The 72,089-nt window shown below is 40.6% G+C and overlaps 1 protein-coding gene and 1 long non-coding RNA gene across 2 annotated transcripts; both read right to left on the bottom strand.

The window, feature by feature from the left end:
- Positions 1–15,531: 15,531 nt before the first annotated feature.
- Positions 15,532–71,179, bottom strand: LOC131221211 (uncharacterized). The gene is made up of 4 exons (XM_058216395.1): positions 70,629–71,179; positions 59,303–59,448; positions 59,091–59,201; positions 15,532–16,312 (listed from the first exon to the last, which is right to left on the bottom strand). The coding sequence occupies exons 1-4, from the start codon at positions 71,161–71,163 to the stop codon at positions 15,728–15,730; spliced, it is 1,377 nt and encodes a 458-aa protein (XP_058072378.1). The 5' UTR covers positions 71,164–71,179; the 3' UTR covers positions 15,532–15,727.
- On the bottom strand, positions 26,139–26,736 carry LOC131221212 (uncharacterized). The gene is made up of 3 exons (XR_009159104.1): positions 26,519–26,736; positions 26,302–26,432; positions 26,139–26,220 (listed from the first exon to the last, which is right to left on the bottom strand). It is a non-coding gene; the product is annotated as an uncharacterized LOC131221212 (long non-coding RNA).
- Positions 71,180–72,089: the final 910 nt, after the last annotated feature.

The following is a 72,089-nucleotide window of genomic DNA, read 5'->3' as shown; positions in this document are numbered from 1 at the left end:
CCGAAAGTGTTTGGAAATTGGGCCCTAAGTTGTGACAGACCCCATTTCTGAAAAACTATTTGATTATTTGTGTTTTGTACCAACTTTGGGCCTCTGTAGTGGACCACACGCTAGAGGTTTGAGTAGGCCACCACTTCGAACCTATAACCTACACTAATGAATAGATAAATAATATTTTAATTGGATCAAATCAGACCTCACATGATCAGAGAGTAGATCCCAAAATGGGGCCAGGTATGGTTATGCAGAAAATTATGTGCAGAAAATTAAAGTGTCTATGTTTGGCCCAATACCAAATATTATGTGTGCACAACCAGTTGGTCCCAGCTTATCATTTTTTAAGTAGATATATAGTACTACCAAGGGCAACTAACATAACACTAAAATGTGATCCCTTGTGATCATGGGATATACTTAAAATTGGGCCAAAACTTATTTTGCACTACATTTCCTGCACAGTTTCTCCAAGTACCCATGTTCGGGCTAGCACCGTAAATTGCATACACCAAAATAATAAGGCTCACCTTATAATTTTTAAAGCCTATACATAGAGCTACCAGATGGATCCTTCTTTTTACCAGATTTGAGTCCCATATGATAATAAATCTGAATTGAAAATGGCCCAGAACTAACATTGCAGCAAAATTTGTTTGGCCTGAAATTTATGTGGGGCCACGTCAGTGGTGTCCACCACCTTCCCAAAGCATTTAATGCAGCATCTAAACTCTAAAAAATAACTCCCAAGTGTTGTTGGGCTAAACACCTTAAGTGGGCCATTATGTATAGGCTATCTTGTATGGGCCTTACCTTTCATGTAAAGAGGCCCACCATGTTGTATGTGTTCTATATTCATGCTATCCATTTATTTTCTGGACCATATGGGCTGCCCCATAAGGCCCAACGTGATGTATGTGAGGCCCTTGTATGAGGCTCATGGTGATGTACATGAGGCCCAATATGATGTATGTGAAGCCTATGTGATGAGGCCCGTTGTGATGAGGCCCATCATGATGTATGAGAGGCCCATATGATGAGGCCCAATGTGATGTATATATGACCCATATGATAAGGCCCAATGTGATGTATATGTGGCCCATGAGTGAGGCCCATCGTGATGTATACTAGGCCCTTTGTGTGAGGCCCATTATGTTGTATATGACACCCTAGTGTGAGGCCATGGGCCCACTATAAGTTGGGCTCTATGTGGGCCACTCCTTGGGAGTAATGTTGGTTAAATGTCCACATTGATGGGTAATGATCGTTAAACGTCCACATTGTGACCTTCCCTTAGTCTTTGTTAGGCCCATTCTCATCCTTCTCTAAGTGGGTTAACCCAAATCATTGGGCCCCATTGATATTTGCATAATCCATCTATTCGCATTGGGCTAACCCAAGCTATTGGTCCCCCATTGGTTGCTTATAGGATTATTTCTTTTTAATCTTGGAGTCCATCTAAGACTAATTTGAGCCCCCTAGGGCATCTAGTGAGCTATATGATAGTATGGTGAAGGAAGCCTGTTCCAGATCCTTAGGATTATAGGTAGGCCACCTAGGCCCAACCTTGATATGAGGAGAGTACATCATCACTGTAAACGGAGGGATCCATGCTATCAGATTTGTTATATCCACAGTTGAGGATTGACCTTCATGTTATAGGTCTGTTGTACATCTATGAACCCCGCCTTGTATATTAGCCGATTATCGATACCGATTATGAGTATGTGATAGCATAGTATCATGATACATGCCCATATGCATCATCTGCATGCTTGTTATGAGATGTGGTTGACCATTGCATATGTCATTGGGCAGGTTGTTTATAGGACTCCCTGATAAGAGGAGTTGTCCCACATGAGCGCACGGTACATGCAGGATTGGTGCATGACTGGATTATGTAACTCATGCATCTTCCATTGTGTGATTATGATACGCCCTAACGACATTAGGGTGTAGCCTCCGCAAATATAGCGTGGATGGCAGGATTGGATACCGGAAATACTTGTTAAGCACGGGAGCATGAAGGATGTCCCAGGGTAAAAGTCCCCAAACCCTTATGGTACCATGAAGGATGCTCCAATGCCTAGACCGAGTGGATTTATGAGCGTATGAGGGCCAAATACTAGGAGGCCGCATCTCCCACTATGTCGTGTCAGTTGGAAGGGGGTGTAACCTTAACCACCCAAGGGTAGGGGCAATTGCTAGGTTGAATATGACTAGCTTGTAAATAGGTCCGCACTGACGTGTTGGGTAGATATTGGCAGACTACTAGTCAAGCAGGTAGTGAGGTCTCTTCCGCTTGCACGATTGTGCATCCAGTGTAGGGCGGTAATGTGGTGTATAGTGTATTAGACCCCGGTGATTATCTAAAGAGAGAACGGTACTGATATATGATGCCCCAGAGATGAGCTAGATTAATATGTGGATTGGTATGCTTGAGCTGCATCTTGCATATGAAATTATCCATATAGGCCTTGCATCACATCGTATGGCTTTGGTATGGCCAATAGCATTCATGCCTTACATCGCATAGCCTTGTTACGGCAGATAGTATTCATGCCTTGCATCGCATAGCCTTGGTACAGCAGATAGCATTTATGCCTTGCATCGCATAGCCTTAGTATAGCTGAAAGCATTGTACTAAACCCTGGTGATGATCCCAAAGATATACGGTACTAATATGTGGACTTACTGAGCATGAGTTACGTACTAAGCATTTGAGTCATTCATTCATTCGTTCACTATCCACTCAGGCTAGTGGTGCGTAACCAAATCATTATGTGTACCTTCACAATGGCCAGGATTTCGGTTAGGCATGCAACCAACCTGAGATTAGGAGTTTACCATATTGAGTTTAACTATCCAAATTTAAGTATGGGACTAATTTGGATAGAAGTCTCTTGTGATAAACCCCACAGCTTGCGATACCACATACTATCATCCCGACTACACACTCCAGCTTTGTCATTTCTTTGGCACTACATACTGCATTACATCCTCTGCATATGACATATTGTGATGTCCCGTCGCTGTGGTCACATGTGGGCGGGCACACATGGGTAGACGCTGATGTGGGCGGGGCCTAGTGGGCCTGGGCGAGCTACCAGTGGTTGGCAGGCTACTGTGCACACAGTGAAGGCAAAACCTTGTCCCACATATTCGTGGATTCATCGGGATTTGCATATTACATTGCATCCTCACCATATGACATTTAGTTTATTATGTCCTTGTACTCGAACGATTACATGTCAGCCTTGCCATTGCCTTTCCATCGTATACCATATAGTAGAAAATGAAATTTGACTCTCTTGTTCATGATGATTGGCTATTCTAATGGTTCATGGTCGCTTGTTGAGTGACATGCCTATTATTGATGTCGTGTTCATGATAACCTGTATAGTTATACAACATGCTTGATTGATAACCTATTCACCTATGATAACATGATTGGTTAATAACATGCCATGGTTGTTTTGGATGTCTTTACGGGAGCACCCTGATAAGACGTGTTTTATTCCTGGCATACAGTAGACTCACGAGTTGTGGTTTGCTCATACGTATGACTTACACTTTTTCAGGATGCATACAAGAGCTGTTGGAGTTTACTATTATTTTCTTCATTACTGTTGAGCTGGCGCACCATATTATGTGTGACATGTCAACAGGTTCGTCTCTTCGATATGCATTGATACCATATACAAAATTTGTAACCGCTTAAACAAATTAACCGTTCAAAAAAAATTCACACTGAAAATTCTCCTTGTAGGACCCCAAGATCGGAATCTAGCATATGGGTGTCGAGAGTTGAGAATGGGATAGTATGGAGGCTGTCAGCGTCGGATTTGGCGATCGAAAATTTTGTGAGTTCGGTTTCCGAGTTTGGGGCGTGACATATTTGTTTCTTTATAATCATTGCTTGTTAAAGATAGTATATGGACTTGCGACTTGATAGGGTTTTAGGCGACAGTATACTTATTATGACCATTGTATAACTGTTACATGATCTACCCTTTTGATTGGGTGAGATTTTCTCTGAGAATCTTCACAATCAAAACTCTTTTATCTTTCAAGAACAATAAATTTGATAAGATGAATATCTACAGGCATTCTGATGCCCTATTCATTCTAATTCATGACCCGATAAGTCCTGTTGATATAATCTTCAGTGATAATATACTGATTGTCCCGTATAGGATTGAACTTGGCTTTGGTCTGGTAAACAACCTCTGATGGCCTCTTTAATGTTAACGCCAAATCACCTTTCTCGAAAGATAAATATTTGACTTTCCTGCATTCTTATTGGTTTATACTAGCAAGCTAATGAAATATGTAATGTCCATAAATCCAGGAATAATCAGTGATATTCTCATATATACTTGGCAACAGTTCAGAAGTATAGGAACCCAGTTATTCTTATAGATAACAAGCAATAGTCCGGATATAATTAGCACTTGATCATCTCGCAAATAATCAGCAATGGTCCAAAGGTAATTAGAGATAATCTAAAAATGTCTTCACGATATCCTCTTCATGGTATATAGTCAATTCAAAAGCCCTTTTGAAGATCACGACAATAATCCAATGGCAATAATAATTCTGATCCAAGCATCAACATATAATAATCTAGCTATTGTAATGATTCTGTCCTTAGGTGTCGACATATAATAATCTGGCCGTGATAATGATTATGGCCCGAGGTGTCCACCTACAAAATTATTATCAACAATTATCATTTCAGAAAATCAACAATTACCTTCTTTGGGATCAAGTGGATCAAGAATTTTGTCCCGCTACTTAAAGGTATATGAATAGATATTTAGAAATTGTCTATCTTTGACTCTTCTATTTATTATATAATCATTCTTCAACCTTACTTATTAAAGAATGAAGACTAGTGAAGATATATGACTGGAGATCAAGAATTTTGTCCCGCTACTTAAAGGTATATGAATAGATATATGACTATTTGTCTTATTATATTGTTACATAGTCATTCTGCAACAAGACTACTTGTCTTATTATACTGTTACATAATCATTCTGCTTTTTTTCTTATGCATAAGCATGATATACCGTACCAACACTAGAATCATGTCCCCTTTTTCAAAAGATTATCAATACTTTGGACTCGTCATTCTTCACTTTTTGTCATATTCTTCTATAACAATTTCACCATTGTCAATCATCTTTTGGAGCTTATTTCTAAGGGTATGATAGCTTTCTGTATGATGTCCAAATATACGGCGATAATGACAGTAATCATTTCCTCTTGTCTTCTTAATTTCTCCAAGGTGTTTTAGCCGAGGTAATTCGATATGCTTCATAGCTAACAATTGATTCATCATAGGGAGTACGTCTTTCTTCACGAATGCATACTTCATGTGATCTTTATATTGTCTAGACCTTTTATATGTCATTGTAATTGCACAACCGTTTCTATCTTCTTCATCGTTATTTCTTTCGTTATTATGATAGTCTTCTTTGTTTTCTTCTTTACCAGTGGCATTGGCTAATGTTTCATGAAAATTCTAGAGTACTAATTTCATATAAAAAGAGAACACTTTTCCAACCATCTTTTCAAAAGCATGAGCCTTTGTAGGAAGATCATGAAAGGTCTGTATATTCGCACTAATCAGGTTGCATGCCACTTCTGGTCTTATACTATCCACACATAGTTTGACCTGCTCTGATTCTCTTGAAAATTATAAACAAGATGCCTCCAGGTTTTTCTACCGACTAATGAATTCTTCGATTGGTTCGTCTTCTCGTTGGCGAATAAAGGCCAATTCATTCAAACTGACTTCTCTGTCGGAAGAGAAAAAGTTCACCATAAAAGCATTTCGCATCTGTTCCTAAGTATGAACAGCCCCGGATCCAGAGCTAAATACCATCTGAAGGTTTTTCCTGTTAGAGATGACCCAAATAATCATAAACAATACTGAGAAACTGCAGAGAAATTTTTCATTATCGTTATGAAGTGCATCAGATGTTCTTCTGGTGATCCGTCTCCATTAAACTTCTGAAAATCCAAGTATTTGAAACTAGTGGGAAATAGTATTTCTTCTATTTTATGGGGATAAGGCGTTTGATATTGGAACTTTTTCTTTTGATCTTATTCTTTTTCTAGATGAATAGTTTCAGCGACTATCTGTCAAATTTCGTCTAGTGTCATGGTTTGAGCAATGACAGGCGTAGGTCCTTGAAATCTATCCATTTGTGGTTGTAACATTTCTACTTGTTGCTTAAAATTGTTCATGCTAGTTATTGTTAGAAGATTAGGGATTTCTTCAACCATGTGCTCCTTTGGCAATGACTGATCAGGCTAATTAATGTTTGCCGGAAAGACTTTTACTTCTTTATTCTTTGATTGCTCTCATATTGAAGGAAGAAATGAATTTTGATTTGAATGTCGCCTCATTGATGACTTTAAGGAAGATGAGTCACTGCTCGATTTAAAATTAGCGTATTGTTGTCTTGAAGAACTAGCTAACTCGAATCGCGGTGTTCTTGATGTATAAACTCACATCGAATTCTTTACAGGGGGTACTATGGGCGAATGTTCACTTGTTGTGATAGCTTTCCCTTTATTCTTCTGAACTCGTAATGATTCTACAAAAGATATCTTTACCGCTATAACTAGTGATGCTGGAAAACCTTTTGGAGTGTCTGCCATTTCAATTTTTCTTGAATAAAATGAATGCGTAATCGAGGCAAGGTTGCATTTTGCAGTATTTCGCACGATCGACCCTCTCATCATACTTGATGGCATTGAATTTCTTACAGAAGGAGACCAAGCTCTTTGTCTTCTAGATGTCACCACTACCCATTCTTCATCATCCTATTGCACTATCGGTGAAGTGAAGACCATCCCGGACATCACCTAGTGTCATATATTTTTAGCCGTAGCAGGCTCGGTTTTCTTTAACGTCTTCTTCAACGACAATAGTGTATTACTGATATAATTCATAGCAAATCCATTGGGCGTCAAGTAGACAACTACATTAGTCAGAAGAAAGGCCATCGTGTTTGAGTAATATCTGCTCATAATAACAAACTATTAGTCATTTCAATTAAATTGAATTGTACTCTATTTTAGAGATGAATGGGAGGATGTTTCTGTTGAGAGTCGCCATTTTAACGCCATTACGACACTGATTCATGATAATCGTTCTTTCAATTATTCTAAGGTTAGTATGAAACACAGATATTTCAACCAAAGACTCTGGGTTCGATTCCCAGTGGAGTCGTCATTTTGTTTTGACAAAGAAATGAATGTATCTCAATCGGAATATTTACGTTCAATAATAAAAAAGAAAAACAAGAAAAATGGAAGAACAATCATCATCAAATATTTATTGATTCTGAATTTTAATTACATCTTCGTGTTTCCCTTGATTCCAAAATGAAGTACATTTTAGTAGTACAAAGAAAGAAAGGAAAGCAATCCAATATCAATTTTAATAGCATTTCGGCATATAAGGTGTCTGTCGCAAAAATAAATGAGTTGTGCATACCGAAATCCTTACTTCATGCCAATAACCGAAAGATATATATATATATATATAAGATCCGATCATGGAATAACCCATAAGACCGCACAACATACGAGCACCCAGGGCCTTGGTTGTCCGGATATGCAATGCACTGTTCGGGCCTTGGTTGTGTGGGTGCGTAACAGGTTCTGTTGCATGGGTGCACAACAGGTCGGTATCCTGCAGATACCTACTCTCTCTGAGAGAGAGAGAGAGAGAGAGATCTTGAGTTCCTAGGCACTTCCCCAAAATCTCTGATGATCCAAATGAGGAGGGGAGGGGGTATTTATAGGCATTCACACATGTGAAGTCTATTTCCGCACAACGAATCAAGCGCTCAACAGGGGTTCGCGCATAACAAATCAAGTGCTCACAGGGGTTCACGCACAATGAATCAGGCACTCAACAGGGGTTCGCGCACAATGAATCAAGCGCTCAACAAGGGTTCACGCACAACGAATCAGGTGCTCAACAAGGGTTCACGTACAACGAATCACGTCCTGCAATAACCCATGATACATCTTCAAAACCCGCGATAACCCACAGTACATCTCCAGAACCCGTGATAATTCGCGGTACATCTCTAGAACCCACGATAACCCATGGTACATCTCCATAACCCGCGATAACCCACGGTACATTTCCAGTAGATTTCTGTATTTTTTGTGCCTCAACAATGACCAAGCAACATCGAAATGATTTAACTCAGCAATTCATTGCTTGCTTGAGAGCTCCTGGCCTCTCCTGCTACCATCTTTGATTTGAATCTCAACAAGTCAACCTATGCCCAATGTTGTTAAAATCCTATGATGTAGGATATACTATTTGAGTCTCATCTTAAGTAAAATGATTTGAATCATTTTTTATATGAATCCTACAATTCTATGATTTGAATCCTACGATTTACTATTCAAATCCTAATTTACAATTAAAATTATACCTATTCTCTTCAATTTTAAGCTTCACTTGGCTATGGTGGGCGCTTTAAGAATCATTTAGAAAAGCTAAATTATTTTATTTATTCTTTATAAGAGATTAAATGTTATCTCTTTAATGTTAAATCATGGAGCTTATATATATATATATATATATATATATATATATATATATATATATATATATATATATATATATATATATATATATATATAATTAACGGATCCTTATGTGTTTTTTAACGGAATAGCTTGCAAGACAAAAATAAAGGAAAAATAAGAATCCTATAACACTTCATGACATGGTATTGCTTAGTGCATATTTATCGCAAAAGAATGATTGATGAGTTTTTTTTCTGATTTATTTATAATTTTCATATTTTTTCAAAATTTTAAGAAAATTATAAAAAAATATTATGATTTATAATATGATTTTCAATTCAATATGATTCAACCCCTATTATGATTTGCGGTAGAATAACGATTTTGACAACATTGCCTATGCCAACACAATATGTCCAAGGACATAGCTCAGGGGTTGGCGGGCTTAGCTGGTCACTGAGGATTATAACGTCGAGTAGGTTCTCCTATGAGACACCACCCCATGACAAGAAAGGCCTCATTATGAGCAGAATAAGGCTTTTACTTGAAACACAGAATAAGGCCTTTATTTGAAACATTGTCAACAAAAGGAAACAGCCTGTTAAAGCGAATGTAAAGACTAAGGCCAATGACAAAAAAGACGACAAGCCGGTCAATACGAATAAGAAACAGAGGCGCAACCAACCTAAAAAAGAGCGTACATTCCTCATGGAAGACCTCATCCCAATCTTTGAACAATTGGTTTGTGAATACATTATCACTCTTTTAGAGTCACACCAATTGAAAGAGGCCAACAAAATAAAGGATCCAAATTTCTATAGATACCACCATATTATCGGCCATAAGTTAGAGGATTGCTACATCCTCAAGGGCCTCATCCAAAAGATGGTTGACGATGGCGATATTACTCTTGACAAGGAGGGGAAAAAGAAACATATCTCCGCCAATCTTATCTCCTAAGCCCTGCTTACTACCTGATGACTCTCTCATTGCTCGCCTCCTCCTCAGAGTCACCCATCATTCTCCCTACTAAAGCATTGGAGCCAGAAGAAGGTGACAATACCAATGAGGACATTGAGCCCTGGAAACTACCCTTTACTAAGAGGAGCATCCACAATTGACAAGGCCCAACAGACCACTTCACCCATCAAGAGCATGCCCGTATTGTCAAGGCCAAACGAGTTGTCAGTAATGTCAGTGTGTTGCATGTCGAAAAGCTTGGAAGTAAAAAGAGGAGGTTGATTCAAATGGCCTCTTGGACCAAGGTCCACGTTATCTAGTCACTCTGCAGTACTTCCTAGCTAGCCTCGTTGCACTAGAAACCATGGGGCCGCCACCAAACGCTCCCATAGATGATGATGAGATGAGTGAAAATCTTTAGAGACGATCTACCCCTTCACATTGAGATTGTGTCGGTGGCCTCTTCACACAATGGTGATGACAACAAGGGTGACAACTTCTACTATAATGTACCAGTAGTCATGTATTGCTTGGCAATTTCTGTTGCCCATACCACTCCTCATACGCCTTGGCCAGCTTAAGGTCTCGTCACTCTTCCAAGGGCCTAGTTGACCTTCTCTCAATTTTCGGACACGGGATTGAGTGTGGAGCATCTCATCAACTATACAGAGGAATGTCATGGTGATGAGTTCAACTCTAGGTGACATTAGCATGTTGTTTCCCGACAATGCAATGAACCGTCGGTGTATTGCAACAAACCTCTCGATACAGTCGATACAGGATAAGCCCCCAAGCCCTAAAGGGGGTGGAGATTTTGAACTTGGTCCCGGGCATCTTCGTCGTCTCTTTAGACACTTCAACCAGTCTCTCATGGGCTTTGCCTGAGACTGGTATGATTGGACATCTTAAAATGGATTTGCACATTGGAGGAACTAAGGAACCTCTTTTTGCAACATTTAGGAGCTTGTTCGCAAGAATAAGATCCCCGACAAGCAATGTTCCAAATATTGGCGATGTTATTGACAATATCATCAATATTATCGGTATTGCCACGTTAGTGATACCAAAACTGTTGAAGTATAAAATTTTCTAAATATCACCGATATTATCGATAATATTAGCGAATATTATCGAAATCGGTGATATTTTGAAAAGAATCCCTTATAAAAGCTCCTTGGTATCAAGGGTACCATTGATAATATCATCAATACAAAGAAATATCTGTAAATAGACGAAAAATGACAGAAATTTGGAATTCTTTCCAAAAACTCAAAAATCTCCATTTCTTGGGGATTTTTTTCTTGAATTATATTCTTTGGATGATTTTGATTACTCTTGATTTTTATTGAATAAAAGTTTGGATTTAGAGAAAAATCTTGACTCAAAATGAAGGTGGGTCGAAACTTAAAGATGACAAAAAATCCATAAAAGCTTCATCTTTTTTCCAAACTTGGCATGAGTTGTAATGGAAATCCATGTCTATGTATGATTCTCATGCATTGACATGGATTTGTGGCCAAAAAAATAACATTTGAGTGAAAATTGGGGAAATTGAAAAAAAAAAAATTTTTTTTTTTTTTTTTTTGTAGATCGAAGAATTCCATTTTTATTTTTTTTCCTTTTTTGTATTGGAAAATTTGTTTTTCTTTGTCAATTAATGTGGAAATTTTATATATTAATTAGTGTTGGCTAATCTATATATTTATTTTGTATTTATTTTTTCGACAACACATGGCTAGGCCTCTATAAAATAAAAACTTATTATGTATAGTTGCTTTTACAATATTTTGATTCTTACATGTGTAAAAATGTGCCTTTTTATTTACTTCTCCTGAAGTGTCACTAAAAAATTTCATCTTTTTCCCAACATTTCCCCAATGTTTCGCTTAGACAAGGATATTTTTCCAAGTATCGGCGATACTGATATATGTTTCCGTATTCTTGGTCATCAATATATATCAAGATACTGATACTCGTAAAGCAACCAATGAGTGCCTGTATTAATATGTCCTAAGGTTGATTAGCGTTGCTCTTACGCTGCCAACGCTAGGAGAGCAGCCCGAATATGAAACAGTTGAGATGTGTAGTGTCAGCTGGCAAATAAAAGCTAGGGGCTGTGTTGCTCCTCCTTTTGGCTCCCCAAGGTGGTGACTGCCATGGGTCCTTCCTCCAACCCTATGGTACACCAACTCAGGATTCCATTGAGGCTAATGCCAACCATATAAGAATACTGGTGGCTACCATGCCATAATCTCCTCATTCCAGGAACTTTGTATAGGCCAAGGCCTCAAAAGCTCTCAACCGGCCACTCTTCAAACGATTTTGCGAGTGCGAGTAGTCTCCCGTTATTCACCTCATCGCTTACTAGAGGATGTCCTGGGCTCGAGTTGATGCAATAGAAGGAAGATACTTGGCCTGGCATTTTCCTTTCTCCTTGGCTACTCCAAATCAGGCAATGGCCTTATATCTCTCCCTGTCAGCACACACATTTCAATGCTGGGTGGACCTGCAAGATGCATTTATTTTGCAGTTTCACCATTATAGCATTGTGGTAACTAATGGCTAGCTTTAAGCCGTCATCTAGTACCCTGATGAACACGTCATTGACTTCATCCACCACTAGTGAAACCTTTGGTACGACTAACAACTGCTCCCGGCATCAGAGGCTGCGAGTAGAGGAATGTGTCTCTACTACTACAATCTTCAAGTAAAGGATATTCTTGATGGAAGGTACACCAGTTGATACATTTTGATCGGCACCTTCTTAAGGCCCTCCACAAGCTCCTCCAGGTCTCTTGTGTCATGACCTCTGTGGCCACCAATGACCCAGATTCTGATACTCGAACTGAAGCTGATCAAGTAGCTCTTCGATCCAGGAAGTAACTTCTCAATCAACATGGGTCAATCTCTAACAAGGCCCCGGCCTCAGTATCTAAATCGAACCATTGAAGATTAAGGTGAAAAGATGTCACTGCCTTAAAAACCTCATAGAGCTCAAGATGAAACAAAATTAACAAGTATTACTCGTATAGTGAAGAAACATGAAACTGCTTGTATTTGAGATGAGGCGGCTTCTAGGAACTGACTCTCATGTAGATAATAATGTATACACTCGTTCTACAGTTTTATTGAATGAAATGTACATACCTAGAGAAGTTATTTTCTTGGATAAACGTCATTATTTGTGAACTATCTAAAATACTAGTCAGCACTTTCATCATGGAAACATTATTTGTGGATCTTCATTGGATACATTATGTGTGGTTGTTTTACCGATAAACTAAAGAGAAAATTTGCTATGGTGTTTCGTTCCTCCAAGTGCTTGAAAATTGTTTAGTCTCTGATTTGTCTCTGGAACTCCAATCCCTGCTAAATATGCATATATTGGCCTTTCAGCTGCAAGGAAGAATGAAGGATATTGGCAAACAGAAAGTAAGGTAACTAAACTGAAATGTTTCTACTATGCTCTAGGATTCTTCCAATCTATGTATTAGTTGTGATACAGACCTCATTATATTAAGCTGTAATTGCCAAGGTAAAATATCCATCGAATGGTTAATCTGGCTAATATGGTGTTTTGCCTATGAAGGGTTATCAATTTTGGGTAAGCACTGACTCAAAGGAAGCATTCGCCATCAACAATGTTGTCTTGGGAATATATGCTGTTCATGGTTGGGTTGCTGGTTTTATCGGAGATCACCTTGACAAAGTGCTCATTACCATCTCGCCAGGTGTGTTCGTGTGAGTTTCAACTATCACAGGCATGCAATTAGGGACAAACCAATGCTTGTTTATGTTGTTATCATTTATACACCATAACCCTTAACAGATATTCATTCTAGTTTCCTACTCTTTTTCATTTACATTACATTAACACTAAAAAAATCTCTAGAATTGTCATCTCTACTAAAGGCACATTTGGCTAATTCCTACCCTCTGAATGCCATCACATGTGCCATCAAGGCACACATGTACAAATTCAAGTTACCCATCAAAGGGAACTCTTCAAATGATCTATTTCTCCAAAATGGAAACATTTTCCTTTGAACTCTTTTCAATTACTTAATTTCATTCTTTAGAATATTCGATTTGGTAGAAATATTAAGTACATGTATTGACATTAGCAAAAAGCTTATGAATTGCCTTTACCGTTCTACATTTTCTCTTCTTCTTTTGGACTTCTCCTTAGTGCAAATTTTGGAAAGGGCCATAGACGGATCGCTTTTGTCATGTAACACTAAGTAAGCCAGTAGAAGATCTAGAATCAACTAGTCAAAGGTTCAACACAGATTATCCATCATGTGATTTAACACGGGGGGAATAGAAGTACGCTAGCATCAAATACATGATCACTCTGGTGTTAAGTCAAGGCCATCAAGAATTCCAAGAATCTCCAACTCAAAGACTTACTATATTACCTTAGAGCATGATCATTTTCTGGAATTTCTTTACGGAATTCCTTAGGCTAGAATGACAATCGGAATTCATTACCGTAGAATGACAATTGGATTGAACTTCATCATCAAACATCTCCTCTAGGCTAGCCATCAGTTCTGATGTAACAAAAGGCACACGTGTCTTTAGGCGCACAATCTGAACCATACATGTAATGTAGCACCTCATGAAACATCACAAACCCAACTTTCAGCCCGATACACAGCTCTCCCTTGATTTTCATTTCTCTAGAGTTTTAGATCAAGCTGAAAATTGGGCCCTTATAGTTTCAAGGGTGCCACATCAGGTGGACCGTTCAGATTGAGTGCCTAAGACACATGTGCAAAGGTGCCCACGGGTGCTCCTAAGACACGTGTGCAAAGGTGCCCACGGATGCTCACATAAGGTGGGTAGGTGAGCATTCCTCTCTCTCTCTCTCTCTCTCTCTCTCTCTCTCTCTCTCTCTCTCTCTCTCTCTATATATATATATATATATATATATATATATATAAACCCTAAACCCTAGGGAAAAGGTTCTATGCGGTCGAGCTCATGAGAACTTCCCATGAGGTCGTGTTGTGTGGGCCCCACCATGATGTGTCAAAAATCTACCCCATCAGTCAGATGCACCATTCCATGGTAGGCCCAGGGCTTAAAAATCAAACCAATCCGTGACTTGTGTAGGCCACACCACATACAAAAGTTGAGAGGGGTTACCCTTCACTAAAACATTCATAATCATTTGTTATCCCCACCAAGATGTGGTTCACAAATCCAGCCCATCCATTATGTGCGTCCCACTTGGATGCGAGGTCAAACCAAGTTTCAGATGCATCCAAATTTCATGTGGGCCCCACCAAGTGCTTTTATATGTTTTAGGCATGTCTTCACATGATTTTAGATGGTACGGCCCATTTGAGTTCCATATACGACTGATTTTTGAGATATCCCATAATTTAAAGGGGACCCATCAAATGCATAGTGTTGATGTTTGACATACATCATGGTGGGGGCCCACACAGCTCGACCTCATGGGGAGTTCCAATGAGCTCGACGGTATAGAACCTTTTACCTATATGTGTGTGTGTGTGTGTGTGTGTGTGTGTGTGTGTGTGTCATGAAGACCTACCCCATCAGTCAAATGCACCATTCCATGGTGGGCCACGGGATTACAAATCAAGTCAATCCATGACTTGGGTGGGTCACACCACATACAGAGAGGGGTTACCCTCCCATTAAAACATTCATAATCATTTATTGGGCCCATCGAGATGTGGTTCACAAATCCAGCCCATCCATTGTATACCACTTGGATGAGGGGTCATACCAAGTTTCAGCCACATCCAAAACTCAGGTGGGCCCTATCAAGTGCTTTTATATGTTTGAGACATGTCTTCACATGGTTTTAGATGGTATGGCCCACCTGAGTTCTGTATATGGCTGATTTTTGGGAAATCCCATGACCTAAAGGAGACCCCATCAAATGCGCGGTGTTGATGTTCTACACACATCACAGTGGGTCCCACACAGCTCGACCTCATAGTACCATTTCCCTGCACACACAGACTGGACTCTAATAATAATTCCTCTTGACTGAGAGATGCCAGAACATGCAATTTTCTACCCAGCAGAGCTGCTTGCTATACACAACCCTTGTCCAACTTAAGAAGTGAAAAGACGAGAGCAATATAGTCAATCTATCAAGCCTATGATTCTTTTCCAGCACCAAAATGGGACCCCCCCCAAAAAAAAAAAAAAAAAAAAAGCTTTATATGTTGCAGATTGTTAAGAGCAACCCATAATGATCGCTTGGTAAAACAGGCAACACCAACTTCTGCACCTCTTTCCTTACTTTCTTCTCCTTGCAGTAAGAAATCCCCGGTATCGCCTCCACCCCAATGATATCAATGCCAATTATTTTAAAATGGTGCAAGTTGCATATGAACCTGTCAAGTCGCTTCTGTAATGTCCGATTACCAGACAACATAGGGTTGGACTTGGTATCGTATGTCCATCCGTTCTCTCCAGACCTGAGCTCGGCCCATGCGTCAATCCACCCATCAGGAAGGGGGAATGCCCCATCCAACTTGTCATCCCAGTTCATATCGCCACAGAATATGACATTTGGTGAATCCTTGAGAAGATTGATAGCCTGCTTTGCTTGGGCGACGCGTTCCTTGCTGAACATCTGATCCCATCTGGGTGGGGCGGGGCAGGGGCTCTCAAGGTGGCTAGTGGCAACAACCAAGCTTTGGCCTGCCCCGATGTCGACATCAGCAATGGATAGCTCTCTTCCCATAATGGAATTGCTGAAAGGTTTACAGTCGAATGCTTTTACAGGTAATTTACTCAGCTGCAAATGGCAAGTAGACAGCATGTCACATTTCATGACATCCATTTTCAACAATAAACTCTCAAAAGTAAAATGATTCAAGTACATACACGAAAGGAAACTATTACAATTGTTGATCAAACATTTGATCAGAGCAGCAAACTTTAGGCATAGATCTGACATTTTGCCTATCTAAATCAATCAAACAGTGGCCTGGTGATGGACGGGAGATGGCCGTAAAGTCTGTTGGACTAGGGACACCATGGTGCCCACTTCGTGAGACGCTTAGTGCGTGGATCTCCTCGTCTGCTGATCAAGGGTTCCATGCACCTTTCCTTTTGAGGGAGAGAGAGAGAGAGAGAGAGAGAGAGAGAGAGAGAGGTAGGTGTTGCCCGTATTTAGGTGATCTTGTCCATTGATCTTGTCAATTGTAACCTATGCCATTGCATAAAGGGGTACAGTGGTTGTTGGATCGCGGATCACTAGATCAAATCATGGCTTTGGCCTTTTGCTTTGTAGTCCATTCTCATGTCATCATTGCAGTTGCACAAATTCCTTACATGCTTCCACTTCGTTTTGCATGCCGCGCCCAAGATTAGTATCAGAGACAATTAGCATGCAACTTCGACAACTTAAATTGACATCCATGAACAGAAATAGGTCGGTAATTATGTTTATATTTATTTATTTATTTATTCTTGAAAGCTTTTTCAAGAAATGAACAAATATTGGAGAACCCAAGCTGGCCCACAGGGCATTGGGCGGGGCCCTGCTGAGGGACCTCCACCTAGACGGCACCCATGGTACAAAAGTAGGACCCATGGATTTTCTTTTCAATTATTATATAAAAAGAAATTAAACAATATTGTTAGTGTTGGTTCTGTACGCCCAGAGTGCATTGGTAACATCTCATGCCAATTTCACTTGCTCTTGTTCACCGTTCTACTCGACAATCCGGAGAAGGATCTTGAGGCTTCCACTTGTCCACTCGGGGAGGGTTGTAAGGAGTAGAAAATTGGTGTCGTTTTCTAATAATTTTCCAACCGATCTGCAACAATTTGGCTTGTTAATTGCATTCCATTGTCAGTAATCAACCCCCAAAACGAGATGGGAATTCCAAATCGACATAGTGGATTTTCATGTATAAACAGAGAAATTGCAACAGCACTTGGCTTTGGGCCATGTATACCATTGGCCAGAATGCTTGCCAGTGTCCAGCGGCGATCTTGATTGATAAATTTCTGGCTACTGGGGCACGCCTTGGTGGCCATAGAAACCCACGATGAACCCAACCACTACCTCTCTGAGTAAAGAGGCAGAGGTCAATGATGACCATTTTGGTTGCTTATGGTATGCATTGTGACACACCATATGCCATGTGGGTTGCTTTTGGTGCCTCATGAGTCACGACACACCAGTTTGTTTCAAGTTTCAACGTCTTCTTTTATAATTGATGGTTTTTAGTTGCATGGGAGATTTTGTAGCCTTCAATCAACCATGACCATTTTCAAAGCAGCCATGCAAGCCATGGTTCAAGCGCATCTTCCTTAGGTCATTTGTGGTGCCGTCATGTGTCAATGGGTCTTGATCAATCATGAAAATTGGAATTACATTTTGTGGGCCCCCTTTACGTCTGATTTTTAAGGTGTTTTATGAAGAAACATGCTAAGTATTCAGATCCTTCAAAGTGGGGACTCATGTAGATGATGGCTAACCAATGTGCTAAATGTTAATGTTCTTTAAATGTGATTGAATTATATATTCCTTGTGTCAATGTGTGATCTATAGGAAGTTACAGGGGGATGATGTACTTTTATGTGTCTTTTTGTGTGTGTGTGTGTGTAAGAGTTTTTGGTGCTCCTATGGAGTACCTTATTGTAACTCTAGTATTATAATAAAAGAGTGTGCGGGGTTGAAAGCCCTAACACAACTACGTATTCTCCAAACTTCTTCTCTCTCTCTCCATCTCCTCTCTTCCATTCCTTTTATCTTCTTCCTCAAATCTGCACTCCTCTACTAGGTATCAGAGCCCAAGGATCTCATGTTGACGTCAGCAACCGTACAGCTGACGCTAGCATGTGTAGGTACCGTACGGACAATTTTGCATCGGGAAGAACATGATCTGATAGAGCTTGATTTTTTAGAGGAATTGTGGTGATTTTTGCAGGATTTTTTTAGCTAATTTGAGGTGTGTTTGGACCGTTTTTCAAGTCCGACGGAAAAACCCCAAATCTTCATTTTTTTTCGCAATTTCTCCCAAATCGGTAAGTGTTTTTGGGGGGATTTCTCCTTGGGGTTGGTTGGTTTTACCATACAAAGACATCCATGGGAGCTTTTCTCATCAAGGGAAGGTGTTTTGGTGTTTTCTGAACACTTTAGAGGTGCAGTTCCACCGTTTGGTGTACAACGGGTGTGCTCTTTTTTTTTTCTTTTCTTTTTTTTGTCTTTTTTTTTTTTAATGGCAGTGGGCTGTGTCTGTGCAAGCCTTTTTGGAAAGTTTTCTACTGGATCTTGAGTTTTATCTCCTTCTTAAATTCATAACCCATTGGTTGGAGCTTCTGTTATGTGGAAATATGTCCTATATAGTTTGGTGACTGTTCTTATTCTCCATAAGTGTCTTGTTGCTCCATATTAGTGTTTGTAGACCATATGGATGATAAAATCTCTTCCAAATCTGGTGCCAGGTCTTTGGACTCGCACCACTTGTTGACTACAATAGTCAAGTTGGATGGTAATAATAATTTGCAATGGGCTTAGTTCGTGAAATTATTTTTGGGAGGAAGAGATAAATTTAACTACATATTAGATGATGCTCCAGACCCTACAAATGGACATTACAAGACCTGGACTAAAGAGAACTACCAAGTCATGGCTTGGTTACTTAACGGTATGGATCTATCTGTTAGTAACTTTGTTATGCTTCTATCTTTTGCAAAAAAGATATGGGATACCCTGCATGATATGTATTTAGAAGCAAGGAATTTATCAAGAATTTTTAAGTTGATTTTAAATATCGGCATGTTCCAACAGGATTCCCGATCTCTAAAGGAGTACTTCTCTGCCCTTCGAGGTATGTGGGATGAGTTGGATCTCTATCATCCTCTCCCGTCTAAGAGTAACAAAGATTATGATATTGTTTGTAAACAACGGGAAGAAACCCAAAGCATGCATTTCCTTTTCGGACTTAACTCTGAATATAAAGTTGTTCGTGAGCAGATTATTGTGATGGATACTCTTCCTCCTTTGACAACAATTTATGCTATGGTCTAGCATATTGCTACCTCTTCCTCCTCAACCACATCTACCTTAGTATCATCTGATAACTCTACATATGCAGTTGGTGACCAGTCTTTTTTCAATCCTGCATCTAGAGCACTTGGGCATGGCCGAGCTATCGATTGTGGTGGGTACCGTGGCCAAAGTGGGCATGAACGCAGCCGTGATGCATCTCGCAGTTGCACACATTGTGGGGGCACAAATCATTCTGTTGATCGGTGTTGGAAACTTATGGTTCGTCCATCCTGGGTGAGTGCATCTTTGGCTAGTAGTGCTCCTAATGTTGATCCATCTTTGTAGCCTACTCTTGGAGAACCTCAAGGTATGTCTCCTTTAGGCGATACTGTCATCGTCTCTCGAGAGAGCTATGATGCCTTTATGCAACTCCATGTTTGTGATAATCCTGATGTTTTCGGAGCCGTTGTAGCCCAGTCAGGTATTGTTCTTCATGTGTCTTCTCCTTCATCCTAGGTCACTGACTTTGGAACCACTTATCACATGACTAGTAAAAGTCTCGCCTATTTATTCTTACCTTCCCTTTAATCAATCACATTTTGTCACTGTTGCGATAGAAACCAAACACTTGAATTTGGAACTGGTACCATCAAGCTTTCTTCCTCCCTGCACTTGTCGTTGGTTTTGCAGGGCTTACGGGTGGTTGGCCTACTGGGACGCTCACTGCTGCCGTAAATGATAAATCGTCATCGCTGATAACATAGGGCTTACGCGTGATTGGCCTATTGGGGCGCTCACCATTGTCGTAAATGATAAATCGGTGATATAATTAATCCGGTGCAGTCAGCGATGATTAATAATTGGCGATATCATTAATGGCAATAATAGGCAATGATATCCATTCGGCGATAATATCGTTTTAGCAATGGTCGACGATAATAATAGTTCATTTCGGCGATAATATCAGCTTGGCGGCAATATCAATGATGATCTGTAATAATATTCCGTAATAGATGATTTCTCAGTGATTGTCGATGCTTTATAATAATATTCCATAATAAGTGATAATTGACAATAACCAACGATATCTCGATAATCGGCAATAATGGCTATAACCGACGATAACTCAATAATTAGCGATGCTTTAGAATGCATATAAATATAAGTCGGTAATTCTTTGGCAGTTTGAAAGTCGCATGCTAACTGTTAATATTCATATCATCATTATTATCACAGATCCTTCGATTGTCGTTTTATCGTCAATTGTTGACTGAAAAGGCCTTTATGGAGCTTCGAGAGTAATAACATGTTCGTGAATCTGTTATTTATTTGGAGCAATATCCGAAGAATACATGTGCTTTACAGAGAGTTACATGCAGTCATGGTGCTATACTTGTCTGCCCCCATTTGATTGGGACAGATTCTTTTGATAATCTTTCTTAATCAAAATTTTGCCCATCTCTCAAGGATGATATTTCTTAATGAATCGGGCATTGACAGGTATTCCGATGCCTTGTTCGTTTCGATTTACTACTTGATAGGATCCGTTAGAATAGACTTCTGTAATGATATACAGCTCGTTCCATTTGAGATCGAACTTGCCCCCAATTTTGTGAGTAACCACAATGGACCTTTTTAACATCAACACTGTGTCACCTTTCTTGAACGAACAGTATTTGACTTTCTTGTCAAAAGCAGCAGATATCCGTGCTTGATATAATTCTAATCGTTGTTGTGTTGCTAACTGCTTTTCATCTAGGGCATCCAATTCCATAAGCCTTATTTTGGCATTATCATCATTTGTTATTGATTCATGGACTGCCACCGTAAGTGATGCAACTTGCGTCTCAATTGGAATAACGACTTCGACCCCATAGACTAGTGAATAGGGTGTAGCTTTCGTCGTTGTTCGATGAGTCATTCGATAGGCCCACAAGGCTTCTTGCAATCTTTCATCCCAATCTCATTTGTTTCCCGTAACAATTTTCTTTAAAATTTTGACTATTGTCTTATTGAAAGCTTCTGCCAAACCGTTGGTTGGGGGATAATAAGGTGTTGAGAATGAATGCTGAATACCGAACTTTTGGCATAGTTTTTTCATGTTTCTGTTCTTGAAAGGAGTGTCATTATCAGTAATAATTTTCTTTGGAATTCCGTAGCGATATATGATCGCATGACGAATGAAATCGATAACGTCTTTTTCCTTAATGTTGCACGAGGCGACTGCCTCCGTCCATTTGGAAAAATAGCCTGTTGCTGCCAGAATATACTGACGTCCTCTTGATGATGACGGATTAATAGGGTTGATAATGTCCAATCCCCAGGCTGCAAAAGGCCATGAAGTCACTGACTGATGTAGATCTTCTAGGGGTACATGTACAATATCACTGTGTACTTGGCACTCACGTCATCGTTTCGCATAAACTATTGCATCTCTGAACATAAAAGGCCAATAATGTCCCATACGATGTACGCAATGGAATAAATTTCGACCTACCTGATGAGCTCCACATTCCCCTTAATGTGCTTCTTGTAATACATGATTCGCTTCTTCTATATCCAAACAACGTAGCAACATCTCATTATAAGATTTCTTATCCAGTACCTCATTATGCATAACAAACCTTTTTTAATCTCTGTTTAATTTGTGATCTCAAAACCTAATCCTCTAGTAGAATCCCGTATTTAAGATCATCGATGAAAGGTTGATGCCAATCTTCGATAGTAATTTATAAACAAGATATTAGCAGTGTTTCAACGGCTTCATTTAAGAGCTCCGTTGACGGAAGAAATCTTCATTCCTCAATTGTTATCTGGAGAGGACTCCTGTCGTGACAGGAAAGAGACGCAGCTAAAATAGTCAATCCATGTGCTCTCGCATTTTCATATCGCGGTATATGCTTGATTTCAACATTGTGAAAACCCTCTAATAATTTTTGTGTTTGTCGGCGATAGGGTACTAATTCTGGCTTTCTTATTTCGAAATATGTCGTCAATTGATTTATTGCCAACTTAGAATCCCCGTAGATTCGTAGGACTTGTATTTTCATCTCGTGAGCTATTTCCAGTCCTATGATGGGAGCATTGTACTCAGCTTCATTGTTAATACACGTTGGACCCAATGTAAAAGAATGCGGCAGTAAATCACCCTGATGACTAATAAACATTATCCCCACTCCTGCTCCTGATGTTCGGGAAGCGTCGTCAAAATACATTTGCCACGAGTCAAGCGGTTCAACTAGCAATACCTGTTCGTTTGGTAATTCATCAGAAATTTCTTCATTGTCAAGAATCGGATGTGTTGCTAGAAAATCCGCTACTGCTTCTCCGTTTATTGCTTTTAACGGTTCGAAAGTGATCATATACTCAGAGAGAAGTAACATCCATTTGGCTAATCTCCCAGACAGCATTGGTCTTGTCATCAGATATTTTATTGGATTGCTCGAGAGCTCAAAGTTATCTCATGGGAGAGACAATAATGTTGCAATTTTTGCACAGCGAATACCAGGGCCAAGCATATTTTCTCAATAGGCGAGTAGTTACACTCTACCCCTATCAAAGTCATGCTCAAGTAATAGAGAGTGTTTTCTTTTCCCTATTCATTGCACTGAGCCAGCAGAGTTGCTAAGGAGTTTTCACATGCAGCGATGTATAAAATTAGAGGTTTGCCCTTCACAGGTGTTGTAAGCACCAGAGGTTGTTTCAACAACTCTTTGATGGAATCGAATGCATTCTGACATGCTTGATCCCATACAAATTCTGCTCCCTTTTTCATGAGATGAGAAAATGGTTAGCATCTTCCGACTAAGTTTGAAACGAAACATTGAATATACGCCAGCTTTCCTTGTAAGCTTTTGAGTTCTCTTAACGTTTTCGGGAGTAGCATTTCCTAAATGGCTTTGATCTTTCCCAGATCGACTTTGATTCCTCGATGTCTGACAACGAACCCAAGAAACTTACCCGATGATACACTGAATGCACATTTTGTTGGGTTCATTTTCAACCGTTTCTTCCTGAGTTGGCCGAAAACGGAGGATAGGTGTTCTCGATGCTCTTTGTGATCATTCAATCGAACTATTAAATCGTCAACATAGCATTCAACATGTTTATGCATCATGTCTTGGAAAATATTCTGCATCGCTCTCTGGTATGCAGCTCCGGCATTTTTTAGTCCGAATGGCATAACCTTACAACAATAGATTACTAGAGATGTCCTGAATGTTGTAGCCCCTTCATCTTCAGGTGCCATGCGTATCTGATTGTAACCGGCATATCCATCCATGAAGGACATAACCGCATATTTCATTGTGCTGTCGATCAACAACTCTGTTACGAGCAATGGAAAGTCATAATTCGGACATGCTTCATTTAAGTCTCTAAAATCAACACATACTCTAATCCATCCACTCTTCTTCTTCACAGGGACGATGTTAGAAATCCATTTGAGGTATTTGACTTTCCTTATAAACCCCACTTTAATCAATTTATTCACCTCTTCTTCTATTAGGGGTATTAAATCGGGATGAAATTGTCTTTGTACCTGTTTAACCGGCTTCTTATCCCTAGAGATACTAAGCCGATGCATTGCCACTATTGGTTCCAAACCAAGCATCTTTGCAAATGTCCAGGCGAATACATCTATGTTTCTTTTTAACAATTCAACGTACTGGTCGGTTTCTTGTTCTAATAGGCTAGGACTTAAGTATTTCGGGGTTCTTCTTCTGTTCCCAAATTCACTTCTCATAACGCATCAACTGTCGGTTGCCCCCCGTCCTCTATCTATTCAGGAGCTGTCTCTGGATGTTTGACTTCTTCCTTACCAATGTTCGAGTTGTTGGTATCGCTACAAGTTTCGCTGGCCAGATATAAAGATATAATATCGTTATCGCCAATAATATCACCGATAACAGGAAATGTAGGGAAAAAGGGGGAAACATGGAGAAAATGGTGAAATTTTTCAGTGAAACTTCAGGACATACCTAAATACACATATTTACATATTCAGAAATGAAAAAATTGCAAAAAGAATGCATTAAATTAAAAGTTTCCATTTAATGGGGGTCAAAAGGCATGCGTTGTCGTAAGAAATCACTCAAACAGTAACCAAAATGAGTTTGTATAATACAAATGCAAGCTTACAACGATTAAGACATGCAAAAGTAAATGAAAAAAAAAAAAAAATACACATTTCTAGCCATGTTTCATCCCCACATAGAGTGACGAGGTGGCTTGTAATCATTATCCTGATTCTGTGGCAGTTGAGAGTAGTACTGTTGCCCAACATGTTGGCAGTACTGTTCCCAGGTCATCCTCTGCTCGTACCAATTGAGGAACTCTCTTATGTACATCTGATAGTCATCCTCCCCAAACTGTACAAGTACACCTAGACGTAGGAATTGCGTGACATACATCGATGGCATTTGCTGAGCAGGGTGTTGAGGGAACAGATCAAGTCTAACCCCAACTCCTTGATAGTATTGCTGTCAGTCATACGGGTACCCCGAATGTCCTCCTGTCAAAGGGTCATGACTTGAAGAACTATCTTCCGGCTGCCTGTACCCATGGGTAGATGAGTGTTACTGAATGTCAGAGCAGTCATGGCCATACCCGTGATATCCCCATGAGCATAAGGTGGGACAGAGGTGGAATTCCCCTGATCTGAACTTATGTCCATAGATGACAAGCTGCGCGTGAGAGCATTAGCCGCAGTGCGTCCGGCTTTCTTCTTCGAACGACGCTCTAACATATATGTGGGCTTCGATGCTCTCGCCCTAGATGGTGGACGAGATCCATGGTCCACGTCCTGAGTGGCATGGTCAAAGCTCTGCTCCTCAGTGAACTGGCCAATGGATCATTGGCTTTGAGCCGTCATGTACCCCCCACCACTGCCACCCCCACCCCCACTAGTACCACCTATATTAGTGTCGGTGCCTCTGTCCCCTCCCTCATCACCATCGTCATCGTCGTCGTCGTCGTCCCCAGGACCAGTATCGAGTGGGGGTTGAGTCTCATCATCACTCACTACGACTTAATGATGAAGGGGGGTCGTGAAGATGCTTCCTCACCCTCATTGCAATGTGCCAAACTCCTCACCAAAGGATCAAAGGAGTCTGTATCCACCTTCTGTTCGATTACTACCTGATCGACATCGATACCCAGAGAAGTTGCTCCCTCAGCTACCTGTGGAGCAGGGCCTCCCTCCGCATCATCTAAATCAGCTGATTTGACCCACTTATATAAATGGGTCCTCATCATCATCACCTATTTGTGCCATGTTACCTATAGACGACAGGTCCTGCAGGTCCTGATTTTCCTTCATATCTCGGTCTACCCACAACTACCTCTCTCTTAACTTCATATTGTAGTGACAGTAAACGAGTTTTTGCAGCTTCTCATATGCCAGCCCGTTCCTCTTGCTGATGTGTATGAGTGACCATGTGCTCCAATTCCTCTCACACGGTGAGGATACAGTCTGTGCGAGAACACGGAGTGCCAATAACTGCAGTGCGGGCGTGTCGACTCCGTACATCACCCACCACTCACCTATATATCCATGAAGAGCTTATTTTAGTTTGAAGTTTAAACGAAAAATGCAATTAACTAATTATGTTTTCATACTCACACGGCATCATTGTTTCAGTCGATGCTTTTGCTAGTGTGGATGAAAACGTACCCCTCGCATCCCTAAACCGCAACAACTATAAACACGTATTCACAGGTCATTATTATTAATCACGCATATTTCTAGAGGCTATAAGGAAGTAAATTTATTGCATTACCTGGTTACCAAAATCTGCTTGCGCTGTTGATTCTCGGAACAATCGTTCGAACGCCTCGTGGACGGCCATCGTCAAATCTTGATTCTCATGGAGCCAACGTTTATAATGAAATTTGGGATTCAGGTAGTATGCTGAAACCCAAATATTAGTTACTCGGTTGTATTAACATGCAAACAGAAATGATGCTTAAAGTACTCAGTTGTATTAACAAACTTACCGGCTTGGTGGATTGGATGCTCGAGTCCCGGTCCATCAATGATCGATGATATTGATCATCCACTGATACGAACTGGGGATTGTAGTCATTATCCCCTCTCTCATAATTCTCATGAGCTCATACATTGACCCCATCGAAGGCCACATCTCATTATCTACGGCTCGAAGGACCTTGTACATCGAATGCAGGAAGGAAACGACGTTGTGAACTTTATCCCAGAAGGAATCAGAAAGCACTATCTTCGAACAGATCTTTGCACCCTCTGTCTTCCTCTGATTCCACTCCATGTATTTCTCGGATCTAAACAAATTTTTGAGACCCACGCGATGCCTGTATAAGCTGTCGAGTGCAATGAAGTTCGTGGCGAACCATTTCCCGCCTGGTCTAATGATGTCCCCTCCACAACACTCACGCATTGCAGCCAACAACCATGAGTGATTGTATATAAAGTTTGTCACTCTCCTCACATCTTGGATGGTCTTCCTGACAGAATCCCTCTGGCCTATCTCCTCGAGTATTAAATCAATGCAGTGTGCCGCACACGGGTTCCAATAGAGATTAAACTTCTTCATCAATTTCTTCCCCGCCTTAACGAACGCACTGCCATTGTCCGTCACAACTTAGACAACATTCTGGGACCCAACATCTCTAATCACTCCTTTTAGGAGAGCATATATGTATTCGTGATCTTTTATTCTGGCCAATGCATCAATGGATTTGAGGAAAACGGGTTGTCCTCTACAGTATACCATGAAATTGATAACGAACAATTTTGTGGGTCCCGTCAAGGTGTTCCGTAACGATAACGGTGGCCGTAACGGCGTTACGGCCACCACCGTTACCGTTATGATACGAGCTGTAATGGCCGTTACAGCCTCCGTATTGGCCGTTACGGCCATTTTTTATTTTTTGAAAAATGTTCCTGGACCGTTATGAGGCGGTTACGGTGCGTTTTTCTGTTACGGCCGTTTCGACCCCGTAACACGTAACGATTATGACCGTCACCGCTACGTAACGACCATTACGTAATCGATTTGGAATACCATGGGTCCCGTCCACCCATCCAACATGATTGTCACCCCGTACTGCTTCCAATTCGGTTGAGTCCACATACCCAAGCCTACATCTCCTCGTGCTCCCGATCGAGGTAGACGCCAAGAATCTCCTATGGCGTGGGAGGCTTCACACTGAGCCCGGCACGCTACACTTCCTTAATCATATTTTTGAAGTGAGGACTGGCTGCTGCATTTGTTGGTACATGGCTCGAGATGAACCACCTAGATATAGCACCACCCACTTTCTCCCTGAGCCCCTTGCTCCACATATTTTTTAATCTTTTTTTATTAACTCCTGCGATGGGTGCGTCTGGGACACAAGCGCTTTGCATGCGTTGTAGGCCGGCTCCACTACCTCCCTCAAATCGTCGACTGCTCCCACCAGCCTCATGTCGGGATGTCCCAAATGACGGCCTACTCTCATCAACTTGTCTTCTTTGCTCCCACTCCCACTCTGAAGCTCGAGACTCACGAATCACTTGTGTAAAATCACTCCTTTCTCAAGCCGTAACATAGTCATCGGGGTACGCGATCCTCTCATCGTCATCATCACCATGCTCGTCGATAGCACCTAGGCCCCGTCCAGTGCCTCATAGCTCCTCCCTCATATCTCTCTCCCAATCCTTTTGCTGCAGCTTGCGTGACTTCACTTCAGTCAACACTCTTTTCATGTCCTCTCTCAGTGGCCTTGTTACACTTGGACAGTCTTTCACATGATTGTATCCCCCTGCCAAATGTTCCTTTAGCCTAGACACTCCCCCACTCCATATCACTTGGCCATAATAGTTGCATATGACTCCATATTTATTCCCCTACACTGGCCGTCCACGTCTCCACCCAATGTCCCTTGCTCCTCTTTTTCCCGATCCAAACGACATTTTGCTCCCTAGTAGCATACAAATTTGCAATAATAAACAAAAAACAAGTACATCGGCTCGTATTTAGTGTAATAAGCCCAAATCATTTCAAGGGCTAAGATGTTAGATCAAATCAAAATTTCACATAAATTACAATTGAGGAAAGAGTCTGCAGATTGCATACTGAGTAAACTTTATGGGGCTTATTGTGATTTATACATACAACATGATGGGTCCATGTAAATAAAGGGTGGACATTATGTGGTTTTAATTTCTTTCCCAATAGCACGTGAAAGTTATCATTTTTCGTTTATCATGGTAAATGAAAAACAAATCGGGTGGAATTCGCCTGATCTTATAAACTACATGCGTAGGTGAATTCATGGCTGTGGATCCCAATGTATTTTATATCTATGTCATTCATTCATTTTAGCCCATGAGATTAAAACAATAAAGTAGATCCAAATCTCAAGTGGACACACCACTTAAAACAATGGTAATTGAACGCCGCCATTAAAAACTTCCTAGAATCACGAAAGCTTTGAATCAAGCTGATATTTGTGTTTTCCCTTCATCCAGCCCTTGACCTTATCAAAAGGTTGGATGGAAAATAAACATTAGAAACAATCGTGATCTTCTTTAATTTTGAATATACTTCATTTTTTTAACCATCCCTTATAATGATATGGAAAAACTGATGGACAGCGTGGATATGTATCACATAGATCAAGGTGGGCCCCACGTTCTGGGAAACACTCACTAACGTGTTACCCTAGTAACACTTAATCCGCTCCCTAGAAACCACGTTCAATACCCACTGTTTCGTGTTGTAGGGCCCACATGAGTTTTGGACATGTATGAATTTTATATTCATATCCTACTGCGGTCTTTAAAAACACAGATTGACGGAGTGGATTTGTGGCAGGCATTTCTATGGACCCCACACAGCCTACATACACATCATCTTGATCTAAAACTTATGTGGGCCCCAAGAACTTTTCAACGGTAGACTTCAATTCACGCTGTTTCAGGTGGTGTGGTCCACTAGAGCTTTGGAGAAGATTAATTTTTGTTTTAACGCACTAAAATTATATGATAAAACAAATGGACAAAGTTGATACAACGCATGAATGATGGTGGGCCCCACAGAGTTTACTCAGTACGCTAAGCGTACTGAGTTACTCAGTACGCTACGCAATCTGCTTCCATCCACGGGACTCGGATTTCCTTCCTACGCTGAAAGCTCAGGTGGGGTCCACTGTGATGCTTGTGAAAAATCCTCCCCGTCCATCCGTTTTTTGAGTTCATTTTAGGACATGATGCCAAGAATGAGCCGTATCTAAAGCTCAAGTGAGCCTAAAACATGATAATTAAACATCCACAGTTGAAATATTCGTGGGACCACAGAAATTTTGATTCATGCCAATATTTTTGTTTTCAGTTAATCCCAATAGTAATGACGTTATTAACGATATGGATGGCATCTAAACATCACTGTTGAACCCAGGAAGGTTTCAACGGTAGGAATTTCCCTAACCACATTTTCCTTCCGTATGGCTCACTTGAGCTTTGGATACGATTCATTTTTGGCAACAAGTCCTAAAATGAAATCACAAAACGGATGGACGGGGAGGATTTCTCACAAACATCACAATGGGCCCCACCTAAGCTTGCAGGGCAAGAGTACTGGGAAAGGCTTCCGCAGCAAATCCGTGTCCCTGATCCGCGCTGCGGAAACAGATTGGCTACTCCCCCTGCCGTGCTCTGTGGGTCCCACCACGAGGTATGTGTTTCATCCATGTTGTCCATCTATTTTTAAAGAAAATTTTATGATATGGAAAAAAAAAAAAAAAAAAAACGAGGTATATCCCAATCTCAATTGGACCACATTAGAAGAAACAGTGTTGAATGAACTTTGACAATTAAAAACTTTTGGGGGGCCATAAAGGTTTTGGAACAACCTGATCTTTGTTTTTTCCCTTCATCTAGGTCTGTATGACCTAATTAACAGATTGGATGTCAAATAAATAGTACAGTGGCCCTTAGGAGGATTTAAATGGTGGATATCCAATCACTACTGTTTCCCCGTGGTGTGGTCCACCTGAGTTTTAGATCTACCTCATTTTTTGGATCAAGCTCTAAAATAATATTTAAAAATTAATGGACAGCATGGATACAACAGATGCATCATGGTGGGGCCCATGGAGCACCGACCTGCACCATCAAAGCCCCACCCGCCGATCACGTATTGAGTAACTCAGTACGCTAAGGGCATGTTTGCCGCATGGTATTAGATGGGCTTACGTGGGATAGAATTGCATCTGGTCCTGTGCCAATTCCACTCCATGTTTGGGAAGAATGGAAAAACTTGGAAATAGATCAGATGGTTGCATTGGGTTTCGTGCCAATTTCACTCAATATTAGCAAGTTGTGTAGGTCCCACCATGATGTGTGGGCTACATCCACACAGTCCACCCATTTTTCAAGATCATTTTAGAGCATGGCCAAAAAATCAAGCAGATCTAAAGCTCAAGTGGACCCCACCATAGAAAGCAACGGGGATTGAATACTTACCGTTGAAAACTTCTTTGGGGCCACATAAGTTTTGGATCTGCCTCATTTTTAAGCCCATGCCATAAATTGAGGTTACAAAAGAAATGAACGGTTTAGATATAACACGTGTGTTATTCTCAATAGTTTCAAATGATGGCGGGTATATCCATTCAATGTACCACCTTATTACAAACAAAGCACGGAATTATGCTTATCCCATGGTAACAGGGGACAATCCCTGCCATGGGTAATAATTATGTTTTTTCAATCCCATCCCACCTAATCCTTCCTAATGCCATGCCCCAAACAAACCCTAAGTGTACTGGGTAAACTGTGGGGTCCACCGTGATTTATGTATTTTATCCACTCTGTCCATCCATTTTAATAGATAATTTTAGGTCTTGAGCCGAAAAACAAAGTATATCCAAACCTCAAGTGGACCACACCGTAGGAAACAGTATGAATTGAACATCTACAGTTGAAAATTTCTTGGAGGCCACAGAAGTTTTGGATCAAACTTTATTTGTGTTTTCCCTTCATCCATGTCTGTGTGATCTTATGAACAAGTTGGATGAGAAATAAACATCATTGTGGGCCCTAGAAAGGTTTTAACGGTGGAAATCATTATTCCAACTGTTTCCAATGGTATGGTCCGCTCGATCTTTGGGTACGCTTAAATTTTGGTCTCAACCCCTACAATAGATGGAAAAACGGATGGACCGCATGGATAGACCAGATACATTCTCGGTGGGCCCAACAAAGTGTACTCAGTACGATAAGACGTACTGAGTAACTATGTACGCAATCCCATTTCACGCCTGCTGATCCCCAATTTACGCCCGCCCGATCCCCAATTCACGTAAAACCCCGAAAATCTCAAAATTTCATCTCCTTCCCACCAATTTCTCCAAATTTTCAAACCCAAAAATCCCTCCCCTCATCCTAATTTTTTTTTTTTTTTAAAAAAAAAACCCTCTATTTTCCAACAAGATCTCGGCCCGCAAGCGGATTCGAGAAGTTGCAGAGGATTTTTCGACGAAAAAAAAAAAAAGAAATTTTTTGGGTTGAATCTTACTGAAAATTGCCAATCTGCACTCAACAGCCGTGAAATCACGAAAAAACAGGTATTTTTTTAGTTTTTTTAGATTTTATCGCCACAACTACCCCCTTTTATCGATGAAGGGAGTTATTGGCTACAGTTCCCACCCGTGGTTGGTGGGAACATCGAAATATGGCAAGATTTTGAAAATACCGACAATCCGGCGAGATTATCTGTGAAACTTGGAAGCAATTCGAAAAAATAGGGTTTCAGTGTCGCCAGTGCAGTGACACCAATATTATCGGCGATATTTCAATAATATCGTCGACATTTTAAACACTGTTCCTTACTACCTTCTACTGCCTATAAACTTGTTTCTTGACTAGCTAGTACAATATTAGTCATGTTCGCTCGCGGGTGTACACGAGGTGCCTTTTCTCTCTTTCTGAGTCCAGCGCGAAGCCATAACCAGAAGAGCTGAGAAATCCTCTTAGGTGAAGGAAGCAACTTTTGCTTATCTTGGATATAGTGAAGGCGGAGCTGATGCGGGATTCTCTCCCATAGCGTTACGTGTGATAGGTCCTTTAATCGCCCATAGTGGGATTGGACTTCTGACTAGAAGAGATCGGACTCTTGCTCTCCTAGATGATACTACTGTCCATTCTTCTTCACTATTCTGTACGATTGGTGACACGGAAATTGCCCTAGTCATCACTTTTGTCTTGTTGTTCGCGGTCGAAGTCGACTGATCTTTCTTGACCAAGGTCTCAGATGACGTTTGTACATATTCAAGGGCGAATCCAATGGGCGTGAAGTAGAAAATAGTGTTGATTGATGAGGTCATTGTAGTTATGAAGAGTTGAAGGTTCTGGAAGAAAAGACAGTACATAAGTAGTACGAACCGAACAAGATATACTTTATATTGGAGATGAATGGGAGGATGTTCCCGTTGAGAGTCACCATGTTGGCACCATAGCGGCGCCATTTGATTGTGATATTTCTTTTGATGATTCCTAAGTTATTAATGAATAAGATAAATTCCCCAGCAAAGTCACCATTTTGTTTCGACAAGAAATGAATGTATTGCAATCAGGGATATCTTATTAAATAATAACAAAGGAATATTAGAGAACAATCATCATCAGACACCTTTATTGATTTTAAAGTTCGTTTACATCCTTGTATTTCCCTTGATTCCAATACAAAGTATATTTAATGAATATAATAGCAATATTATTAGGGATGATTCGAATCATGATTTCAGCAGTAGTCCGACCTGCAATGCATTCGTCTTATTAACAAAGAGATTATACGAATTTGAGAATCTTTTGGAATCCCCTATCTCTTTTGATTCGCCTGGGATGATAATCCGGAAGGAGATAATCAAATTCCATTGGAGATCATTGCCTTTTACAAGGATCAGGAAAGAAGTATATATAACAGAGATTTATTGCGCGTGCAACAATGTTGTTGCGCGCCGTGCAATGGTGACCTGTTGCGCGCACCAGCACAATAGGGATTTTCCCCTGTCTTCTTCTTCTTCTTCTTCTCCCTCTTCTTATTAAGAATACCTGGAAGATGTCTTGGAGGAGAAGTCTTGAATTTCTTCAAGATCCTCTGGAGCTTCACACTTATGTATCCTTCAAATGAAATAGGGAAAGGGAGTATTTATAGGCAACCACACATGTGAACCCCATTTCCGCACAACCATACCCCATTGCGCAGGCACACGGCAGACTCATTATGTGCCGCGCAATGGACCACTATTTGGTCGTGCAACATATCTGCTGCATGTGTGCAACACTTTTGCTCTATAAAAAATATGAATTTCTTCTCTTTCCTTTGCCTTGATTCCTATACTTTCATTACCTCTTCCTTTCTGATTTTTGTGCTCCAACATGAACAGGTGTTGGAGCTTCATAAATCGGAGTGTATTTTAGACTTTTACACTTAGATTTCCATATATTCTATTTAGATTTTGGACTAAAAGTCATTATAAGTCATACTTTTTTTGGACTTATGTCTTAGAGTTTTCGACTCTTATTATATTTGGATTGAAAACTTAGACTCGTAAGAAAATGCCTGGCCAACAAGGCAATGATAATATTGGATGGCAACAATGTCTGAGGATAGGTAGTAGTAGGCACCAAATGAAGTGCACCTATTGTGATAGACTAATAACTGGTGGAATTACACAACTCAAACAACATTTACCACATTGAAAGGGTCATGTTGCGGGATTTCCATAGTGCCAAAAAATATAATGATCTTGACGCAAGCTAGTTTGAATGAGTCGAAGGGAAAATGAGTTGTTGCGCAAAAGAAGAAAGATGAGATTTTGGAAGCAACCCAACAAGATGTGTTTGGTCCTGAATATATGAGCATTCGTGATGAAGAGATCATTGATTCTGATGAAGATTCAGATCAATTTAGTGACTATAGCTAAGAGAGAGAGAGAGAGAGAGAGAGAGAGAGAGAGCGTGCGCCTTGCTCGTGAAGTCTGGGGTCTATACGTGATACAGTGGGAGTAGGAGTGGGAGTGCGACTGCATCTGCAAGGCGGGGTAGGTAAGGTGGTTTACGACGTATGTTTGGTAGCTAACGGGAGACATCTTCACGTCATGCCCCTGTAAATATGGATGTGGAAGAAAATGAGGAAACCCTTTGTTGATCTGATCCTATCTAGGAAAGAATCAACTAAATAAAATAAGATAAAACAAATGTAGAGTAAAACTTCCACTGAGAAGCTGGGTAAAGCAACAGCAAAGTTATTTATACATAACAACATACCCCCTCATGCAGCCAATTCTTCGTATTGGCAAGTGGTAATTGATGCGGCAGAAGCAGGCGAATGAATTAAAGCTCGGACAGCTAGGGAGATTAGGGGGAAATGGACAGATGCAGAGTATGTGAATGTGAAAGCATACATGGCTACCTTTAAACCCATATGGCAGACTAGAGGATACACGATCATGTGTGATGGTTGGACTAGCCCAACTAGACACAGCGTGATTAACTTTATGGTGTACTACCACTTGGGAACAGTATACCATAAGTCAATTGATGCATCGGATGAAACCAAAAATGCTACTTATATTTATTTTTTTTTCCCTTATATATAAAGTGGTGGATAAGATTGGAGAGGAGAATGTGGTGCAGATTGTGACAAATAACGAAACAACATACAAGGTTGAATGACAAAAGTTGTTGCTAAAGATACTACGTATTGGAATATGATGGGAAGAAGAAGAGTGTTAAGGAAATGGTCGACATGGTAAGAGAAGTGACGACATTTATTTACAACTATAATCAAGTAGTTGCAATAATGAGAAGGTTTATGAAGGGAAGAGAGTTTCTTAGGCCCGCGGTGACTAGATTTGCAACTAACTTTATAGCCCTGGAGAGTTTGTACCAGCTTAGGGGAGAGTTGAGTGAGATGTTCGCTTCTCGAGATTGGCTTAACACAAAATATGGGACGAAGACATCAGGGACATCGGTTGAGGTTGTGAAGACCATAAAAGACAACAAATATTGGAAGGAGGTCCAAAAAATCCTAAAAGTGATGGAGGCACTAATGAGAGTACTCTGTCTTATTGAAACAGATGAAGCACTTACCATGGGCTTCCTCTACGATGCCATAGATAAGGCGAAGATGGCAATTCAACATGATACAAACTGGACGGTCTATTGAAAAATGTTTGACAAGATATGGACAAAGCAGCTCCATCACGATCTTCATGCAGCAGGTTACTATCTGAATCCTAGGTACAGAAATGTCTAATCATTTGCTGTAGATGATGAGGATCTTGTTGAGCTAAAGAATGTGATAAAGATATTAGAACCCGACCAAGATGTGCAAATAAACGCATTGAATGAATTAGATACATTTGGAAATTGTTAGAGTAGCTTTGGAGATGCTCTCATACAACATGCAGTATTTAAGTTGCAACCAGACGAATGGTATAGATGAATCGAAAGCTCCCCAAAAAATTGCAATAAAAGTTGAGCCAGACAACATCTTCCTCTAACTGTGAAAGGAACTAGAGTTGTTTTGCACTTATTCATTCGAAGAATAGGAATAGATTGCAGACTAAGACGTTGGATAGACTTGTCTTCATGCACGACAACATGAGGCTAAGAATACAACGACATCATAGGAGCATTACAGCCATCGATGACACGGAAAACTGTTCAATTAACTTGGACAATATTTATGACAAGGACGGCTCGCTTCTACCTTAGTTGGAAGGGAAAAACAGATATAAGAGGATAGCAAAGAATTAGAAGTGGATAACCCAATAATATGCACGACGCAGCAAGAGAGACCTGCAGCTGTGTTGGATACAAAAAGAGGGGCAGATTTCATGCAAAGTTTGCCTTAGCAGAAGAGTACGAGCAGTAGTAGCAGCAAGACCGAGATAGACCCAATAATACGTACAGCGCAGCAAGAGAATCGTGCAGCTATGAAGTACGAGCAGTAGTAGCAGCAAGACCAAGATGGATGATCATGATGGTGGTAATGATGATGACGCACCTGATATTAGTCCTACTTATGCTGTTGCTTGGCACACCATACAGTCATCTACAGATCGCGAGGCCAATAAGCATCGACTGGGGGGGAGTATGCGAGGTCGGACTTATGAGTCTATTGAGTCACAATACAAGCAACGGGAGGAGGTTGGCTCCAGTGGTGCATTGGGAGGTCCGGAACATCAACAGCCTTATGGTCCCGGGCATTGTGGATATTCTTACGGCCAATGGGATTATATGGAGCCTGTTCCATCACATTCATGTTAGAGTAGTCGCCTTGATCCACATGTTCCATATGATTACAGATATTCAGATCCAAATCCAAGTTTTCATCACATACATATTCTCAATCTCAACAACCCGAGTACGGGCACCAGTACAACTATTCGACAGGCATTAATAGATATCCTTACTCAGGGTCAGAGTTGTTGCCTAGTCAGGATCAATCATCCTCTGGTTTCATAGCCCTCTACCACTGGATATTATGGATATGCAGCACCTATTCCACAGCCGCAACCTAATGATGATGAGGATGTAGAGGTCGAGCAACCACAACCAAGCATATTTTCATTTTGGTGGTGACTCGGGAGTTTTTTAAAACATTATTTACATTTAAGGTAAGTATTTCAATACCCATTACCCATACATTCATTAAGTAAACTCCCGTAACAACCAATCAAATAATCCTTAATCAAGTTATGGGGGAGTAAATCAGACACTAGTATTTATTTAATTTTTATCTTGAGGATGAGACGGGAACCACAGGATAGGAGAATTCTCTGGCATGTTGAAGACTTTAAATAGAATAAACATTATAATTTATGCAAGTCCTCAACCATGTAATGTAGAGTAAATTATGGGAAAAATAGCAAACACCTACACATGTGAGATATTTTGATATTACATTCATTCTAATATATCTATAATTAGTATTAGATAGTTAGAAAATTATATCTATGAGTTTTGCAGTCAATTTCAGGTTGTCAAGTTCACAAATTCATTAGACAGCCCGATACAACTTTCTTGCCAAAGAGTAGACTGTTACACCACCATAAACATGTTCAAAATTATAAATGAATGCATATTTGGAATATTTCAAATTTTGTAGATTCAATGGATATTTTCTAGATTTTTTTTACAAAAAAAATTAACTGTTACAAGGGTCGCATCGGCCGTTACGTCCCCATAACGGCCGACATGGGCCGTATTGGTAACGATAACGGTAACGGTGGGCACCGTTACGGCCACCGTTACCACAACAGAACACCATGTTATGGTTGTGTTTATCTAGGTTTCTTTAAATGCTTATCTCTGTAATCCTTTTTTTGTTGTAAATAAAGTATGGGAGAAAGGGGGGAGATAATTCGTGGAAAAACTCATCTTCCCCACCACGACTTTTCCACTCCCTTCTTCCTTGCTTGGTATTTAACATCCTCTAAGCCTAATTAACAAATTAGGAAGACTTGGGCGGCAAAAGATGCTCAGATTCTAGCCTTAATTTGGAAAATTGTGAGAGAGACTCATATGAGGGCAACAAGTTGTTGTGTTAGAGATGTGTGCACACACACGCACAAATTACATATATTTTCCTCCACTCCCCGTCATGGATATAGATCATGCCCTGCTTGGAACACATATAAAGAAGATGGTGACACTTAGCATGGGCCACCACTCTCTCCCAAGCACAACATGGTGGGATACAAGTTCTTCAATGGTTGCTTTTTTATAGCATAGTTGTAGGATCCTTCTAACTAGGTGTCCCCCCCACTTCCTACTTATTAATACTTTTGTTTACATTTTGAAAGAGAGGTTTCCCGGCTCCTGCACCCCGAATTTGTTCTCGCTTTGCTTCACGCTTCGTGCAACTATAGTCTGTAGATTGAGCTTTCATCATCCGTTGATTTTTTTCTTCAAATAAAAGGTCACTACCAAACTTGACAAACATCGAGCCACCAAACTGCCATTCACATGCAAAATCCTCTTAATGACACGTGCAACACTACACAATAGGTGGAGTGAACTACTCTCGTAACGGTTGAGAGGGGACTACACCTACAATAGCATGTAAAGACCACTGTTTCAAGTAGCACTCATAACATAGTGGTAGCATACGTTATGTAGTGTAGCGTAGCCGTAGTGCTACATAGCGTACTAAATAACGTAATCTCCTGTAGCGTACGCTAGCTAATAAGACCTAAATATTGCATATTTATCCCTCATATTGCATCATTTTCCTGTGCATTTAAGTGTTAACAAAGTTTAATTAAATATGTTTTCGAGTTGCAAAAAGATTTTGCAGTCTAAGACGAAATTGTGCATAAAATGTCAAATTAAAGACCAAAAGAATTAGGATGGAGAATTGAAGAATGGAGCATTTGAAAATTTGAAGCTCAAGAAACGATGATCAAAGCGTGTAGAGTGGAAAATCAAAGGAAGAACTACGAATTGTTGAACAATGCTTGAAAACAAATCAAGAAGCCAAGAAAAAGAAGTCCTGATTTAAGGCCAAAAAAATGAAACCCTGAAACTGCAGGATCAGAAATACAAATCCTATTGATCGATCAACAGAGTTACTGATCGATTGACAGAGCCATTGATCGATCGACAGCCAGGGTCCAATCAATTGAAACTCCCCTAATTTATTCAGATTGCTTGCTAGACAAATTTCATCAACTTCGATCGATCAATGGGCAGAGTTCGATCGATCGACAGTTAACAGGATTTTTGAAAATCAGTTCTTGGACATTATTGGGATCCTTTAGCTCCCTGGTTTTCCAACACTAGGGTATTGGGTATCCTGGGGTGTCACTACATTTTTTTTAATTAACTATACAGACATGTTAGCACACACTTGATTAAAACTCGAGAAATTGGAAAAGTTGTTCATAAAAACCCTAATCTTGGAAATCCAACCTAACAAACTTCACCTATCACCTTGATAGGCAAATTAGACTGCTCATTATCAATATCAGGATCCGGATCATCAAATCCACCGTCCATCAGCCCATAGGTATGGTTAAACAAAATCCCTACTTGAATCTACCATCTATGTCAAGGCTAGCTGTTATGTTCTGTGTAGATAGCCTTACGACTCTAGATCATCAAGAAATTCAGTTTATGATATGATCTGACTGTCAGATATTCAAAAATCGGAAGATGATCACAATTTTTTGGGAGTTGTGGCCCACCTGAGCTTTGGATCTACCTAATAGTTGGACAGGCATCCTATTAGGCTCAGTAGGACTTGAAGACGGTGAAGATGAAGGAGAACAATCGTCATGGGCCCCGATATGTTGTTGCGTGTACACAGCAGGCGTGCACACGCGGTGCACCGAGTCAGACCTACAGTCAAATTGGGTTTAACCTGATGCTTGCCCAAAGAGGAAGGTCATCTCCCCCTTTTTCCCGCACGGATTTAGTTGAAACGGACAGCGTCCATGTATTCCGATCTGAGGCCGACTACCATCATCGAGTCGGATGATCTAAACCGTCTATCTGGTCCTGAAGGCAAATCCGACCAAAACCATGGTTGTTGCACGTGTTGCTTTGTGTGTTTGGATGCACAAGCTCGACTCAAGTAGTGCGGTGTGCGGCCGTTCCACCAAAAACGGCATCTCCTCTTCGTTAGCAACCCTGGTAATCAGTGGCAGCTATTCTTATTTCATCTCAGCCCTTCTTGTACATCCCAACCTTCCATCAATTGTACCTTCAGGTTTCTTTCCACAACCAGTAAAAGGCTGAAAGAATCTTTCCGTTGCAAGTCATGGCTTCATCTTAGACATTCAAGAGCTTCTAGAAGCTCTTCCAAAGCATTGTGATCACCGATCCTAGGGTGAGCAGCAACTCTACTCCTTAGGGTTGGTAGTTCTCACGAGAAATCTTCCTCTTGTGCGAGATTTTGTCCGCAGCAAAAATTATCTGAACCCATCAAAATTTTGAGAAAGCCGTGATGATTGGTAGGTCCCACATTGATCAATGGACCAATCCGGTCCATCCAGAAGTTATGGATCAAAAGATTTGATCATAGACCAGAAGTTGCCATGATCGGCCACTTCATCTTCTCCGTTAAATCATGGAACCCATCATAGTGTAGTGGGCCCCATTTTTGGATCTAATACATTCATTTAGTGGACCCTATTGCCAAAAGTCCATCTCAAATGTTAGATTACCCCCATGCAAGTGTATTCGAGACTTGTCACCTCAAACTCAAAGTGATTATGATGATGAATCATAACTAATCCTCTTATTAGTTACGCTCGAAGGTTCAGGAAAGAATTTAGAGAACTATAAAAGCTCTCTTTCCAAACGGTCCCAAAAACCCTGAAATCTAGAGAGAGAGAGAGAGAGTCGGGTCGGGTCTGAACTCGTACCGTACTACTCCGATTCGAGTCGAGTCGTGACCGTGTCTCGGGCTTGAATCAAGCTTCTCTAGATTGCGAGGATAAGCCCTAAGTCTGTTAGAGCGGAAGTTCGAATGTAACAGAGAAAGAGAGCTGAGTTCCGGTCGCTGTTGTCCAAGTCTAGCCAAGATAACCCGACTGACCGTTCATCACCGCTGAGTCTCAAATACATACGATTAGTCTGTTCTTCTCAATTCGGGTAATCTGGATCTGGTCACTACAAATCTGCCAAAGAAGCTTCTGGGTCGAGTCGGGTTTGTCCATCCATCCGGAATCGTCTATCGAGCCAAGCTCTGGTCGAAGTAGTAGCAACTGGTGTAGCAACTTATCGAGTCAACTCACCTAACTATTGAGTTGTTTCTGAATCATATTCTTCTTAACGCAAATCAAGTTAGTGTGATTTCAAGCTTGGATTTGGAATTTGTTTAGGTGGTACTGCAACAACGTCTGAATCAGTTTCAAATCCGAGTTTTGCCTTCAAGTCGAGTTAGCTCGTTCCCAGCAACTGTAGGAGCTGACTCGGTAATCTTTGAGTCCCTGGAGCTGAAACTTAGCTCTCGGCAACCATTAATTCCTCTGAACCAAATTCTAATCCGACGAATTGTTCTCCATTCTGCTAGGTAATGACTTCAACAGAGTTTAAATCAATTGAATCTACTCAATTTTTAGCAACTTTGTAATTGTCATGTTAACCCAAGTTTGAATCTATCCAGTTACAGTCCTTTGGGCCAACATGTTCAACTTATATAGTAACTAGATCAATTGGGTTTAAGTATTATTCGATTCACTCCGACTTGGGTTAAGGTTAGTAGATCTTCCTACTCCTTAGTTGGAATTGAGTTAGAATGCCACTTAGACATGTGTAGCGCTAGACCTACTTATTCTGGTGTAGAAACCTCGATTTCCTCCAAACACAAAGACCTTGCAACTTAGATATGTGAAGCACTAGACCTACTTATCTTGGTGTAGAAACCTTGATTCCTCTAAACTCAAACAAACATCTTCCTTGTTGGGTAAACGAGCAGGCCAAGTGCAATTAGGAGATAGGATTAGCCATTGAAGAATTGGATTTCCCTCTATCACCATGTTAGTTACTTTCAAATCCGGAAAGCTTCACTCATATGGTGATGACTTCTTCCCCTTGAGCTTTCATCTTCCATGTTAGCTTAAGTAATAATCCAACTTTTATTTCAGCTGATGATTGATATCTCTAACTTTTGGTTACTTGTGCTTATTATTGAATATGATTATCAAATTATATGCTCAACATTTATGAACATCTATGTATTGTACTTGTGTATCTTCTCATACTAAATAATTCCAATATTAATTAATTTCAAAAGAACAAAACCGAAGTCCTCGGCAACAATGTTAAAAACTTGTTCACAACATCAAGTGCAAGGATGCACTGTAGTAATAACTTGGTAAGACCAAGGTTGAATCCACGGGGACTTTCTATATGTGATCAGCTACATAAAATAGTACCTTGAACTGGTGGCCCTAGTCATTAGAAATGATTTGAATGGTATATTGTGACAATATGGCTTTTGAGATAAATCTCATTTGTATCCCTAAATTGATTCCTTTACCTCAAATGTCTTGTGGGTTAAAGCACTAGTTGTGTCCATAACAGGATTTGTGAAGGAAGTACATCGGGATTTATCTTGTCATCATTGACTCGAAAGGCCACTAGTTGAAAGGGGTATCATAATTGGTTGTATGTGAGTTGGACTAATAAAGGTCGGACTAATAATGTATTCATGGCATGCAGCATATCAAGTGGTAATCTGGACACTATATAACATGTGTCATCCAAAAAGGTATTTTCTCTAGCTCCCATACCACTGGCGATTTGCCTAAATTGGTGTGAACTAGTCACTATGAGCCCGTACTTGACTTATTTTCATTGGTGACCAGCCACTCAATATTTCATGTGGGCGTTACCTCATTCGTGGGTTTTGCCCGAGCTAGCTGGATGTGAATCCCCAGGCTCATGTGCATATGCCTACATTCATGCATTTGAACAAGATTGCATTGTGTAATGTTTTGCATGATTATTTTTGAAACTATACTTGATTAACATGATGGGTAAAATCTTGAGGGGAAGTCACATTGGGCTAGCCACTCATACTTTGAAATATACAACCATACAGATGATGCAGGCGTAACACCAGAAGATGGAGTTCTTGAAGTATATCTTGAGGACATTTCAGTTGTGGTGAGAGAGGAACCTAGAGAGGAGGAACCCTACTAGGATGTGGCTAAGCTCTATGAGCTCAACCAGTAACTTCTTAGTATTTTTCCTTTATGTAGTTTCTTTATTAATATTTGAAACTTTGGGTTTGTACCATGTCCCCTACTAAGTGAACTCGTAATTTCTAGCAGTTCATGTGCATTATGGAACTTGATGTTATTCCATGGATAGTTGCTCTTCCGTAGATCTGATGATCACCGATATGAATCATATGTGTGTTATATTTTCCCTAAGATAATACTTGGGTTTCCATGCTAGAGCTTATAATCGAGCTATGAAAACTAGGGTGTTATAGTCAAGATTTCGATTGGGACTCATCTAAGGCAGTGCAAAGTGGGTTCTAAAGGCTATTTAAGGGCGGTTCTAGACTCATTTTTAGAGAGTCTAAGCAAGGGTAGAGAGAGAGAGAGAGAGAGAGAGAGAGAGAGAGAGAGCTCAGTGGAGTTCATTTCGAGTTTCTTCTTCTTCTTCCTAGTTTGATTTTATGTTTTATTTTTATTTAGAGTTAGCTATGTCTAGCTAATCTCTTAGCTAAGGCTAAGGGGTGAAGCTTTCTAGTTTATTGCAATGTTCTAGTTTATTGATTCATATTTTGAATTTCATGATGATTATTTAATTGAATTATATTTGAATTTAATTTAAAGCTTTTGGGTTGTTTATTTCTAGATCCGTTATGAACTCCAAGTACATCGGATGTTTTGAAGTGCAATTGCTTAGCTTGATTAGAGAAGGAATCACTCTGTAAAATCCATTTATCTATTGTAGACTCTAGGCACAATAGATGCTTTGAATTCCCTGCAATTGATATCTGAGTGCTTCATGAGAGAATTGTTGAATTAAAGTCATACCTTGTTGGATGTTTAAGATTGGTTTAATTGTTTGATTTTCCTTTTAGAACGAATTGGAATTCGGTTCTAATTGAGTTATAGAAGATGAATAAATAAATTAGGCATTGTGATTACTAGAAGTGGATCCTTGGATCCTTAGTGTTTCTTAATTATTGTTTTAAATCCTTACTTATTCATTGGATTTCCTAAATCTTAGACTTTAACTTTAGACTAGTTCTAGTCGTGTACTCACATCCCCTGTGGATGGACCTCGGTCTCACCAAGAATATAGTACTACACAGTCCTACACTTGGGATTGTTCAACATATACCAAGTTATTATTAAAGACTTAGCCTACTTCGAATGCCTCTTATTCCTCTAAAGCTACATTTGAAACTCAGGTATACTTTGTTTAGCTTCTTAGTCCATGGCTTTGTGGGTCATTGATTCCAGAGCATCTGATCATATGAAAGACGATGAAGAAGATTAGTGGGGGAAAAATGACCATGATGGCCTTTACTGTCTTGATTGTGAGCCAGTTTGAGAAAGAAAGCAGATAAGTATCACTCGTCACCAAGTAGCACTATCATTAGGGTCATCCATCTTTAAAGAGTCTTAAGAGCATCATTCCATCATTGTCCAGTGTGTCAGAGTTTGCTTCAAAACGCTTATGACTATAAATTCAGGCTTTAGCGCGCAACGGCTTTTCAGCAGCTTGCTGGCTTTTCAGGCAGTTTTTGTTATATTCCCCAGCCGTTTTCGATTTTGTGAAAAATTGGTTGTCGTGAGTAAGGAAGAAACAATTAACGGACCATTAACCATACATAAGATTTATTAGAATACTAATAAGGAGTTTGAGCTTTTAGAGCAAGTTGCTAATTGTCCTCCATCAATAACATTTGTGTCGTTGTCTCAAAGCACAAAAGGAGAACACAAAAAACACCTTCAACCCACTACGATACCATGAGATGGAGTCCACAATGAAAAATCAGCAAGACAATGTTATATATATATATAAATAGGGAAAAGGTAATATGCGCTCGAACTCATGATAAGCTCACGAGAGGTCTATCTGTGTGGGCCCCACTGTGAGGCGTGTCGACCATCAACACCGTGCATTTGATGGGTCCCCTTTAAATTATGGGATATCCCAAAATCAGCCGTATACGGAACTCGTGGGCCATACCATCTAAAATCATGTGAAGACACTGTTAAAACATATAAAAGCACTTGGTGGGGCCCACCGAAATTTGCATGCGTTTGAAACTTGGTCCGAACCCTCATCCAAGTGGGACACACATAATGGATGGGCTAGATTTGCAAACCACATCTCGGTGGGCCCAAAAATGGTTATGAATGTTTTAATGGTGCACGGCCCCTCTCCACTTTTGTATGTGGTGTGGCCCACACAAGTCACGGATTGACTTGATTTTGAGACAGCCCACGATGGAATGGTGCATCTGATCGATGGGGTAGATGCCTCAAAGCACACCAGGAGAATACCAAGAACACCTTCAACCCACTACAATTCCACAACATTCTTGAAAATAACCCCTAAAAATTTCAGAAAATTGCAAAATATCCCTTGCAGCCGGGGTTGGAAGAAGCCATCTCAACCAAACACAAAACAGCTCCAAATTTACCTGAACAGTCATCATTCATCACACTTCACTATATACAGTCACCAAACTAGAGGATAATTCAAAACCATGCCATAGCGGCCATTACAAGGCCATAAAGATTGTTACGTAAAGGTAACGGTGGCAGCCGTTACACATTACGGGGAAAAAAAAAAAAATGACTTGTAAAGAAAAACAGTACCAAAAAAAAAAAAAAAACAAAGCCAAAAACAAAATTTTATCTGTTTCTTAACTTTCTATTTTGCATGAAACACCCCAAAAAACTTACCACAAAATGTCAATCACCTTAAACCTTCTAAAAATCAAGCTCTTCCAAATCCCATACTTTTCCCCCTTTAGATGATTACCTAGCTGTACACTGCCGATGTTATCAGTGTGACTAGATAACATATGATTGGATGACGTCGTCAATGGGCCCCACTATTTTAGATCAGCTTAGGAAAGATGCTCTATTACCAAGTAGAAAGCGGAGAGATTGAAGGGGAAGCGAAGAAAGAGAAGGATAAAATGTTTTAGTACAACAAGGTAAGTATTTGCGCAAAAGACTACCACACACATATTAACATGAGAGAAACATATATATGTGCTCCACAGGAGTAAACAGATTACACAATTACACACACGTGTGCGCACGCGCATACACCCACACGCACACGCATGCACACACACATGGATTGCAGGAGACCTTTGTGCGGGACAAGTGGGCACACACGGGCTCGAGTTTGGAATGGGCCTCTCCATAATTTGCACGTGAAATCTACTCAAAAAATTACAGATAATAAGTTTCATTTGTATGGGTTTCTAATTTATGCGTTGTCTAATTGAACTTATCAAATGTACTTGAAGTCAATTCATATAATTTATAAATGTAAGTAAGCATGTATAGAAAGACAAACAATACATTCCAAAGAAAGAAAGAAGTAGAAAACTAAAAATATACATGTAAATATTATGTGGTTGTAGCATAAACTCACATAGAGCCGTGCGGTGGCTCAAAATCATCATCTCCATCTCAATAGGACTGGACATAGTATTGTTACTTCATAAACTGACAATGTTATGCTCAAGAAATATTAGAATAATAGCAGTGAAGATACTATTTAACATAACGCTGGTACTCATCATCTCCAATTTGAAAAAATTTAGATTTTTTTTTTAAATTTTCTACAAATAGACACATCTTCCCCCAAAATGTAAAATTAGAGTGTATGTGATAATGATTCCATAAAACACTCCTAAACACTTTGAAATAGATCTAATTGACCGTTGATCAAAGTAAATTTTTAATAATAAATTTAATATTTTAATTATTTGTAATTAAAAATTAATTTTCCAAAAATCCCTAAATTGTCAAGAATTACTAGATCACATCACATGCATGTTTGATTTCAGGTTTAAACTCAAAGATTGCAATTGATTTGGTATATTTTGAATTTTCTCCAATTTTTCACAAATTGACCTATCCTTTTCAAATAAAAAATTAAAGTTTATTTGATGATGATTTCATCAAATATTCCTAAATATTCTGAAATGGGGGCCAATTGATCACTAATTGAAGTGGAATTATATTTATATATATATAATTACATTTGTGATTAATTTTTTATTTTAAATAAAAAAATTTAATCTCTAAATTAATAAGAATCGCTAGATCAATTTACATGCATGTTTAATTTTGTATTTGAATACGAATATTGTAACTGATTTTAGAGAAATTTGAAATTTCTTTATTTTTCTTAATTTTTCTTAACTTGACCCACCTACCTCAAATACCAAAATCGAAGTTCCAAGTGCTTGACTTTTTATGAAAAATTAATATATATATATATATATCATTCTTAATGGTTTTGATCATTATTGGGCCCGGCTTCAGGCTGTAGATCTCATTCAACCCCATAGGGCGAAATCTAGACCGTTCTTTGGTCTTACATCTGGGCCATATTTAGGCTATAAGTATTTAAGTTTCTTGGGAGTATATATTAGGTCAGGTATGGTAGTTGCGCCCGTTTGGTACTTGGGCCTGGTTATTGGATTTGGCCTATTCATTGCAAAGCTCTAGGTATTCGTCTGGCCCACTCAGCACTTGGGCTTAGCCCGGTGTTTGGGCCCTATTATCCTTGAGGCATGGCCATGATCGAGGCCTATTTAACCCGGTGTAATTCTATTAATTTAGTCCATGTCCTTAAATTAATGACCAATTTTGGATAGAGATCTAGACCATTACTGGCCATGATCTATTATGCAGAAATCTGGTCAATCTTGCCTCACCTCCTGCTAGCCAGAATACCTGTGATTTAATAGAAAACAAAAGAAGACATTGGGGGCATTCGTTAAGGCCGAGGACTCTCCGATGCCTAAGTCATGATATGGACTTGTAGGAGTAGTAGAAGAATCTAGTGTTGTATGCGTACCTTTCTCCACAGGCGAAGTCCTTATTTATAGCCTTTTAGGGGTGGTGTCGTATATTACAATGACTCTTTATGGTCGATGCATGTTGCAGAAGATATCTTCCTCTGAACATGTCGTGATTGATTTCCCAAGATTCCCGGGGAATATCTCGAAAGATAATCCTATCCTATCTTAATATACTGCAAGTGAATTTCTATCCCGAGACTGAGGTCAGTATCCGAGGCCGACTTTCAAAGTTGGCTCCCGAGGTCGAGGTCGAGGCTGACCTACAAGGCCCATGCTAGTACTCGAGGGCGAGGTCGGGGTGATTTTTTAGCACTCAACAAATCCAGTCTTCGAGTCTATTCTGTGATGCCTCGTGTGAAAGAGGTTGGGAGGCTGAGAGGTCGGACGGAGTAGAGTGAGTGGGCTCGTAGGATCGATAAGTCGATTGTTTAGTGATAGATCACGTACAGTAGAATTAATAGGATAAACTTTTATTCCCTTCAACTGATAGAAATCTCAATCGTTCCCATAGTAGTAGGCCGAGCACTTAGTAATAGAACTTTCTTCCCTTATACTAAAGGAAGTCCTCATAGTCGATCATAAGGTCGGATAGTAGAGAATTGAAAGAAATTCTCCTCCCCTGACCTAGGGAGCTTCTTTCATAGTAGAATTCACAGTGGATGACTTTCTTCCCTTGCACTAAGGGAAGCCCTCGTAGTCAATCATGTAGTTCGAGTAACGTTGCCAATTAATGGTCCGACCTCTTCTTTAAAGGTCGGACGACTGGTTAAGAACTATTTTTTTCTTGTACTAAATAAAGTTCTCAGTACACCGTATAATTTGAATAGTCGAGAAATCATTTAAAAGAATTTTCTTCCGCTAACCTGGGAAAGTTCTTTTATTATAAAAGTCCACAAAGTAGTAGAAAACATAATAGTAGAATCATGAGCACATTTTTTTCCTTTTAAAAAGGGAAGTCGCTCTTAGTCGAGTAGGTCGATCAGTCGACACGCTTCTTAGTATCTAATGTCGAGGTATGCTAGACTCGATCTTATTCGTCCTCTTTCTTTCTTTTAGCGTTAACGGCAGAGGGCTCTCATTCTTCCATTCGCTTCATATCCTTAGCTAAGTTATTTCCTTCTTAAGTAGCTCTTCGTGAACTAAAGAACTCATCAGCATTGGAATATTTTTTTAGCTCAGTTAAGTAAGTCAGCGAGGGTAGTCAAGGGATTTTTACCAATAGAGAAAATGAGCTTTCCTCATTTAAGGCCGACTACCATAGCGGACAGATCTATCTAGTCGGAATAATCGTCGACCTGGACAGCTTTACCGTTGAAACAGATGATGTAGTCCTTCAGCAGCTCGTCTTCTATTTGGATAACGGTCAGGAGATGAGTTGCTTGCTTTCTCCTATCTTTTGCATCGATGAACTGGGTGATAAAGGCTTTGTCGAGTTGTGTGAAGGAGTTAATGGATCTCGGCTTCAGTTGCTTATACAATTTTCGTGTAGTTCCCAACAAAGTTAGGGAGAAGGCTCAACACATAACTGAGCTCGACGCATTGTGTAGCTCAATCCATGCCTTTAGCGATTCTAAATGCTCGGTCGGTTCGCCAGACCCAGAGTAGGGGGCGATTTGCGACATTCAGAATTTGGGCGGGATTTGGGCTCCCATAATATCGTCGGTAATATAGAGGCTCAGTCTCCTCCAGCATAACCTTGACGGAGGTCGGTATTTGGGTGCGGTAGGCTTGGCGGATATCGTCGATCTAACCTCGCAGTTCTTTTAGTTCTGTTTTGTAAGGGCCTTTGTTCTTAACTACCACCTCGGGAGCCTTTCCACTGTTCTTCTTCTCCAACGTGTGACGCAAGTCAAAGTCGGTGGACGTAGCGGTTCCCGAGATATGAGAGGTCACATGGCTTGGCTACCCGGGATGTTGCTTGGTTCTCTATGAGTCGACTGGTGCTTGAGGTGGTGTAAAGACCTCGGTGGCTGCTTGTGCATCTATCCCCTGGTCGGGAAGTAGGTTTGGTCTCTCTAAAATTTGCATTATCCGGTTAATATTACCGGTCAATGCTTCGACTTAATGTTCTAGAGAGATGAGCCAACCTCCTCGGTTTCAGAACCGCTACACAGGGCCTGCAAGCATAGAATCGGCCTGGAGCTGGGAAGGCGGATCTCCTTGGTTTGCGAATTGTTCCGTTGGTGCAAGAGCAATTGCAGTAATTGTGGCCACAACTCTCTTTCTTCCTTTCTCCATTGTGGTTTTCTGGTAAAGTAGGATCGGCCTCGATATCATTCCCATAGATGGTGCAAAACTGTAGGAGCTGACTCGGTAATCTTTGAGTCCCTGGAGCTGAAACTTAGCTCTCGGCAACCATTAATTCCTCTGAACCAAATTCTAATCCGACGAATTGTTCTCCATTCTGCTAGGTAATGACTTCAACAGAGTTTAAATCAATTGAATCTCACAGACGTATATGGCAATGCCTCTTGGATGGTGATTGCGTATTACGGAAGATATCTTCCTCTGGACGTGTTGTTATTGATTTCCCGAGATCTTCAGGGAATACTCGGAGGATAATCCTATCCTATCTTGATATATTGTAAGTGTATTTGAATTTCGAGGTGGTGGTCTATCCAAGGCCGTGGCCGAGTTAGGCCGAGGTTGGTAACTGAGGCCGATGTAGATATCCAAGGTCGACCTCCAAAGTTGGTAAGTCAGTACATCTGGTCAGTCCATTTTTACCCATAATAAGTACAATGTTGGAAAGAGAAATACAAGATATAACCAAAAATTCAAAAGATCAAGCTCATGCTCCGGGCTTGATACGCCCTAGCATCACCTGCAGCGTAAACAAACGTGCATAAGCCTCCTACGAAGCTCAGTAGAGTGTGTGTGTGTGTGCGCGCGCGCGTGCGCAATACATATGACAATAATACAGATATTAGAGTACGCGGAAAATGATGGGGGAGCTAAGCTGTCAAGTCTATGAATGTTGCTAGCTATACCAAGGTTATACAATGTAAGGCCTACGTGGCTGAGTGTCATGTGCTAGAGATGCAACGCAAACATGTCAAACCTCAACTATTCCACGTATTGGAACAGTTCTTAACTGGAAACATCACCAGGGTCTAGTACACTCCGACATTGGATGACGCGCATTGCACGCATGACCAAGTGAGTGGAAAAGACCTCACTATCCGCCTCGTTAGTGATATGCCAATGCCCACCCGGCTTGCCAATAACAGACCCATTTCACGCTTGTCAGACTCAACCTAATTTATAGTTCCCTACACCCAGGCAAATAAGGTCACACTCCTTCCAACCGACCCCGACACAGTGGGAGACGCAACCTACTGGTATTTGGCACTCAGGCGTTCATGTTATCCACTCGGTCTCGACGTTAGAGCATCCTACTAGTAACACAAGATTATGGACTTTCACCGAAGGACATCCATAGCGCCCAAGTGTTAAAACATATTTCCGATATCCAACCACGCCAGCCACAGTATGTCTGTGGTGGCCACAAACCCGATGTTGCTAAGGTATGAAGTCAATCGTGACATACAGAATGCAAAATGTATGAGTCATACTAACCAAGTCATGCACCAAACATGTGCATACCGCACGATCATGTGGGGCAACCTAATCTCATATGAGGTCCCTTAAGTATCTCAAGGCGAAAGACGTATGCTATGATCAATCATCATCCATAACAAGCATACAAATGATGCATATAGGCATTTGAATGGGCATGGTATCCATTACACTAAGCATGTTACGAGAGGGTCCTATCAGGCTAGCTATACTAGCATGTTATCAAACATATAATGTGATAATCGGCCTTAATTGGCGCAGTTTATACAAAGAGTGGGACCTGAATGGCAGGCCCTATAGTAATGTAAAGGTCTATGTGGCGTAGCCCATGTTAGACTAACATCAGCTCCTCATGTAGCCTGTACAGTAACAAGGTCTAGTACTAGATGTAAGGCATGGATAAAAATACTTAGCCAAGGCAGGACCCTCTTGGGATGGCCTGAATAGGCACCTGCGTATGTAACATGCATGCCTAGGCTACTAATCTAGTGGGCACATGGCCCACTGATGATATCCCAAAACAATCATATTATCAACCGCGTCACTATATTTACTTTAATAGGATAATCTACACCATCCAAACATTGTCGGTGTAAATCAACGGTTATAAGTCATCAGTTTACTCCCTAGGATGTGATCATGTGCTTGTGGCCCATCCGAGACTCGGGATTTCATCCTTGTCAGGCGAAGTATACATTTCAATGGGCTGATTACAACCATTGTGTCAAACATTAAATACATACACTAATTAGAGATATTAAAATTGATTTAGTAATTGAACTCAAACTCCTATAAATATATTATGCATGGTTATCTTTGGATTACAGGGATTCTGAATCTAGGGTGCCAAACATAGCTAGGGGATTCCAAATCCAGGGGATTCAAATCCAAAGAGTTCCCGATCTAGGGATTTCCATATCCAAGGGATTCCAAATCCAAAAGGGGGGGGGGGGGGGGGGGGGTAATTGTGGGGGTCCACCCGAGGTAAGGATCAACCTGATATTTGGGCCCATCACCTAAAATGATAGGGGAAAACAAATGGACATCACAGATGAAACACATCCAACAAGGTGGGTCCTATTGGGACCTCAGCAGCTACAACAAGGGGGCAGCACCCGTAGCCCCACAGTTCCCTAGGGTACGGCCTACCTGGGGTTCAGATCTACCTAATTTTTGGCCCCTGGGCCTAATATGGCCTGGTAAAAAGGATGGACGGTTTGGATAAACCAAATACATTATGGTGGGTCCCACCAAATCTCGCCCAACAAGGCTTCCGCCTCCACATATGCTGGGAAGCAGCACCCTGACGCCCAGCCCTTTTTTGTTGTTGTTTTTTATTTTTTCTTTGATTTCCTACCCAAGTGGGGCCCATTTGAAGGATTCAATCCGTCCATCGGATTGGCCGGCTCATGAGGGGTTCAATGAGCCCTAACTTGGGCAAATTTTGATGCCCGGAAACATCACAGTGAGCCTTAAAAGGTTTCGATAGCAGACGTCGTTTCTTGCAATGCAGCCCACCTGAGATTTGGATCTTCATTTTCGGCCCATGGCCTAAAATAATCTAGGGAAACAAATGGACGGTGTGGATTAAACAAATACAGCATGGTGGGTCCCACGAGTGGGGACCCCACTCCCCACATCCATGCATGGATGAGGTTCCCACCATTCCTCTCGGTGTGGTCCACCTGAGATGTGGATCGACCTCAAATTTGTTCCCTAGCCCCTGAATGATATGGCGAAGCATATGAACGGCATGGATTAAACATATACATCATGGTGGGTCCCATGGATGGGGCCACCCCCAACACCCAAACTGGGCAGCGTCAACAAGGACGTTGGACGGCAGCGTCCAGCGGACTATGCGGTCGAGCTCATGGGAACTTCCCATGAGGTCGAGCTGCGTGGGCCCCACCGTGATGCGTGTCGAACATCTACCCCATCAGTCAAATGAACCATTACATGATGGGCCTAGGGCTTAAAACTCAAGTCAATCCACGACTTGTGTGGGCCACACCACATACAGAAGTTGAGAGGGGCTACCCTCCATTAAAACATTCATAATCATTTGTTGGGCCCACCGAGATGTGGTTCACAAATCCAAACCATTCATTATGTGTGTCCCACTTGGATGAGGGGTCAGACCAAGTTTCAGACGCTTCCAAATTTCAGGTGGGCCCCACAAAGTGCCTTTATATGTTTTAGGCATATCTTCACATGATTTTAGATGGTATGGCCCACCTAATTTCCGTATACGGCTGATTTTTGGGATATCCCATAATTTAAAGGGGACCCATCAAATGCATGGTGTTAATGTTCGACACACATCACAATGGGGCCCACAACTCGACCTCATGGGAAGTTCCCATGAGCTCGACTGCATAGAACCTTTTCCCTATATATATATATATATATATAAAATATTTTTATTCTTTTTGCTAGGTTGGGTCCGCACGTGAACAATCTAATCCATCCATTAGGTTAGCCAAATCGGGGCGGTCCCAATGAGCTTTGGATTAATCTAATATTTGTGTTTTTCCACCATTCAGATCTATGTGAACCTAATCAGCGAGTTGGATGGAAATAAATACCACAGTGGGCCACACAAGTTGGCCCACACTGTGACAGCATGTGCCCATGCCATCCAACGGCATGGCCCACTTGTGGGCCCCACAAAACCCATAAATCTAAGAGAAGAAAGGAAAGAAAGAAATGGAATGAAGAAAAGGGAGGTCTTAGTGATCGGGTGGGGCCCCGCCACTATTGGGCCCTCCATACCCATCTATATATACATCAAGGTAGGTCCCACCCCTGTGGGTCCACCAAAAATAAAATAACACAAGGGGGCTTCACCCTCCTTTGCACTCACGGCGAAGATGAACAGTTGGATCGGTTCAGATCGGCAATCAAACGGTCCACCAAGTTTCCCTACTTCTCCCTAAGCTCCCTCTCTCTAATTCCCTCTCAATCTCTCTCTTTTCTCTCAAGCCGTCTCTCTAATCTCTTTTCTTCTCACTCTCTCTTGCTAGGAAAGATGGCGGAAATGAGAGAGGTTTGGGAATTTGTGGTAGAAATTTTGGGATAGAGAGGGAAGAAGGAAAAGAAAGAAGGATGGGATGGGGAGAAGGAAAGAAAGAAAGGGATGGGGTGGTATGAGAGAGGGCATGGAGAGGTATGATGTGGATTGATTTGAAGGGAAAGAGAGCATGGGATGCTTTGACTTGTGTGAGGTGAGGGGATGGGTGGTAGGGGCATTCTAGGATTAGTAGGGATGGAGGTGTCCTTCATAGGGGTATCCTTGGTCATTTGGTTAATGATAGTTGTGGAGGGTATAGTTGAGGGGAAGTTTAGGGTTTTAGGATCCTTACTCTTGCTCCAGTGGTAGACTCTTAGGAGTTTCAATAGTCGGTCAAGGGTTCGAGTATCCATAGGTGGTGAAATCCCACTACGGCGTGAGTGTGTTGGGGTGTGTACGCATGTTTAAAAATAATAATAATAAATAAATAAATAAATAAAGTTTAGGGTTTTAGGAAAAATTACTTTTAGAGATCCCTTGCTAGATTCTCTAGGTGGGCCTCATGCCACATGTACGCAGCACGGCTTGCCTTGATTCGCGTGCACATAGGCATCTTTTACACCAGGTATCACAATAGAGCGTGTCGTGCAACATTGGAATCGCAGCGCACGTGCGGTCGCTAGAGTACAAGCCTCAGGTCGTTGCGGTAATAAAATAGGGTCGCGATCAAAACTCGTCGATCTGGTCTGCCCAAAACATATCGGTGCCAAAATTGAAGCGTACAGTCGATTAATCAAGGTAGGGTCTCACAAACCTTATTTTTAGGAAATTGTGGGAAAGAAAACTTTTTTTTCATGTTTATTTTTAAATAAGATTTTCTTAGAAAATTTGAAGCATGTTTCATTGTTTGGTCAAATAAAAAAAGTACTAGTGGTTATTAGCATGTGCCAGATTAATATGTGACCCATACGGAATGCTTGAAGATAGAGACTATGTCACTTGTGGGTGCATAAGCTTAATGGTGTCACACACGACATGACAGTGCTGGAAGTTGTATGATGGCACATGTGACACAAGCAACTCATTAGAACATTTGACACATGTGAGCACTTGAGGGTAGATGGTGGCACATGTGCACATAGGCACATTGAAACATGGGACATGTTGTCACATGTAGCACATATAGAGCGATTGACGATGGAAAATGGCACATGTGGGCACTTTGGACATGTGGGGCACAAGCGAAGATGAATGGTGGCACATATATCACACAACAAATGATGGACAATGGAAATTTGGCACATATAGCACAAGCGAGGCACTTGTACATGTTGGGCCCAAGCAATGTTTGAAGTATCAACATTGCTATAAGTTTCAGTAGCCGAGGATACTGAAACAATATCAATATCACCGATAACCAGAAATGTCAGGAAATATTGAGGAATGTGGGGAAAATGGTGGAAGTTTTTTAGTGAAACTTCAATAGATGCTAAAATACACATATTTGCATATTTAGGAGAAAAAAAAATTGCAAAAACAATGCATACATAATAAGTTTCCATTTAATGGGGGCCTAAAAGCATGTGTTGTCATAAGAAATTTGTCCAACTATCATCCATCCCATCTATCCATCCAACAATCTCATCTATCCATCTAGCCATCCCATCCCATCTATCCATCCAACCATCCAAACATCCATTGATATTCCAGAATATTAACAACACATGATATTCTGTCGAGAAATCGTCAACAACTGGAAAGGAAATGAAAGATTGTGGTGTCAATATTCCCCATGTTGCAATAACAATGATATCGTGATATTATTAATATTATCATCAACAAATTGAACATTGCATGCAAACATGCGCCCAAAAAACATTTGAAATAGAATTTATTTATTTTTTTTTTAATAAACAGATTTTTGGCAATATCAATATATTGGGAATATCATCAAAATATCACCAATACACTAGCGATACAAGCGACATCTGGAATTTACACAATTGAAAATATTGGTGTGCGCCTTCTCCATTTGTTCAAGATGATAGTCTTCTCCGTTTGTTATAGAAGATGAGGTATGTACAAGCAAGTACTACCGCCTATGGTCACTTAAGTGATTAGGGATGGGGCTCTTCTCGAGTCGAATGATGGATTGGTGTTGAGTTGTACTCTTGGCAGAGCATCATCACCTATATTTTTGCCAATTTTAGGGGTGCCGGTTGAACTGGTGCATATGAATAATCTGCATATTGTAGGTCATACGATTATCTAGGATAGTCTCTTTACGGCATGGTCGAGCTTTATGCTAAGTGCCTCAACCATTGCCTATAGTCTAATGGTCCAATCTGATCAGTACAAAGCACACGTAGTCAATCCCGTAGGTGACTCGTGTGCCTTTAGTGACTGAACTAAAAAGATGAGATTGAGTGACACCACTTTAATGTGCAATGGCAATGGTCATGAGTGATGCGGCCAATTGCATGCACAGTCAGGAAAGTGGCTTAGTCAGTTCTGAATGGCTGATGTTTGTAGGGATGATCTTATGACAGCAACATTGATCCTATAAATTAAGTACGCAATTGTGATACTTATTCGCCTGAGTTTTTATCAAGTTTCATTGAATCTTTTTGCAAACTATGATCCTGTAAATAATAAATATATATAAATACTATAGTTTTACAAAGTTCAAACTTTTGTTTGTAAAACGAAGTTCATTTGATAAGTTGGATAGTGCATACATGTGTTAAATGCTAACTCCAGATCAAGAGTCCATTCATCTAGTGTAGTCATAGCATTCAAGGGCAGGCATGACAGAGCTTGGGGTGTTGTGTGCCAGCAGGATGGTAACTTAGTAAACTCAGACCCAGTTAGAGACGATGTAAAGAGTAACTCAGAGTCATTATATGTGAGACACCTTGATCTTTGTAACTAATATTTGCTACCCCTATGGGGCCAAGTGGGAACTGTTGGACTTGGGCCACATGGGCCCACTTTGTACAACCCTTAGTGAGTTAGTTTCCATGTCTTACTTGGCAAGGCTTCCATAAGGAGCCATACACCTTTCCTTTCTAGGAAAAATTCATATGGCCTCCTTAAGGAGCAATTTCCTCTTTCGGTAAGTCTCTTAGACCAACTCTGAACTCTTTTGTTCCCTACCTATATATATGCACAAGGAGAATTGGGTGTAATGTAGAAACCTTCTCTATGAGAGAGAGTGAGAGAATAAAAGGAGAAGAAAGAGGGAAAGGAGTAGCCAATTTTCAGGCGATCTTGTCCGTTGATGAAGGCCATTCTCCATTCATTTGCCATTTACGCTGGTAGATCTAAAGGGTGAAGAATTTCTTTCCTTCTTGTCGTGGCTGGATTGTGGATCATCGGATCGCTTCAACACTTCGGATTTGCTTTGTGGTCCGATTCTCGAATTGTCGTAGTTGCACAAATTCCTGTTTGATTACTCTTTGTTCTGAGTGTTGCACCCAACAAAATCCTAATCATCAAATTATCTTTATTGTACTATTGCAACCCAATTAAATGTCAACTATTGATTGTAAATGTCCATCTCAACACATGGATAGGATTACTGAAGATGAGATACTAGGTCATGGTACATCCATCTCATGATGGACCATTAGATAGGATCACTTCAACACTTCGGCTTTGCTTTGTGGTCCGATTCTCAAATCATTGTAGTTGCACAAATTCCTGGTTTGATTCCACTTTGTTCTGCGTGCCATACCCAACAAAATCTCCATCAACAAATGATCTTAATTGTCCAATTGCAACCCCGTTAAATGTCAACTATTGATTATAAATGCCCACCTTCAACACATGGATAGGATCATTGAAGATGAGATATTAGGTCATGGTCCATCTCATGATGGGGCCCACTAGATCAGCAGTTCATGTTATGGAAAGCTGGGCTCCACCTGTACCGCTGCTGGGTCCAACAAAAAATGTTTCTCTCAAGCAAGCATATATGGATATGTAAACCATGTACTAGGTTTGGGAATTTAAAAATCAGAAAGAAATGTGCTTAATCATCATGGTAGAAGGATTGCATTCAAGTGAGAAGTGGAAAACTCAACAAACATGGAAGATATTGGTAGATCTTGAAGAAATCTAGTAACAGAAGTCCATGAGGATATGTAATAAGAAATATATTCGAGGGACATTAGAAAACTGCTTCAGTAAGCTCAACAATTACAAATTCATATTGGGTTAGAAACAAGAACTTTGCAAATTGATTTTTTTTTTCTATGTGCGTATTGGATACAGAATCTATGAGCAAGATGAGGATACCAACCAATGTTATAGAATGAAAAAAAAAAAAAAAAGCTTTTCAGAGCTGTTTTGCTTACTAATGAACCAACAAACAAGAAGGATGCTAGAAAACATGCATGTTAGAACATACCTGAATGCAAAAGTATGGTCTCATTTTTGCCTTCTCATTTGAAACTGAACAGTGATATACTTTCCACCAGCCGGATTGCTGAAAAAGGTCATAAATATTTGGTGTGACCTCCTGCATAATGAAATTTGTACATGTCATAAGCCTTATCAATCATTGAACAGACTCGCAAGGGGCCCAATGATCCATCATATGGAAAAGGAAAGTAATCAGACCTGGAAACAAATAAGATCTGGTGAATGCTGTTGAATAAGGTCACCAATTGCTTCCATCCTCTTGTGTAATTCCATGTCTTCTCGGAACCAAACATTATAACTCAAAATTTTCAATGTACTTGGACCAGAAGAGGCATTTGTATCCCCTGACATATGTCCATTTTAGTTTTACAGAATCACAACTAGCAAGGCCCATACTCATATAAATTTAGCAACATCAACTAACTCCAACACCCAGAACCAGTTAAGCTTTAACCAGCAACAAGCCAGCTACTTTTACCAATTTGTCAATAGCTACATGACCTTCATCAATAAACCCTACGTAACTATGAGCCCAGATGCTTTAGGAAGGTACCATTCCAGCATTTTATTATCAAGTACTAAATCTTTTGTGTAAAATCCGTCTCCCATGCCCATCCATGGAGCAAACACAACATATCTGGTTATGATTGATATATATTGTCATTAAGAACACAAGTTTTTCACCCAGGAAGTTATTTCATTATATTTTTTTTTTAAAGGCTAAAAACATATAACCTGTTGCACATTTCTCCTTTTTCACATCACGTTGTTACTACCTTAGAGCTTATTTCATCTCACAATGCAAGTTCTGAAGATGCATTTTTCCCTTCATCTCTGATATTGAAATATTATAATACTTGTGTAGCATTACAAAAGATTATCCTTCACTAGTCATTCCTCATTCTACTATTGCCAAGATTGGAAACCATAGATTCTACGCCAAACAATGAAAAAGGAAAAGGGCTTTCCTTTGATGTGATAATTTGTGTTGTTTGGATAGTAAAGGAAAAGGTGGACTCCACCAAGCAATCATTACACTTTTTCATATATTGGATTCTTGGCACAAGAACCTAAGTGAGTGTTGTGAGAGGAATATGAGATTTCCACTTCTTATCCAAACAAGAACTCAAAATTGGACTCCATGTTTCATTAGTTCTCATGGAAGTTTTCATTATATATATATATATATATATGAAGAGGTGTGAAGTCTGTGCCACAAAGACACTGCACTATTTTTTTAATTGTGCTGTGCCAACACATGTCCAAGTGCCTGATACTCTAGACATTGGTCATATCGAAAACTTTATCTTTTCATTTTTCGGATACTTCTTTACATCTCCTACAACAATACACATCGTACAACCCACTTTTTATGCCTTCTAAGTTGTTTTTCTCCACTTTTTCTCTTGAAATAGTTGCTATTTTCAAGGGTAAAATGCTTGTAGACTCAATCTAGAGACATTCCATCTTATATTCCTACTAACGTGATTTCAATTACGGATAGACAAGTATTCTTATCCACCGATTATTTAATGCTAGAAGTCATCCTGCTATTGATGTGGGCATTTCCATCTCCAAAGCAGGATCCACAGCTGAATTTAAAGCTATGAAACAATTAGCTTGCAAATCAAAATTGGAAATGGTTCAATTCACAGAGTTAGAACTTAGAAGCCTTTTCTTGTAAAAAATAAAAAAGGGCCAAAGGTTTTAACCTGTAAACAGTTGTAGGTGATCGGTTCGTATAAATAATTAAACATTAAGTTTGTCATTGTTGTTGTTCTTGTTGTTGTTTATTCTTTGGACTCTTTTGTATATAAAATTATAAATATTTAAAATATGCTATTAAATATAAAATTTATTATTTTAACATTTGTACAAGCAATAGTTACTTCACAATTCAAACAATTCGAACTCAAGCTTGCAGTTCATAGCTTGATACTTGCCAAAGTATGCCTGTTCATTGAAGTAGGTTCATCTAGTTCATATTCCGAGTCACTCAATTAGAAATATGGGTTCATTCAAAGTCAATGAATTAATTCAATGCTCTAATGCAATACAATTTGATTCAATCCGACATGTGACATGCAACATGAAACATAACAGTTTTTGCATGAAAAAGTAAAAGAAAATGAAAAAGGTGATTACGATGATTTTACAGTAATCGAGTAAGAAGGACGGATAGTCCATGAGACCATCAGCACGTAAACCCGTGAGACTTGCACTTTATGATCAACTTCATTAATCCAATTGCACCACAATGGATGGCTCATGGTATGAAAATCAGACTAAATCCAAGAGTTTTCTGCCTTCTCAGTCCCAAATCCCAACGCATAATGAAGCAGGTCAAATTTCTCCCATTTGATCTTGATCCTTAAAGGTGCAGTACCCTTTGAACTACACCAATCTCTCAATACTATGGAAAATTTTGTCATTGAGGTTTACTATTGGTATTTCCTTTGTCGAAGAGTGGTTCTCCATCAACATTGTCAACCTTCAAGGTGGGCTAAGGGAAAACCCAAAAATATGCCTCCAAAATTCCATTTGTAGACTTTTAACATCAGCTTCTTTGGCTTCCCTATCTCACGCCTTGTGCCTGTTCTCAAAGTTCATTCTCCGATATTTCTTCTTCTAGAATTTTAACATGAGAAAGCTTCTTCACACTATCAATCTTCCCAGGCAATGAAAATGTAGGGTGAAGTTCTCTCTAGCCTTCTTAAATGAAATATGTATTCTCTTCCATCTCATATGTAGTTTTCGATCATACAGCCATGGTTATCCATGAAGAATGTAACGATGATCCATTGGATTGACAATGCACCATGTATCATCAAGTAGTAGTTTCTAATGGTATAGGACATCAGACAATGTCAGCTAAAGAAAAGAAAAAAAAAAAAAAAAACCCTGTCACTTTATAGCCTCCTCAAAGATGTAGTTCTCACAACTAGCTCCATCAACCACTACGCTACCTATGATTACTCATACCATACTAAATTAGTGCTAAGAAAATCACCTCATTAATCAACATCATTTGCTACCATACCTAACCAAAACCAATTTCATGTAGATCTAATTGCAGGATCTTGATGATCAATTAAATTCGCATAAACCAAATATTTGACATTGTTGTCAATTAATCTCATGTAGATCAAACCATAGGATCAACTAATCAAGTTATTGAGGACATAACTTTTTTCTTTTTGAAAGATAACAGCAATTTATTAAAAGTTCACGAGAAGCAAGGAAAAATACAACGAAGGAGAGAACCAAAACTACTCAGAAAATAGGGCCAGCCGGCACTTCTTTAACATACATCACCCAATCAGACACCAGGCCCTCAACTCTAACAATGACCTCTAATTGTCCTCTCGCGTTCATTACGAAAACAATGCCCATTTCTGAACCCAAATGGCCTAGAAGACATCCATGATAATCAACCTCCACACTACTTTACCACCTCTACTAACACCACCATATCATGCCCAAAGGAAATCTTCTATTAACTCTGGCATCACCCAAGTAGTGTTAAAGAAGGATAGGAAGTGATTCCACCCTCTAACAACAAACTGACAATGAATGAAGAGATGGTTAATCATCTCCTCATTTTCCATGCACATCAAGCAAACATTGGGGAGAACTAAAGCCCTACTCTAAAGATTGTCAACTGGTAAAATTCTTTTCCTACCTACGAGCCAAACGAACACCACAATCCGAGGAGGGGCACCATAAAAGCTATGGTGAAAAGGGTGAGACATGGAAGGGCCGGAAGACATTTCAGGAAACACACTGCATGAGGATTTGACAAAGAATTTTCCATATTGATTTCTACCCAAAAAAATTTGATCCTCTGAGTGAAGTTAGGCTTAATGTTCTTTAGGAAGTCCAACAAACCAAAAACCTCAGTTATCTCCTCGTCCATCATGTTCCTACGGAAAGGAGGAGACTGCAGAATCGTCACTCCATCGAATGCATAACAATCCACACAACAATGAAGTAGTTGGAAGCCAAACGAGCGACTCTAGGTAACAAATCTCAATCCTGAAGCGCCTTATCTCCACACAATTTGTCAACCCAGAAGCGAATGCAATTTACGCTACCAAGAGAGAACAAAATACCTCTACGCACTGTATGCTCCGTGGCCGCTATTGCTTTCAAAACTCCATAGAGAGAAGAAAACCTCATGAACCAGCGTTCCCCTAAGTGTCATATTTAGAAGCAATTATCTCCCTCCATCTGCCACCCTCTTCTGACCAAAATCTCAAGATCCACTTACTTTTCGCCCCAATCCACTCCCTTCACTTTTGGCCACACCCCAATATGTCTAGCATATAGTTTAAAAGGTCATAATCAACATGATATCCGTATGCCTTTCTGATATCCAACTTACAGACTAACCTGCTCTTTTTCTTCTTATACCTAGTATCAATGCATTCATGAGCTTTAAGAGCGTTGTCCAGAATCTATCTACCTACCACAAAAGTGCCTTGGTTCGAAAGGACCTCCCTGAATCTCGAGGCAAGGGTTTTAGCCGATATCTTGTAGGGATCCCCAAAGAGGCCAATCGGTCAAAAGTCTATCAATTACTCTATTCCTTCCGCTTTAGGAATCAGCGCAATAAATGAGGCCGCCAGCTCTTTAGATAAACAACTCCGCTCTGAGAATTCCACAACAAAATCCATGAGATCTTTCTTCATTAAATGGTAGAACTTCTAGAAGAAGGCTATTGGAAAGCAATAGTGACCCGAAGACTTATCCTCGCAAATAAAATCTAACGCCACTTTCGCTTCTTCCTCCGAGAAAGGTCTTTGAGAGATGTTGCATCCTCAGCAAATAGCCTATGAAATTGGTGATTATCCAGTCTTAGTCATCCCCACTTCTCATCAAAAAGCAACTTTTGGTAGAAAGAAACTATAGAATCACAAACCTTGATCTTGTTTGTAGTATTGGCTCCACACAACTTATCAACCCAAAAGCGAATGCAATTTCCACTACCAAGAGAGAACAAAATACCTCTACGCACTATATGCTCCATGGCCGCTATTGCTTTCAAAACTCCCAAAGCTCCATAGAGAGAAGAAAACCTCATGAACCAGCGTTCCCTTGAGTGTCATATTTAGAAGCAATTATCTCCCTCCATCTGCCACCCTCTTCTGACCAAAATCTCAAGTCCACTTACTTTTCGCCCCAATCCACTCCCTTCAGGTAGGCCCTGATCCACTCCCTTCACTTTTGGCCACACCCCAATATGTCTAGCATATAGTTTAAAAGGTCATAATCAACATGATATCCGTATGCCTTTCTGATATCCAACTTACAGACTAACCTGCTCTTTTTCTTCTTGTACCTGGTATCAATGCATTCATGAGCTATAAGAGCGTTGTCCAGAATCTATCTACCTGCCACAAAATGCCTTGGTTCGAAAGGACCTCCCTGAATCTCGAGGCAAGGGTTTTAGCCGATATCTTGTAGGGATCCCCAATGAGGCCAATCGGTCAGAAGTCTATCAACTACTCTATTCCTTCCGCTTTAGGAATCAGCGCAATAAATGAGGCCGCCAACTCTTTAGATAAACAACTCCGCTCTGAGAATTCCACAACAAAATCCATGAGATCTTTCTTCGTAATATGGTAGAACTTTTGGAAGAAGGCTATTGGAAAGCCATAGTGACCCGAAGCCTTATCCTCGCAAATAAAATCTAACGCCGCTTTCGCTTCTTCCTCCGAGAAAGGTCTTTTGAGAGATGTTGCATCCTCAGCAAATAGCCTATGAAATTGGTGATTATCCAGTCTCGGTCATCCCCACTTCTCATCAAAAAGCAACTTTTGGTAGAAAGAAACTATAGAATCACAAATCTTGTTCTTGTTTGTAGTATTGGCTCCACACAACTTATCAACCTAGAAGCGAATGCAATTTCCACTACCAAGAGAGAACAAAATACCTCTACGCTAAAGCTGGGCAGAAAGGGACCGATCTGGCAGATCCGACCCGATCCGCCCCGAACAGATCCGAACCGAAGGCCATGATCGGGTCGGAACGAGGTGGGCCAGCAAGATCCGACCGTTAATCAAATCGATTTCAGATCAATGGTCAACCCGAACCGACCCGATCCGGAATCCGATCCGAATGGATCCGATCCAATTCGATTTGATTCGATCCGCACAATGTTTGTTTACCATTGTTTCTTGTAATGTTGTCCACTTGAGATTGGGATATACCTCGTTTCTTTTCTTTTTTTAATACCATAAAATGAAAAAATAGATGGACGGCATGGATGAAGTAAATACATCATGGTGGGGCCCACAGAGCACTAAGTTACCATCATTTAAGTAGTGTGATGCAGAGTACCCAATCAACTTCTCTCACACGTCTCGAGGTTCCTCGAGCAGAGCTCCCTGACGACGAGAGAGCCCATCACGTACTTGCTTGGGATGTTAGGTGGGTCCCATCGTGATGTTTGTGATAAATCCACACCGTCCATCCATTTTGGGAGCTCATTTTAATACATGCTGCCAAAAATGAAGTATAATCCAAGACTCAAGTGGCCCCTATGAGAGGAAACAGTGTAGATTCAATGACTACCTTTGTTTTCTCTCTCGTCCAGTACACTTGAACTTTGGATCCACCTATTTTTTGATATCATGGCCTAAAATGAGCCCTCATAACTGATGGACGGTGTGGATTTCTTACAAATATCACTATGGGCCCACATAGCATAAAATCCATGTCCCAGGGAAAAACCTTGGGACACAGATCGGCAGGTGTACTACGTAACAGCGGACATGGTTTGGCGGGTTGCCATCAGCAAGTTTTGTGGGTCCCATCATGAGGTATTTGTTATATCTAAACCATCCATCCACTTCGCAGGCTCGTCTTAAGGCTTGACCTGAAAAATAAGATAGATCTAAAGATCTAGTGGACCACACAGCAAAAAGCAGTGGGATTGAACGTCTACCATTGAAACTTTTAATGTCAAGAATATTCGATCCGAACCTTATATAACCCGATCTGACTCATTTTTTCAGACCGAGTCGGACTCGGTTCGGATCAGGACAACACTACAACAGTCCGGATCGAGTAAATGGACCCGGACTAGGTCTCGGATAGGCTCGAGTTCAGGTCAGGTGTTAAAAACTTCGGACATGGTCGAGTTGGGCCCAATCCGGTCCAACTCGACTCGATGCCCACCTCTACTCTACGCACTATATGCTCCGTGGCCGCTATTGCTTTCAAAACTCCCAAAGCTCCATAGAGAGAAGAAAACCTCATGAACCAACGTTCCCCTGAGTGTCATATTTAGAAGCAATTATCTCCCTCCATCTGCCACCCTCTTCTGACCAAAATCTCAAGATCCACTTACTTTTCGCCCCAATCCACTCCCTTCACGTAGGCCCTGATCCACTCCCTTCACTTTTGGCCACACCCCAATATGTCTAGCATATAGTTTAAAAGGTCATAATCAACATGATATTCGTATGCCTTTCTGATATCCAACTTACAAACTAACCTGCTCTTTTTCTTCTTGTACCTGGTATCAATGCATTCATGAGATATAAGAGCGTTGTCCAGAATCTGTCTACCTGCCACAAAAGTGCCTTGGTTCGAAAGGACCTCCCTGAATCTCGAGGCAAGGGTTTTAGCCAATATCTTGTAGGGATCCCCAATGAGGCCAATCGGTCAGAAGTCTATCAACTACTCTATTCCTTCCACTTTAGGAATCAGCGCAATAAATGAGGCCGCCAGCTCTTTAGATAAACAACTCCGCTTTGAGAATTCCACAACAAAATCCATGAGATCTTTCTTCGTAATATGGTAGAACATCTGGAAGAAGGCTATTGGAAAGCCATAGTGACCCGAAGCCTTATCCTCGCAAATAAAATCTAACGCCGCTTTCGCTTCTTCCTCCGAGAAAGGTCTTTTGAGAGATGTTGCATCCTCAACAAATAGCCTACGAAATTGGTGATTATCCAATCTCGGTCATCCCCACTTCTCATCAAAAAGCAACTTTTGGTAGAAAGAAACTATAGAATCACAAATCTTGTTCTTGTTTGTAGTATTGGCTCTATCAACGACCAGACTGGATATAGTATCCCCCCCATAATAAAATAAAATAAAATAAAACTGGAAATGATCTTGGTTACCCCACCACCTCCAAATTTCTCAAATGAAAAATGGACTACGTTAAAGTCCCCTACAACACACCATGAGGTTGGCCATCTCTACCTGACGTTGTCAAGTTCTTCCCAAAACTAATCCCACAAATTGTATGAGCAAGGGCCATAAATGGTAGTAAAGACCCACTACAAACCTGAAGAAATTTCCTATAGAAGGAAAAAAAAATTTAAAAAAAAAAAAAAAAAACTAGAAAAGGAATTGATTTGTCCCCAAACCTGAGACTTCCACACAACCAAAATTCCCCCTGCTGCTTCCACAACATCAACAACTACGCAATCAGAATTTTTAATCCCCCATATAGAATCAAGCATACCTCTTCATCGACTGCAACTTGGATTCTTGTATGGCAATGGTGTCAACCTTCAATTTTGTGTACATTTTCTTAACCTGGGCCCTGAGGCCCTCCTCGTTGCACTCCCCAGGCCTCTAACATTATAGGTTAGGATGGTCATTGATCACCCCCTTTGCCCAATCTCACCCTCTTGGCTCCGCTTGCTCTATTCACAAAGTCATAATTGATGGTGCACTCCAAATTTAACAACTCCCTCCAACCTCTGGGGGATCTCCTTGGTTTCGCAATATGATTGTCTTACATACCTTAAGCAGCCTTAACCCAAACAAATTGAAAGAAATCATAGACATCTTCATCTTGGGTCCTGTAAGACATCCCCACTAGTCCTCGCACCCTCTCTAAGACATCCTATGTCCATCTAAATTGCTCCTCAGAGATCGGAAAGGACCTCCCATGAGCCTCGCATGTTGCCACATCAGAGTCGATCATAGATAGGGTTGTGGCCTTTGCACATTTTTTCATCACACAGCAAGGTTATGGCCAAAGCTTCTTCCAGAAGATCATCTTCACTAAAATCCACTTCTGACAAGAGTTCCCCTACCTCCAGTTCATCTACTGCAAGAGAAATTATTGCTGACATGGCAACTACTTCGCTCCCTATAACTTCCTTACTTACAATGGCAAGATCCGTCTCAATGCCACCCTATGATGAGCTCTCAGTAGGAAAATCGACATTAGAAACTTCGGAGACCCTGGAATCAAGTGACTGGATCGCATTGTCCTTCGACTCGAACCATGCATTCCTCAAAGAATCAAGGGAACGTAAATGAAATCAGGGTAAAATATAAGGAGAGCTCTCACACATGAGAGATAATGACATAAATGAATGGGACTTAAGTAAGTGGACACGTGAGAGGACTGGAGTCATGTGTGAAGACATCGGAGAAACCTTCTCTCATGTGACGCATATGGGTCCTCTATCCTCCCTAAGAGGGCTCTCCTTCGGACACGTGTCCACTACAAAACCACAAAATTCAAAAAGTTGCTTCGATGTTTGGCTCAGCAATTCAGGCTCAATCTCTTCGCGACACGTGGCCTGAGAGCCAGTCACTTCAAAACTTAGGTGTAAGATTGGGAGAGGCTTGGAAACTGAATCTCCCTCAAAGAGCAGGTTCGGGTGAGAGTAAGGAGAAACTACTCTCACGACACACCCCCGTTGCTACCTGTCGCTCCCAAGTATCCAACTGCACCACCTACCACTTCTCCCCTAATCGCGTTCTCACACGATGTCGGCCTAGCAAAATGTGCTCCTCGAGAGTCTAACGTCTGTGCATCTTCATGTGTGTCTCGTCAGAATTCATGGCTAACTGGAGCTCTCTCCATGGAGCTGTTGGTTGGAAGATTGGCTTTACTAAGCCTTATGACCGTACACACACCATAAAGAGAAAGGGAATACTAAAGCTATCTGTATTGAATTGTCTAACTACTTGCTTGCTTTCAACGTGCAACACCACAGCCCTTTATATAGAGATTTGCTACCGTGTAAAAAGACCAAAATGCCCTCATTCTAGAGAAGTATATGTGAGACAGGGGCATTTATATTAACTACTGTTTACAAAAAATAAAAAATATATATTAAATGAACCTATTTCCAAGCATTAGAAAACCAACGGCCTCCATTCTTAGCTATCAAGAAATGCATCTGGATGAATTTGGACAAATTTGAAAAATACCAGGGAGAATGGATGGAACTGGATGAATATGGACCGTCTGGAAGGTCGGTTTGGTTTGGACATTCCAACAGGAGCATCATCACCGCCTGAGCGTGCCCCTCCTTGGAGCTCATCCCGACGAATGCAAATCCCCTATAAGCCACCATGAACGTATCCTAGTGCAAGAAAACATCCAATATTGCTCCAACCCTCTCGAACACTAGAGAAATTTATCGGCACACCCAGCCCTCTAGGAAATCCTTCTACGAAAAGTGTTTGATATTTTGACAAGCACCAACCCCCACCCCCACCCCACGCTACCAACAATCTCCGACTCTTGACCATCATCTCGAGTTCCTCCAACTCTCGTCGGCAATCCCCTCTCCCTCGATACCCCAACAGAACCCCCTTTTCCTTTCCCGGAACTATCACTGAGTGTCGCAGGCTAATTATTATGATGATTGCTTCTTCTGGTGCCATCTTCTCTTAACTTCTTCTTTTGCCACCAATAATGTTCATCCGAAATCTTTTTTGACAAAAAGAATCAAACTTGAGCACATAACGTGATCCATTAACAAATTGAATATAGGGTACGACTGCAATCATTATGGTCAGAGCCTCATCTAAGCCCACAATTGTGATTCATGAATAATAAATAGTTAATGACTATACATAACATTTCCAGTGCATACCTCTGATTAAGGTTAGCCATTAGCATCACACCAACCATATTTAGTTTCTAATTAACGTCACATAACCGACATACCAGATATCATGTGAACCATCACACCACAATAAGAAATAGTTCATAACATGTATTGAGCATCACACCCAAAAAGTTTTAAAAATCACTCTTTTTTTGGGGGAAAAAAGAGTTGTCCCGTTTCTTTCTTTCTTTCTCAGTATTCATATTTATAAGTTACATCCGAGCATGCAGTATGTACCATAGGCCCCACTGGTAGGGGTTCAAGGACCACAAGGACATTGTCCATTCCCTCTCAAATAATTTCTTTCATATGAAACCTTAAAAGACAGATGAGATATTGAAGAATTGACTCCCCTGCATGTGCCAATGTGGCACATGTGTGCAATATCGAGGCTGCTCATTTGATGGCACCTACAATGTCCCTGCCTTGGCCCAAGAAACAAGCCAGTCTACTACTCGTCATATGCATGTCACCCACCTGACAAGTGGACCTTCTTGATTTTCAAGGCCGCTCATGTTCGTTGAGGCATGGATCTGACAAATTGCCTCTAATGACTCATTGCCCAAAATTCACCACATCACTCCCCAAGAAAATATCGGAAACAAGAAAAGCATAACCCAAACCATAAACGGTAGAAGACTAACCTGAGACGGACACCGCCTTCTTCGCTGATTTCCAGCTGCAATGTTCCCCCGATTCCTTTTGATCGTTGCCATCATCATCAGGGACAATCTCGGCCCCTGATTGACTTTTCCTTTTGCACCGCTGTAAAGGAAGGAAAACGGAACCAATTGAAGCATCCAAATCATCATCATCGTCGTCGGCAGAAACCAAACCCAATCCATGGTAGAGAGGAGAGGCTCTGGTGTTGCAAATTTCGCACTTGGTGTTGTTAAAGGTGTTGGAGAAGGTGCAGGCTTTGCAGGACCACCGCAAAGGAGAGAGACACATCTGGCAGGCTGATTTCTGGGTGGGAGGGTTGAGGTACGTGCATTTTGAGCATTCCCATGCGGAAGCAGATGATGAAGATGTCATTCTTGTAATTATTGTCTGATGGCGGTATTGGAAACCTAAGGACCTGATCTTTCTCTTTGTGGGGCTTTTTGTGATGATGCCAATACACGAAGGAGGAGAGTGCAGGAGGCGAAGGGTATGACTTGTAAGGCAGGATAGTCTCATTTTTAAAAGGAGTCGAAGGGGCGCTGGGTATGCACATAACCTCAAAGGTAATTTTGATACTCTCGCGTAGCGTGATACTTGATGTGCAGTCGCCAAGATATTGTAAACATTACATGTAAATAAGTCAAAACTAAACCGTCCAAAGCGCGTGTACCAACTTACATGCATCGTAAACTGTTAAAAAAAACGTAACTTAAGCCGATTAATGGATATTCAGCGGATGTTTCAAATAAATAACAGGGATTTTTCCGTATAGCTGCCAACTTTTCCGTCTCGGACCAAACCATGCATACCTTTCAAATTTTTCTTTTAAGCTGCCTCCCTGTTACATTGTTGGACACATAGACGATCTGCGTTTTGCGCGTTGTACCTACATACGTAACTTTGTATTTTCAAAATAATGAATTCACCGTTACGGTCTAGCTTGGTTTTGACCCACCGTTTCCTGTCACGTGGCTCACTTCAATTTTGATCTGCCTCATTTTTACACTAATCCCTTAAAATGGTGGATCTATAATAAGCATTACAGTAGACTAGTATTTCAGCGATGGCCATTCAATATTCATTGTTTCGTGCCATGTGACTCACTTGAATTTTCGAACTGCAATGAGCCAGCAAAACTGATCAATATACCGATTTCTCAGAAATATGACAGTAAGCCCTGTGACTGTTTCAACAGTAGACCTTCAAACAGAGGCGAATGGGTCATTTCTGCTTACGGTAGTTAAAGTCGACACAACATTTTTTTTGGAATGTATTTCTAAATGGCAGGGGTCTTTAAAAGTAAGCTTGTTTTGGCTAATTAAGTAAAATGTAAGCAGGTATAGGAAAAAAAAAATCTCTTAACAGCCAGCTATTCTAATTCAATAATCTCCCAAGAATCAGTTGGTTATACTTATCATTGTGTTAACAAAGCTGATTCTAAG

This window comes from Magnolia sinica, chromosome 12 (assembly GCF_029962835.1).
Source record: "Magnolia sinica isolate HGM2019 chromosome 12, MsV1, whole genome shotgun sequence".
In the NCBI taxonomy this organism is placed as follows: domain Eukaryota; kingdom Viridiplantae; phylum Streptophyta; class Magnoliopsida; order Magnoliales; family Magnoliaceae; genus Magnolia; species Magnolia sinica.
Note: the sequence above shows the minus strand (reverse complement) of the source record. Positions and strands in the feature narration are given on the sequence as shown.

Bases quoted from the DNA above. Each gene is read 5' to 3' on its own strand.
- LOC131221211 (XM_058216395.1), bottom strand. From the start codon at position 71,163: ATGAGACTATCCTGCCTTACAAGTCATACCCTTCGCCTCCTGCACTCT. The intron at 59,449-70,628 runs GTTAGTCTTCTA...GACATATGTCAG, and splicing joins GAAGGCGGTGTCCGTCTCAG to GGGATACAAATGCCTCTTCT. The intron at 59,202-59,302 runs GTCTGATTACTT...TTCATTATGCAG, and splicing joins CAGATCTTATTTGTTTCCAG to GAGGTCACACCAAATATTTA.